Source organism: Lygodium microphyllum, chromosome 8, assembly GCF_053477565.2.
Source record: "Lygodium microphyllum isolate KBCC chromosome 8, Lygodium_microphyllum_v1.1.10, whole genome shotgun sequence".
Classification (NCBI taxonomy): Eukaryota; Viridiplantae; Streptophyta; class Polypodiopsida; order Schizaeales; family Lygodiaceae; genus Lygodium; species Lygodium microphyllum.
Window position 1 is genome coordinate 17491826 of NC_141142.1, and position 72089 is coordinate 17563914.

The 72089-nt window shown below is 41.0% G+C and overlaps 1 protein-coding gene across 3 annotated transcripts; it reads right to left on the bottom strand.

Moving 5' to 3' along the window:
• Positions 1 to 7507: 7507 nt before the first annotated feature.
• Positions 7508 to 38801, bottom strand: LOC148032023 (Zim17-type zinc finger protein). 3 transcript variants are annotated; one of them, XM_087684019.1, is made up of 8 exons: positions 38662 to 38801; positions 38495 to 38577; positions 38323 to 38404; positions 9296 to 9444; positions 9023 to 9125; positions 8410 to 8513; positions 8199 to 8321; positions 7508 to 8080 (listed from the first exon to the last, which is right to left on the bottom strand). In XM_087684019.1, the coding sequence occupies exons 1-8, from the start codon at positions 38714 to 38716 to the stop codon at positions 8039 to 8041; spliced, it is 741 nt and encodes a 246-aa protein (XP_087540145.1). In that variant the 5' UTR covers positions 38717 to 38801; the 3' UTR covers positions 7508 to 8038. The 3 variants fall into 3 exon arrangements, with proteins under 3 accessions (XP_087540145.1, XP_087540144.1, XP_087540146.1); XM_087684018.1 differs by having other exon boundaries at positions 7516 to 8087; XM_087684020.1 differs by lacking the exons at positions 9023 to 9125; positions 9296 to 9444 and having other exon boundaries at positions 7526 to 8087.
• Positions 38802 to 72089: the final 33288 nt, after the last annotated feature.

The following is a 72089-nucleotide window of genomic DNA, read 5'->3' on the forward strand; positions in this document are numbered from 1 at the left end:
CTGTCATTGATTTTCAGATCTGAGTATTCTGAGCAAGAGATCTCAGCTCCAAGACATTTGATCCAATGTATACATGCTTTTACACATTCTTGTGCTCCAAAGATGCCTTCTGAGTGTAGTACAAGGCTCCTGTGTGTCAGTAATGACTGAATGCATGCTGTTCATTCATGTTTACAGCAGTTCAGAAATGATTACAGGTCTGTGTCTATCACTCCAGCTCATAACAGAGCTCCCACACAAGCATTTACTCCTTGCACACTTCAAATACCTTCAATAGTGAGTATACATGCTCTATGAACCTTGTCCAGGTGCCCCATTGAAGATTGACAGGTTGTTGTCCACTCAGATCAGCAGGCGCAGATTTTCAGATACAGGTTGCTGTCCATTCAGATCAGCAGGCGCAGATTTTCAGATACAAGTTGCTGATTTTCAGGAGGCAGTCCACGCTGATTCCTTTCTTTGACTATGGCTTCATTTGCAAGTGTCCAGCTTCTTCCTCATTCCTTACTTCCATCTCCTTTGCACCGCAAGTTGTCATGCCCATTCTCCCACAGCCTCATGGATGAAGCTCTGATACCATGTTCAAAGAGTAGAGAGAGAGAAAGGGAAAGACTCCATATCCATGAGCCTTCAGGCTCTCAAGCTCATTCCTTCATTTCCACACACTTAACTGAAAAGCACACACCCACTACAAGATAAAGTGACCTAGTGTAAATGTAGACTAGACTGACTAACTCCAGTCAGGTCACTAACTGACTACTAACCCGACTTATTGTAGACAGCTGTACACACTAGCTGTCATAGATGTCGGTCATAGATGAAGACACATTGACGGTGAGCTTGATTTCTAACAACTTGGTCTATGACCAAAGTGTAAAAAGCCTAATAGGCAACCTCCTAATGCTTTAGCCTAACCGTGCTCTCTTGGTTGGGAAAGGTGCAATCCTTGAAAAAAAATTACGAGACTGACAAGAAGCATCTTGCAAATTCTTTATCAAAGATTTCGATTTAGCATGTTAATAAGATCTTAACTAAAAATTTTGAATAAGATCAACCAATCTCGTAGCCAATGGAAGTAGGATTGCATAATTTAGGGATTTGAGCAGCAATGAGCAAACAAAAGCCAATAGTTTCTCTACTACCTCTATTAATGCTATTTGCAAAGGGAGATGTGGTGAACGCCCTATTTTCAAGCAACCCTTTGCACATTGCCAATCTATTACTCAAATGAGTGACTGCTCCAAGATGAGAAATCCTCCAAGAATTGGTCAATCAATCGCCCCATATAACCATTTAAAATAGGGTGTTTCAAGTAAGCTGAATTGAAGTGCAAGGGAAGTTTGCGCAAAAGCAGCGAAAAACCATGCAATCATCTTAAAATGTAGTGGAAAATGATCCAACAAGGTGTACTATTGCAAAACCCACATATCTAAGATCTCTACCAGAAAAGCATCATCGTGCATGTCATCCAATGGGCATAGCCAAGACCAAAGGACTTGCTTAAGAGCATCCAAGGCAAAGTCATGTTAGGCATGGCTCTTAGGAGCATCCATCAAGAAGTACTTAGAACTAGACTGCAATGAATCAACACACATATTAAAATATTACATCAACAAACCCAATCTTCCAAGTTTAAAACATGGTGTCACTTTGCCCCACACATCTCATCTAGACAATGGATCAATTTGAAGCATAGAGCGTGCCAGCAAGAAACCATGCACATCATTCTTTACAAGGACCGCGGCTAAAATCTCTCATGAATCACCATGAGTACACCACAATAATGTCATGCAAAACCCCCAACATAAAATAAGGGAAATCCATGGCAGTCCACAATCTTCCCTACTCCACCATGACTCTAATACTCTATAGCAATTAAGACATCTCATTTATTGTCATGCAATATACACCACATGTCATGTTGCTTACTACAATAAAAAATTCCATACACATTCTAAGTGGCGAGATTCATATAGATCCAGAGAAAGAAAATCAGTGTTGAGGCTGGTTTTGCCTTGATTTCACTTTTTCTACTAACATCTCAAGGGTATCATCATCTAGGAATTGGCTAGCACAGCAAATGAGTTCAAACTTGACTTTCTGTTTTGGAGGTCAAGGGATCATCTCCCCTCTTTGGAATGGACAGTGGATGATCACGATCCCATGGAGTAATCACCTTACCTCATGCATCAAAGGCAAGTCTAGTTGGTGGACATTTAGAGCGGTCCACAAAGGGTTTCATAGCAAAAGGGTTTTGAAGGGTATGAGAAACCATGTCATTAGTTGGATGCACCATAGACTGCTTATCTTTCCACCACATATAAGTATGTACAGAGTCATGCAAAGGGCTGGGCACATAGAAGCCGATATGTCAACATTAACCTTTTTACTTTTCTTAGAATGAACATCCATCGAACCAATTTCTGGTTGGTTTGATGATTGCCTAAGCTTTTTTCCCTAAAATACATTTATCAATAAAGGAGTTTCCTCATCCTAAAAGTTATCAACCATGAGATCCTCATTAGCAACAACTGAGACAATTCCAACCTTTGAAGTTACATGTTGTTCTAGGTAGTTAGCCATAAAATTCCCCAACTTTCTACATGAGAATCAATGACCAACAGAAGTGCCCCATTTCAAATGAAAATGCAAATATGGCATTTTAAGACAATTTAGTTGCAACGAATTAGGCCTCTTGTGAGAGGTATCCCACAACATACACGTGGTTGCAATTTATGGTCTTGAAACTAGGGAGCGCCAACACCGTACCAATAGTTGCCATACCTTCCTTCAACAAAGGCTATTATATAGCAAGGTAGGCTTCCACCTCCACCCACATTAGGCATTCCTATTAAAGAAATCTTTGAAAATTGATCATCGGTCTTTAGGGCACAACATGAACCAATTGTAAATCAAAGAACAACGGCACCTTTGCAAAAAGATTATCGGAAAGTGCTACCAATTTTAATATTACTTCATAAAATCCCCATGGTCCCACAAAAACCTCCTCCATACTGTCACCAAACAGCAACAAATGCAACCATTGGCAAATCCAAGAAAGCACCATTATCCTACCCGTTAAAAATAGAATAACCCCTCTTTTTATAGAAGGCTAAAAACAAGCACAATACTATCTTTGTATCCACATTAGCGTCCAAAACCTCATCGATCATAAAATTTATCCTAGTTATGCTAGGCATAGTCTCCCATTGGCAAACTCTAACAAGTGCTCCCAGTTTAAATTGTGAGATTCGTATGGAAAAAATGACCTACACATAGGAATACACCTAATCATCATCTGATAATTATGCTACAAGGGTTCTACAAAATCCTCCATCATGGCATCATAGACATGTTCATTGCATTTAACCAATGGTCACACAATAGAACCAAGCTTCGAATCTTCATACACGAAATGGTCACACAATAAAATCTGAATTAGGTCCCAAGGCTTTCACCACTTGGTCGATGAAGGCAGTGTTCAACTCTAGCCTGTTGCAAGACTGCATTCAAAATGGTTTGGTCTTGATAGCACAAGTGCTAGACAAGAAGGCTACATAGAGCTACGTATGTGCAATGAAGGAATGTAGGGTGGAAAGGGTCTAAGTACGAAGCCACCTATTGTATCTCCCCGTATGTTATTGTCCCCTCTTTATCTACAAAGAAGTCGCAACCAATGTAGAATAGGCAAAACACAGGACACGCCAAGGTGTGCACTGCGCAAGCAAGGCCTAGGGTAGGCAAGGTGTAAGGGTGCAAGCCCCACAAATAGTGCTCAATTGGGAGAAGCTAAAATTTGTATTACATGCTAATTAGACTCTTAAACATCTCCAAAGCATGCTTAATTGATGTAAAAATCCTAAAATAGGGAGCGCTTTGAGCAAGTTAAGACAAGGAGAGGTTTTAAACAAAAAAGGACCCAAATTTTCTATGAATAGGCATGCTTCCCTCCATTCATCCTCAATCTCATTTTTGTAGATTGCATGTGATAGAGCTTTGTTGTCTACACCCCCATTCACAAAGGATAACTTAGCTAGAGCTGCCCATCATTACTCTCCATCTTCATGCACCTATTGTCCAGCCATTTCTTGTTGTTCATGAATGTTTTCTTTCTACTATGTCAGCCAGACAACCTATTGCTAATCACTCTAAGATGTCCTACAACCTACCATATTAGTAAGTTGCTATATTTTCAGGCTCCAACTATCGCCTAGCCTACTGCACTTCATCTCTAGTTATCACCAACACTTCATCAAATTGCATTTGTTGCATGCTCTCTCTTTTGCATGTCTTGCATCATATTTGACTTCCCCAATTGTTTCTATTGGTGTCTAACACCTTTGAAGACTATTTTCTACATTTTCAAATCCACTCAAGTGTATGACACTCTCCAGCTTCGAATCTTTGTCTCAATCCTTGAGAGATGAGTTCAAGTTCAATATTCATTCTCTGCATAGTTTGTTTGTTGCATGAGCATTATATATTCACTAATCATTCACTTCTTTCATTCTCTATATTCATTTTCTTTGAGTTACCCTAACTCTAACTATGTTTTGTTAGGTTTGTGCTTTGTCATATAATTGTCTTGTGTCTTCTATGTATGAGAAATCGAAAGCTACCCTAACCCTACCTAGCCCATCGAGATTCGAGCCAGACTAGGTCACACATCCTACTTCGTAAAGGTTCGACATAGTTTGTGTCTCATCACACCACCATGGAGTCCCTTGATCTTATGAGATTACACAAGCGAAGTATGATTTTATGTTGATGCATTGGGCTCAACAATAAATTGAATGTAAATTTGAGTTTTTCCCTTTAGATTTCGTACACAAGTCTAATGATTTTGTAGGAAGGAGAAAAGCTCTACAAAGTACAAACCCTTCAACTCTCTACCATCTTCATCTCCATCTCTACCCCTTTCATCTCTTCCATATACATCTCCACCTTCATTTACTCCTATGTCACGTGCACAAAACAACACTTCTCAGTCTTTTGAATTTACTTCCTCTTTTTAGCAATATATAGATAATGCTCATGATGAAGAAACTCTTCAAACAAAGTATTGGTTTATAAGGCCTAAAGAAGATAGATTTCTCCATTTAACTTAAGAAAAGGTAAACCAAAAAATGCAAAATTCATTGCTTAACTTCTTTGCTTGATTCATACTAGGCCAGATTTAGCTTAATCAATCAATCTACTCAATCAATATTTCATTGCACCTCACACACATTCTAATTAGGCAAGAGATCTTGACACCCAACATTCCCATGGAGGTCACCTCTTTACCTTGGACACATCTCCCGTTTAGTAATTAAGCCCTTAACAAAAAATGGTGGTAGCTTCTACAATCGAAGTTAAGTATCAAGGTTGTTTGAAGATACCATATTGAGACCACCTACATGAGGAGTCTATTAGTGGCACTTCGTTTCATATGTGACTTTCCTATAGTTGTCTATTGCAATAACCAAAGTGTCATTGCCGTTACATGCAATCAAATCATCACCATGGACGTGGTTAGTGGAAGTCCACTTTTACTTCGCTAGAGAGCAAATTGAGCTAGATAGTATATACCTAAAGTTTGCATCATCCAACAACTATGTTAACATATCAACCAAAGAGATCAATTGGCTAGTGTCACAATATATTCTACCCAAGATTGACTTGGATACATCCTCCCCTACTTTAGCTTGACGAGAGGAGAATGCAACATTCCAACTTTCCCTTCTAATTTAAAATAAGATAGTTTTTTTCTCTTGGTGGTGTTAGGATGATTTTACAGACTTTCATTTAAACATTTGATATTTTATACTCTTGTATTCTCATTCATACTATCAAAATGATGTGATTATATAAGAACATTGGACAAGTGAATAATTCTTCTATAAGAGCATCGTCCAATGGCACCATTTACATTGCACTTGCTCGAGCATTGCCATCATTGCATTTTCCTTGCATTATAATGTATGACATTCTATTCTTGCAAACATACATATATATACATTTATCCCTTTTCAATATTTTGAATGGTCGACTTTAAATCCACAATATTCGTAGATATCCTAAGGCCATTCTCCAAGGTAGTCTCCCTTTGCTCACTTAGCTTGTCTAGCCACCTTTCACCCATCTTTTTCGCCTCTCCACATAATACCCAAATATGCTTTATCCACCTATAGCTCACTCATTTGTCATCAATATTCAATGACGATAGGTTAGCTTGCTTATTTTGTGAAGGTCTCTAACTATCTTTTGTTATTAATCTCCAATCATTTACTTAATCGATCGCAATCCATATTTTCTTAACAATAAAAATTTGTTTAAAATAAAATCAAAGTTCATTATGGTTCCATCCACCTTTATAAAAAACTTAAAAGGCCACAAAACACTTGGCATGAACCCTTTGTCCCAACACCCTAGCCTTTCTAAAGTGACCACTTAGACTCCCTTGGTAAAATAATCATCACCTCTATAGTCTTAATAGACCATTGGATAGTCTATCTGCACCCTTTGTTTGATACACTACTTTGGAATGGGTCACCTTGGGATTAAAACAAAAACAACCAAAATTTAAGTTGGTCTTTCTTTCTAGCTCAATTTTAGGCCCAAGAGGAAATGTTAAGCTAACTATGCATTACATATTGCTTAGCCTCTTAAATAGCCCCAAAACATGCTTAATTAATGTAAAAACCCTAAAATAAGGAGTAATTCAAGTGAGTTAAAATGGGGAGAGGTTCTAGACTATTGACCCAAACTTTCTATAAATATGAATTATACCCTCCATTCATCCTCTGCCATTTTTGCAAATTGCAAGTAATACGACTTTGTTGTCTACACCTTGTTCATGGAGGATATCTCCGCTAAAGCACTCTCCATCATCAAGCACTTACCATCCAACCATTGCTCATTGTTCCTTTTTGCTAGTCAACCAAGCCACCTATCGTTGATTACTCTCAACCATCATATAACCTACCACATCATCAAATTACTTTGTTTTTAAGCTTTGACTCCAACCTATTGCAATTCATCCCCAATTGTCGCAACACTCCAACAATTTGTGTTTAATGTATTCTCTCTCCCAACAACTGTGTTTGCTACATAGTCTCTCTTCTGCATGTCTCACATCAAATCTAACTTTCTCAATTGTGTTTCATCAAATATAACTTCCCCAATTGCATTTGCTGGTGTCTGACACCTTCAAAGGCTATTGTATACATTTCCAAATCCGTTCACGAGTATAACACTCTCCAACTTAGTATCTCTACCTCAGTCCTCGAGACACAAGAGTTCAAGGTTCAATATTCATTCCCTACATGGTTTGCCTACTCCATGAGCGGTGTATTCAATATTCATTCAATTATTTCATTTTATGTATTCATTGTCTTTGAATTACCCTTACACTAACTGTGTTCTGCATTGAGTTTGTGCTTTGTTTTGCAATTGTCTTGTGTTTTCTGTGTTCAAAGCATTTCTTCACAAAATGTCACGTTTGAGAGGCAAAGCACTAAAATAATGGCTTCATTAGACTGCATGCAGGCCAGCAAAGACTAAGTGATCGTTTACCTGCCTAGTTTCCACCACTGGGTGCTGCTGGTACGTCTTAGCAGTAATGATGTAATGAATGAGTCTACATACTTGAGTACTTACACACACAGCTCATTTGCCAGATGAGCTGCTTTTCATGAGACAAAAGGAGTGATGATGGAGCCAAAATGCCACATCAATTCTCTATCAGAAGACATCTGAGTACAGATAACTTCAATCATACAATTACCTTCGGTGATCCATATAGAGATATTATCATGTAGAGGTCGTGACTCATATATTGTCCCTAGTAATGTAAACAACAAAAATTATAAAGTCCTTGACGTTAAATAATACAAACTACAATGTTGTTGGCTACAACCCCAACAAATAATTCCTTATTCTGATAAACCCGAATTTGCTCTAATCAACTTGCACCCAGCAAAGTTGCAGGTCATTGAACCCATTTATGTTTAGGCCTCTTCATCCTCCTTGCCTTCCCTAAAGTCATATTCTTCAATCAACCCCAAGTTGTCCACCAGTTTGTGATAGACCTCACAGCCTGCACACTGTAAAAACAGTCACCTCATGAAACAGAAGGCATTTTTATATGAAATCCTACTTCACATTATTACCGTTCCCACCCCTCACACCTGTAATAAAACCAATGTTATTTCTACCTGTATAAAAACCGTCCCACGAGCATAAGCATCAGGATTTATAAGGCGCTGGCTTCTTACTCCACAAGCATCACACGTGAATGAGATTTGTAGTCTTCTCCTTGGAAAATTCAACTTCAGATCCTGTACAAAGTCTTTCATAAGAACTAATACCGTGAACATGTACTAGCAAATTTTCAACATTTGTTTGATTTTTCAACATTAAACTCACACTTGTCTCAGAAGGGACAGAAGACGGTTTGTCATCAGATGATGCTGAGAATATGGTAGATGCAAAGAAGCACCCTTTAGTATGACTGAGAGTTCTTAAATGACCTGCAGTTGCAATATGGTTGTTAACGTACAGAACATCATCTTATGTTATGCTTCCCTCTCCTCCACCTTTTGCATGGGGATAGACGGAGCAGTCCTACAAGCCCTATTGTTTTGGTTCCAACACAGGAGAGTCAGTGTAGCCTTTTTAACTAAAAGAAGGAATTTTTCTAGCAAAACAAAAGAAGGCCCATCTTCTGTCATGTTTAGGCTTAACAGTGGTAGCCAACCATAAGGGGGACTAAACACAGCACTGCAGAAAACTTGGTTGTTTATGCATTTAATATATCTTCACCTGATAGTATCAAGAGAGCCTCAACAGAAAGCAGAGAAATTGTAACTATGCAACAGCATAAAGATAGGTTGTAAATACATCTACAAGGTCACAGTGACACCAGCCGCTTCAACTCATTGTCTATGTGGTTTATACAATTATCCAAATGACAAACATTAACTCATGAAAATGGAAACGATGCTTTGCCGAGTATGAAATATTTGAAGGCTCAGCTCACTCTGATGAACCAAGCACTGAAGTGGATTTGACTGTTTCTTGTGCTTGTTGTCAAAGCTTTTGGCTGTCTTTGAGAAGAGACCCTCAAACTGTGCCAAGAGTGCCTGAAATCCACATGTGAGATGTGTGAATTGAAGAGGATCATTAAAATAGATCGTACTATGCACCACTTGCACCTTTTTGCAAAGACTGTGTCCTTTAAAGATGGGACATAATAAGTAGACATGAGGTGAGATAGTCCCACTGCCTTCCATGACAGACAGGTGAGGCATACCCTTGATAACCTTAACCACGTTGTTTTCCCAATCAGCATGATGATTGAACCACTTTGTTGGAAAGTATCACTTCCAACCAAGGGCATTACAATGAAGTGCATAGTAACACACCCCGTTTGAATGTAGGCTGCCCCTTGTAAGGTTCTATCTGAAATACAAGGCCTTTTAAAAAAGTCAGTTTCCAAGAAAATGGAAACAATGTATGCACAATGCCAAAACTATATTGCAAACCATAAAAAACTATTTTCCTGTTTGGGCTTGTTATGCCACCTAGTTCATGATTAAAAAGAAGCCCATGACTACAAGGTTGAAGAGGTAAGTAAGATGGCCATTTTGAGTTGCATATATGCTACTTCCCACAAGATCCAGGATGGCACACTAAATGGGCTAGAAACTTCCAGAAAGGGGCCAACATCATCATAGGAACATGAGAAAATTAATTTGTTGCTTGACCGTCATGCAATCTTGCAGCTGCATGCCATTTTGGTAACTTTTTGCCTCAGTCATGCCTAGCTGGATCAGGTGCCAACACGTGTGTTGGCTGCCTACATCTCCTATCCATCTATCACCCTTCTTGTACCTCCTGTCCGGCCTATCCTGCAATGTCATCAACAGCAGACTGCTGCTTCATCAGTTCATCGTCTAATTCAAAGCCACTTTTTTTTTCTTGAAAAATCCCAATCCTTGACATCACTTCTCATCCAGCTCAAAAGTCACACAGACCAATCTTAATTGGAGCACCCAACTCTCAATTCAGTCCTCCCTATCTGGTTTGGATCTGCCCACCTGGCTGCCCATCCAAAAGCTCATCTAACCCAAAATTCCGGGTACCCACCAAAAGTCTTTCGCGAGCTCTTAGTGGTGTTATTTGATGTTATAATCTCATTTTCAAAGCCTGCCTGCGCATTCAATGACGACTTCTTCCAGTTTTGCTGGTGTGCACTAAGCAACAAGCATTCATCTCCAATGACACCATCTTCGTCCTTGTCCTTGACCATTTCCTCTTAGTTTGTCCCTTTCAATTCTTGCATTCTTGTACACTCGTTGCCAAGTAGCACTCCATTTTTTGCCATTGCTCCAATGATTATCTATGCAAGAATTCACATTGCGATTTGTTTGGGATGGATGTCAATATAACTATCAAGTGGCTAAAGGAATGGACGTGGGGATCATAATCCTGAAGGCTCCTCCAAAATTGCTCAATACATGTTCCTTAAGTCCATTGTGAAACCTATGTGGCACGCTCAACACTATTGGGGTTGAAGAGAGTCTAGTAAACAAGGTGCAACACAAATGGTGAAGTTTAAGGTAGGTGTTGTTAGCGCCTGGGAAGTTCTATTGAAGCCCCAATGGAATCCCATCAAATAGTCAATTGCACTCCTACCATCTCATGTTGAAAAAAAGTGAATCCATTAAAATTTCAGCATTCCATCAGGCCATTAAAGATAAGTGAGCAGCTGAAATTTATAGCAAATGTATAACAAGTCAAAAACTTCATTTATCCTTCAATGTCTTGCTTTGACTTTACACTTCAAAAGAAGAGAAGATAGGGGGAGTCCAATAATAGAACACCAGACGAAGCAAAAAAGATAGGGCTCCTTCAAGGAAAATTACTCTTTTCTATAGAATCCCATAGGAGCGGCAAGGCTAGCAACATGGTATCACAAACAATAAAAAACAATCTATATTCCCCTACTCTATGGTATCACAAACAATAAAAAACAATCTATATTCCCCTACTCTATAAAGTGGCTACCACTATCTACCAAACTGCAATTAGAAAGTGGTCCACACATGTAGCAAATAGAGAACCCACCTATTTGCATTCTACTCTCAAGGTGGCAAACCAGAGGACCCCAATGAAGATTCCAAATCATGACCTGTTGAAGCATATCATCCACCCTACCCCAAATCAGCCAACAAGATGCAAGAAAACACCAAATCTAAGTGACTATGTCATCAAAATATGAAGTATCAAGGAACATGTAACATTTTAATTAAGCTTCACACAACATCGCTAAACTAGAATACTTCATTTCTAGTACCTCTAGCTTTGGGCACAGTGACCACTGCAAGAGCAGTGAAAAACATGAGCATTGGACATGTAGTGGGCAAAGTCTGGGCCTTAGGGCCCAAAGATAAGACCAAGGAATCAAGTTGAAAACCTAAGGAACAATGAGTTTCTAAGGTTCAATTGGAAACTTTCACACAAAGTAGTTTTAAACCTTCATTTGAAAGGTCTAGCACTTTGGGCAGCCATTTAAGATTTGTAGAGGAACAGATCTTGCATCAGGCTGAAATGCATTTAGGAGTTTTATGCCATTGTGAATCTCAGAAGACTACAGCAGATGGCTTCATAGAGAGACCTGGATACCTAGATGTATACATGCCACACAAGAAGCGAGTAGCCATTGGCCACATCAAGATATCCTCTCATCAGCTTAAGATTGAGACAGCGAGGGCAGCCCACATTCCCCAAGCTAAGCAGACTTGCAAGCTATATTCCCTCTTTATTTTCAAATTTTTATTTCAGGGGACTCTAAACCACATCCAATCCAGGAGGAGGTGGAGAGCCAGGAGCACTACATCTATAGATGCAGAGCCTATAGCGCAGTCCAAGCTAAGTACCCCCTGCTATTTGGAGGAGACACCCTCCTTAGACTAGTCATGGAGTTCTCACTCCAATGGCACATAAGCCAGTTCCTAGTAGAGATTCAAAGGCTTCACACATCACTACTACAGGCTAGCACTATACAAAGAGAGGGATGTCAATCACAACACACTGATTTCTTCCAAACAGTGACCATACAGAACCCACATAGAGAGGGGTGACAATCTAGAGAGCCGAGGAGATCAAATCAGCATGCCACCCATGGGTACAAGGGTACCAAACACAGACGTTACATCAAAGAGAGATGAGGGAGATCCGCCAATGACATCAGTAGCAACTAACAGAGTCAAGGGTACCAAACACAAACACTACATCAAAGAGAGATGAGGGAGATCCACCAGCAACATGAGCAGCAACTAATAGAGTCAAGGGCCCAATCTAGATGCTACCCTCATACTATTTCATCCGGGATGTATGACATACTATATCCACCAATCCTAACTAGGTGGAACTAGATATAAGGATATCATTCAGCCACACAGCTAGACATTTACTACCTCATCCTCCCATTGTATCCCTATATGAGCACTATTTTGTTTTATACATCACTCTAGCTTCTTTCACAGTATATCATTGACCATCTTTTAGCATGTCACCCTTTGATATCTAGTGACAACTAGCATTGTACATGGTTTTGTCTCTCAGGCCGATTTTGGCCTCAAAAGACATTAATCTCTCTCTCTCTCTCTCTCTCTCTCACACACACACATAAAGGGTAGTTATATTAACTACTCAAAGAGTACAAGAGTCACATATGAGCTAAATGGACAGTAAAGTAATGGACGAAAGTGTCACATGCCATGAGACCAAATCCTCCCTGCAGAAAACCCATGCATGCTGCAAAATATCAAGCTACAAGTGAAGAAAGCCTTTCAATCAAGCGATGTGACTTTGAACACATGAATAGAAGTAAAAAATAAAGGCATTTGGAGTCACCCATTTGTGCCAACAATCCTAGGAACGCCAAAATTGGAACAGTATCTTCATATGCAGCTAGACAAGATCTAAGAATTTTTGCTTGCCAAATACCTAATCATAGGGATGCAATACAAATCCCACCACTCATCACCGAATCTCTCTTTGTGTCTTTTTCTTTTCATATAAGGTAATTGTATTAATCACGAAAAAGTACAAGATTACAAGATGCAGGATGGCTCCATCGTGCATAGACCCAGCTCTCTCTCTCTCTCTCTCTCCACACACACACACACGTCGCGGCAGAAATTGCCATATCAAGGAACCAAGTCTTCCCTGGACAGAAGATCAGTATGTTGGATGAGATCCAACTGCCAGTGCAGGAGACCTTTCAGCTCTCTCTCCGGTCCACGAACACGGTATCAGGGCCAGCAGCCATATTAGCTGGCACGCAGGACTGCAGTCAGTCTGGAGTCTCTGCCCAGCAGCATGCAGGTCAGCAGTTAGGTTACAGTCAAATCACAAAGCTACATATAGGTTGTCACTGTCTGCAGCTTTTGTGGCCTTCTTCCTAGTTGCCCTCGTCGGTCAACAGTCTGAATATCATGCAGTCGTGCAGGTCTGCAGGTCACATAGGGAGGTTCCAGATCACACAGACCCTAGCCATGCAGGTCTGCAGGTCATGGAGGGAGATTCCAGGTCACGCAGACCCTAGTCGTCCAGGTCTGTGCGAACCCCAGCAGCAGGTCACAGGTTCACAGGCGGGCAGGTCAGGTAGGGTAGGAAACATCTGACACAAACCTCTCTCTCTCTCTCTCTCTCTCTCTCTCTCTCTCTCTCTCTCTCTCTCTCTCTCTCTCTCTCTCTCTCTCTCTCTGCGGCTGCAAGAGCAGGCCAGCGGCAGCCCACAGGGTATTCCACCAACGGGCTGCAAACCCTAGGCCAGTGCAACCTTCAAGTGGGGGGCACCAAGCAGGAGCGAAGCATCCCTCTCTCTCTCTCTCTCTCTCTCTCTCTCTCTCTCTCTCTCTCTCTCTCTCTCTCTCTCTCCAAAAGTCAGCAAAGAAGTGGCAGAAATTGTCGTATGCCAAGGGACCAAGTCTTCCTTGGGCAGAAGATCAATGTGCTGGATAAGATCCAACTGCCTGTGCAGGAGACGTTTTGACTTAGGAAGGTGTCTCTGCACCCCAGGCATGGCATAAAAAACAAAAGCATTGCGGGTTATCCAATTATGCCAACAGCCCCAGAAATGGAGAAAATGAAACAGGATCTTCATATATTGTTGTGCCGGACTGGGGTATCTAGGTCGAGCTAAGATCCAATCAAAGGGACGCAAATCATGCCAACCACAGCTTTCCAAATGTCAAACAAGAGGATTCAAATTTTCTGTTTTTTCGCGTCAAGGGGCACAAAAGAAAACGGTGCCAAGAAGATTCCACATTGGTGAGAGAAAAAAAATAGTTGCCATTGGAAATCCGGAGTTTTGCAAGTGCCACGGCAAGAGGAAGTCCCCCAACCATGACACTCAAAGGAAGACTTTGCATTTGTATGGAGTCTTGTTGATCCAACCCTTTGTGATAGTCATTTTCCACCAATCCCGAGATTTATGCAAGCCCCAAACAAGATTAGCCTTGGCAGCCAAGTAACGGTGGTCTTTAATCATAAGGTATACTTGATCCCTCTTCCATGTCGAGCCAACCTACAGGGTCCCAATCTTGCCACAAAGGATTAGAATCCAAGGCCAAGAAGGGCTCTCTAGGCCGCAGTGCGGTCAAAAGCTGGTCCCACAAGTCACCATATTCTCAAGGGATCCGAAAAACCTCTTGGCAGTGCAGAAAGACATCAACCACCTTCGATTGTCCAAAGTGGCATCAGAGACAGAAGATAGACCCGATCGTGCCATGCAATTAAATTTGGGACGATCTTCTTGCTTCCCATCCCACACAATCAGCTTGGACACATCCAATAATTCCATCTAAAAGGAGTTAGTGACCATGCAATCCTCCGTAGGATGCCATTGGACCTTTTAAAGAACCAACTTCCATGAGCAAACCAACCGAATCGCCAAGGAGGAAGACAAGGAAAAGGGGGCATTAGCATTAAAAACATGCCACCAAGAACCCTAAATGATCGTATTGCCTTGAACTATACCCTACTCTTCCAAAAAGAAATGGGCAGACTCAGGGGTGTCAATCCTTGCACATTGCATAAAAGAGGAACCATTGAAGAGCAACCATGTGAGTGTGCACATCCGAAATAGCCCCACCACCTATACTTTTAGGAGTGCAAGCATGGCTCTATGAAATCCAAGAGATGCCAACATGTAAAGTATCCTTTTTCCATAGCATAATGTGAATGTGTCCAATAAGCACCCTCAAGGTCGTGGCAATCCAAGGCAAGAGTGGCAAAAAATAAGTGAGAGTAGGGAGCATGATGGACTGTGATACTTAAAGGCAGACATGGAACGGCCAAGCTTGCGATTTCTAGTAAATAAATTTGGCCTCCAATCTCTAGATATCCATCGCAGCAATTGCTTGGGCTGAATCAACACCCAAGGGGTAGCCCCAAATGCCTTGCAAAACTGCCACAAGGAATCACCATTCCTTGCCATTGTAGCGACTGTAAATCCAGTTCAATACAACTAATTACTTAATTATTAATCATCATCATCATTCATAATTAAAATCAATTATAGATTATTAATAATAATAAGCAACCATTAACTAAACTATTAATTAACATTAGCATTAACATTAACATCAACATCAACATCAACATTAACATTAATGTTAACTTAAAACATTAATGTCGAGGAGAGCTGGTTGCGTTAATATGAAGACCAATGTCACCCCAAAAAGATTCCATGAGTCCAATGCCTTGTGGAGGTTATCTCGGTCTACTTTGAGAAACATGGAGGTGTCATTTGCTAATTATTCTTCCACAAAGTGTTCGCCAAAGGGCGAAGAAGGACCATCAAGTTGTCTTGTGTCCACCAAATGAGATAGCATGGAGAGGACCGGATGGGTCACCGAGGCAATTAATAAGGGGCACAAAGGGTAGCCTTGTCTGACCGAATGAGCAAGGGTGAAGGGCTAAGTAACCCTACCATTCAATATGACCCACGAAGAGGCATCCGTATTGACCCTGTGTATCAAACGAGATATGCACAGGCCGAAACCCATCACATGCATAAGCTCTACTACAAAAGACTAATCCAAATAATCAAAGGCCTTTTCGAGATTCAATTGGACCAACACCACTTCCTGCTTAGAGTGCTTTGCATAGTCAATGGCCATTTGAGCATTCAGCACATTGTGCAAGATATTCCTACCCTTAATAAAGTTGTCCTAATTAGGATGCACAAGGTCGTGGAGGTGCTTACGGAGGCAATTAGCCACAACTTTAGAGAAGATTTTATATACAAAGTGAAATCAACCTTCTTTCCCTGGATGGATGGTAACTCCCTGATTACAACTTAGTTACAACAGTAACATTTATTACAAAAACTGAGAAACGCAAATTAGCTTACAATCTTGGACAATGGACACCCTATTGGCCCCAAAACTAGCACCCCTTTCGATATTTCTTTAACTTAATTGAAGAAGTTGATATACAATGGAATTCTCCCAATGCCTTTCGATATTCCAACTCCCCCTTGCTATCCAAAATGACCGTCAAGTCTTCAATCTGATTTGCCTCTTGATTCGCGCAATCAATTGGCCTTCACTTGCTTTGATGGAGATGGAAAATGCCCCAAATTCATTGATTTGCTGGTCTCTCCACTTGAATTTGACTAAAAACAGCTTCAACCCTGTTGAATCCAAGTCTTGGAGCTTCCAATTTTTGGCACACTTCCCGAGGCTGCTACTAAACCCTAATTTCTGCTACTACAAATTAGGGTTTACAGCAAAGGAATCTGAAATTTCTTGGCCTTTGTTGATCTTAATACTATAATCTTCGAAGCAGGGCTGTAGAAAAGCTAGAAGATGAAGAGAATGTTGAGAAAGAAAATTCAGGCTTTCTTTGTGAAGAACTAAAGAAAATCAGTCATTTACTACTGCTGCCCTATCTCAACAACTTGTAGATGCTATCTCCTGCTTTTGATTGGTCTTTTGCTGCCAATGGCTTCCTCAGAAGGTCCTCCAATGGCTGCAGATCAGACCAACAGCATCTCCTCTCTCTCTCTCTCTCTCTCTCTCTCTCTCTCTCTCTCTCTCTCTCAAGTTGAATGCACTAAAATACCTCTCTCTAGCCTCTAAAGAAGTTTTTCAGTCTTGCATGGGCATTTTCGACGAGTGGCAACCTTTTCGAATGGTTTTTCCGACATTATCCATAATTAAATATTAATCTTTAATCTTTAAATACTGAGAATTAATCTAATAGTTATTTCGGTGCCCAAAAAAATAATCTAACTGGTCAATAATTAAATGGGCTAGGCAACTTCCATTCATGAGTATCTCTACACCATCTTTGACTATTAAATTGGCGTTAGGTACCATTAACCACCACTTCTCTAGTATCACCAACTGACACATATGGCCAAATGAATAACCTAGGTCAACAACTGGCACCAAATACCACCAAGTGCCTATGCGACATAAATCATAGCAACTTTTGTCTTTGACATCTCATGATTTCCTCAGGTTCCAAGCTCATAAATTTACTCTAACCCCAGTTACACCTCATATGTGCAACATTTACTTTAACCATGTGATTAAAAATTAATCCATATGTTAAGTGAGGTTTCAAAAATACATGTCCTCATGACACAAAGCCCATCAAAGAAATGGGTTGCCAATGTTTCAGCATTGAGGACGATGACACTTTCAGAATGAGCGATAACCCCTATCTTCCATGAGGCATGCATAATCCTAGTCTCCCAAATCTACTAGCACATAGTCGTCAAGGGTTTCACCAAGCTAGCAACGTAAGCTTTAAAAAATTCATTGGTCAAGCCATCACATCTTGGACTTCTATCCTTAGGCAGATGCAACAAAACATCCATGATTTTCTCCTCACATATATCCCTATCCAAATCATCATACATATCTCGCAACACGTGGTCCCAAACCAAGGTATAGAAAGCCAAGTGAGCTTGGTTGGTCTATTGAGTAGACGGGGGTGAAAAGCCAAGGTCTCGGAAGTACTCCCTACAAATATGCACAATGGATTGTGGATCCATAATCATCTAGCCCTGTGCATGTTTTTAGTCAAACCATATTCCTCTCTCTCTCTCTCTCTCTCTCTCTCTCTCTCTCTATGGATAATGAGTAATGTCTATTATATCAAATGACTACAAGAGTATAGATATTTAGGACTCAAATGACTGAAAAAGTACAAAAGTCACAACAAAGAGATAGTAAAAATTGTCGTATGCCAAGGAACCAAGTCTTCCCTAGATAGAAGTTAGTATGCTAAATGAGATCCAACTACCAGTACAGGAGACCTTTCGGCTTAACAAGGTGTCTCTTCACCCTAGACACAAAGAAAAAATAGAAGTATTCTGAGTTATCCAATTATACCAACCACCCTTGAAACGAAGTAAATGAAACAAAATCTTCATATACAGTTGTGCCAGACTAAGGTATTCATGGTAAGTCTAGCCCAACATGAGGAGATAAGTGAGGTGAATAAGGTATTGGAAAAAGGGTTGTGATTCAGGTCAGCTCATCTCCCTTTTGTTCTACAATGCTTTTGGTGTAAAAAAAGGATAGCATATGTGCATTGACTATCTTTGAATAAAATCATGATAAAAAATTAGTTTCCAATATCTCAGTCAATGATGTTATGGACACATCGCAGGGGGCAGCCATATTCAGCCAAATAGATTTGAAAAGTGGGTATCATCAAATTCGCATTAGATTGGAGGATGTGCCAAAGGCAACTTTTAGGGCATCTTTTGGGTTGTATGAATTTATTGTCATGTCTTTTGGACTTACAAATGCTCTTTGCCACTTTTGATCAGATAATGGATTGCATCTTTAGGCCTCACAAGGGATTTATGGACACCTTTGCTGACATGATTGTCTATTTAAAGAATAATCAAAAGGCCGCAGTGACATGCCAACCACAACCTTCTGAATATCAAACAAGAGGATCTAGATTTTCCGTGCCAAGGAGCACTAAAAGAAAATGGTAGCCAAAAGATTTCACATCGGTGAAACAAAAAAAGCACCTATTGCCATTGGAAACTCAATGTTTTGTGAGTACCACGACAAGAAGAAGCCCACATACCATGGCATGCCAAAGGAAGACTTTACATTTATACGAAGTGTTGTTGACCCATTTTTCCATGATAGTTATTTTTAACCAATCCTGAGATTTACAGAAGCCTCAAACAATATTAGCCTTGGCTACTAGCCAATGGTGGTCTTTAATCATAAGGTGATATATTTGATTATCCAAAGCCTTTTCTAGGTGTAGTTGACCTACAAGGTCCTAATCTTGCCATGTAGAAATCAAAATCCGGGCAAGGAAGGGCTCTCTAGGTTGCAGTGCTCGAAAGTTGGTCCCAACAATCCCTATATACTAGAGGGATCCAAAAAATTAGTGCGGAAAGACATCTACCCTCTTTGAACGACACAATCCTCTACAAGATGCCATTGGATCTTTTGAAGAGCCAACATCCACAAGCAAACTAGCTAAGTCACCAAGAAGGAGAAAGATGAGGAAAAGGAAGCATCAACATTAAGAACATGCCATCAAGAACCCCGAATGGTTATATTACCCTGAACTACGCCCCACTCACCTCAAAGATCTTAATCTCCGTCAGCCCCGAGGGTAGTCTCCACAATCTACAGCTTGAAAACTAGGAGCACAAATGAAGAAGATTGCAAAAACCGAGGCCAATAAATAGGCCAACCAAAAAGACCCAGAAATAGTAGGTCGGTTGAATTAAATGCCTTTAATGCAGCCGACTAGTCAACAAACTGGCCAACCAACTGTCCGACTTGCAATCTACAATTTGCCTGACATGTGGCAACAGCCACGTGGCACTCCTGCACCAATCGCTGCCTGGGAGACCTGCTGTACCTACTACCTATCCCCCAACTCTAACACCCCCTCTCAAATCCTCGACACAGCAAAAGGCTAAGGGATCTGAAGTGCTGTCCAAGTAAAGCCTGAGAGAGCACCTTGGTAAACAAGTATGCAAGATTGTCCTCTGTCTTGCAATAGACCAGGGAAGTGGTCTCACCCAAAATCTTCTCCCGAATGAATTGGTTCCGAATCTCAATATGCTTCATCTGAGCATGAAATACAAGATTCCTGGCCAAGGCAATGCAACTCTCATTGTCAGACTAGAGAACAATAGAACCTCTCTACGAACAGCCAAGCTTCTCCAAGAGCCTGCAAAGCCACACTGTCTCACATGTAGTAGAAGACGCCACCCGATACTCCGATTCACTTGAAGATACAGCAACTATGGGTTGCTTCTTTCTACTCCATGAAACAGCACCAATACCCAAGGTAAAGCAATAACATGTCATTGCCAACCCAATCTGAAATCACTCTATCCGGTAAGTATCAAGCATGTAGCACCGGTACCAGCTGGATAATAGATCCCAAGATCAAGTGTCCCCCATAAGTAGGAACCGCAAAATCCTCTAAGCAGCCTGCCAATGCAACATCTTGGGTTCACTCATGAACTCAGCCAACACACCTACAGCATAACCTAGGTCAACACGAGTATTAAGAAGCCAAATCAAGGAGCCAACCAACTGCCTAGAACAGGTAGCATCCGCCAAAGGAGAATCGGAAAGAGCTATAGCCTTCCAATTTGGGTCCATAGGAGTCGTAAGAGACTTGCATCCCTCCATCTCACACATAGTCAAGAGCTCTTGTACATAGCGCTACAGGGAGATAAAGATCCCCCTCGAAGTTTGATAGATCTCATGACCTAAAAAGAAGTGAAGAAGTCCCATATCCATCTTCTCAAACTTCTCATGAAGTGCTGCCTTCGTCTGCTCGACCATCTGAGTATGGTCACCTATCACAATCAAGTCGTCCACATAAAGGACAAACAACACATGACCTCCACCTAAACGTGAACATAAAGCTGGGGGTCGACTGTGGAATGCCGATACCCCAATTTCTCTTGGAGAAACGAGTCAATCTTCTCATTCCAAGCACGAGGAGCCTACTTAAGGCCATACAGAGTACAGAGCCTTCCGCAACCTGTACACCTTACCATCAAAAGAACTAAAGCCTGAAGGCTACTCAACATAGATCTCCTCCTTCAACTTCCCATTTAAGAAGGCAAACTTCACATCCATCTGATAGACCAGCCATCTCCTATGGCTAGCCAAGGCAATAACAGAGCGAATAGTAGCCATCTGAGCTGTAGGGGCAAAAGTATCATGGAAATCAATGCCTAGGCACTGTGCAAAACCTTTAGCAATAAGGCAGGCCTTGTGCTTGTCCAACATGCCATCACTGCGGTACTTAGTCTTGAAGACCCATTCGACTCCAATGATCTTCTTATGCAAAGGCTTTGGCACAAGATACCAAGTGTCATTCCTCTTCAATCAACTCCAACTCCTACTCCATCACTTTCTGGCAATGATCATGCTATAGAGCCTCCTTCACGGAAATGGGCTCCCGATCCTGCATGACACGAGTCATCGAACAATAATTAGTCTAAACAAGCTCGATGTGGTATGCTTGGGTCCTCCAAGAACGCCACAGGCCATCTTGCAGTTGCTACTCCTCAGGGACCCCCTCAATCCCTGCATCACAAAGAGTGTCGCGAGCTCAATGAGGAGGCCACATCTCGCCTCGCCACTCTCCATCAACTGAAGTTTCTAGAAGGTCCACTAATGGCGGGGGAGCAATCGGTGAATCCGAGGGCTGAAAACTGAGCTCCTCGTCCGAAGAAGAGTCCTCAAGAGGCACAGCCTACAAAGAAACGATCATTCCTAGCTATCACCAATTTCCAAGAACAGGTAAACCCTGAAATAAGAAACATCTGGCTTAGCCCCAAACTACGCTTTATACGGAGTCATACCAACAACAGCAATGTGAACTACAATAGCCACAGCCTCAACCCATAGACACTGAGGTGTCTGAGGTGTCTGATGATGTTCCATCATGGTATGGGCCATCTCAATCACACTACAATTCTTTCGCTCCAATATGCCATTCTCCTAAGAGGTGTGTGTGTTGGCAAACTCCTAGTGAATACCACAATCTGCACAAAAACGAGCAAGCTCATTAGAAACAATTTCTCCGCCCTTATCCAATCGTAAGGTCTTTAGCTTCCGGGCTGAGCGGTTCTCCTCAAAAAGCAACCAATCCTTAAAGTTGGAGAAAGCCTTGGACTTCAACTTCAACAAATAAGCCTATGTCATCTTGTTGTAATCATCCACAATTAGCATGAAATACAAGCTCCCTCTAAGAGACTTCGTCCTCATTGGCCCACAAAGATCAATAGAAACAAGCTCCAAGGACGCGAAAGATCACCTCGAAGCCTTGTTGGGAACAACATCATGAGTCTGCTTCCCACGGATGAAAGATACACAAGGCTGCTAGCTCACAACAATATCCGGCAAACCTCGAACAAGCTGTCCCTTAGATGCCTTCCAAAGATAATCGTAGTTGAGGCGGCCAAACCGAGCATGCCAAAGCTTGGACTAAGTTTGTGAGGTAAGAAGAAAAGAAGTCAAGGCAAAAGAAGACCGCAACTTATAGACCCCATTCTCCTCATATACGGAAGAAAGAACATGTCTCGATCCATGATCAAGAACCCGAAAGAAATCCACATCAAATTCAACCAAGAGACCGAGGACACAAATCTTGTGAACCGAAAGTAGATGGTACTCCAAGGCTAGCACATAAAGCACCCCATATGTATAGGCACCACCGCGCCCATCTAGAATAAAATATATATCTCTCCGTCCCTATATAGAAATAGACAAACTAACACCAATGAGAACCTAGCCATGTGAAGGCCGCAAATGGGCAACACCTACTGAAGAAGGAGTCGTGCCGTGAGACACCACTGTCAACAATCCACTCCCGAGTGTAGGGGGCCGTCAACGCAGCATCAAAAGTTGTCAAGGTCAAATCCTCAACCACCTCCAAGTGGAGGAAAACAACTAATAAGGGAGCACCTACCGCTCTTGAATCCTTTGAAGATGTCTTCTCCTTCTCTTTGTCCTTCTTTTCCTTATTAGGGCAATCCTTCTTCCAATGACCAATCTTGCCACAAATGTGACACGTGAACTCCTTTTCTTTGTTCTTCTTGGATTCATCCTCCTGCTTTTGGTCCTTCCCCTTCTTCTGAGAAGATTGACCAACCAAAGCCTCAAATTTAGAAGCATTGGTCCCTTTCAATCGCTCCTCTTGGTCTAAGACCATAGAAACCAACTCTTCCCACCGAAGAGTCTCAGACCACCCTAAAGCAATCAAGGTGGAATAAAAACCACTAAAACGGGATAGCAATTGGGAAAGAAGAGTTACCGCCATGTCTTCAGAAGTGATCACCTTCCTTGCCTTTTGTACTTGCATTTGAAGCTACCCCAGCTTGTTGATATGCTCTCGCATAGAAGATGACTTGTTGACACTCATGATCCGCATCTGCACCTCCAAAGAAACTTGCTTCATGATAATCATGCGATTGAACATCTAATCAAGCTCCAACCATATCTATCGGGCCACCATCAAATGCTCAATATAAGAGATAATAATTGTAGTACATGAGAGAAATAAAAACAAACAGCATATGCTAGCATTGAGTGTGAGGTGCCTCCTCCAACAGACCCAGAGGAGTCCTCTTAGTAGTCGACTGAAATTCATATCCATGCACATCACCATCCCGTCTCCCCATGGGAAACCTTGGACTTAGTTGAACATGGGAATCTCAATTCTACTTCACAGGGGAAGTATGGACAAGTTACCCCTAACAGCAATCTAATGCCCACCTAAAAAAACCACTTTGTAATCAATCAAAGGTAAAAGTGAGGTTAATACCGTACTTGGTTCAAAGAGAGTAAGAGCCAGGGGAGAGTGTAACTTGATCCCCCTACCCATAAGGTAAAATCTCAGCTCCGGCCCCCTAAAACGGTGTTAAACCTGGTAACTAATCCTATTGATATTGGGAGGGTCACGATTTAATCAACTCTATCTAATGTTGGAAAGTTACCCAACTTATCAGGTCCACCCAACCATAGGCGTCCAATCGTCAGGATCAAAGCCTTCCACTTTTCTCCATGGGGTTTGCTTAGTTTTCTAATTAGCAAAGCATACTACCACACTGTTTGGACGTATAAAATCAGCTTCCTTTTATTACTCCGTTAAACTGGGTTCGTTAAACTCAATCTTTAGCACATAACAAACAATTCAGAAATCAGATACTTTATTTCACCATCACTCTGCAGAGTGGTACAAAACCGTCTTTCTGCAGAAAGATACAATCCAGCCTAGGATAGAACCTTCCAATCCCTCGGGATTGGTATGTGATCGCACTCCATCTGCGGTCAACAAGGAATTTACTGGCTCAGAGCTCCTCTAAGCTTCCCTAAGCCTCCGGAGCCGTCCTACATAACAGGGGCACTTACCACTCCACCCTTTGCCCTCTCAAGTACTCAAGTGATCAAAAACCAAAAACACCTATCTCCCTCATGAGCATAGGACCCCCACCCGCAGGTGAGTTTTTCCACACTCCATAGAGTGTTAGGGAGCATTGGGTTGGGGACCCCAATGTCTTGAACCACCACAATCCACAACTCGTCCGGCTGTGCAAGCCCAAAATTCCGTGTTTCTTCAAAAAGCATGCTATTACAAGTTTAAGTAAGTTCTAACTAATGGTGATCATTTTCTTATGTACTAACCTGATTATCTCCTGCCATCCATCGTAATTACGGTTTATGGCTGCAACCTCAATTTGTTGTGGAGTAACCCGTCCTTCGGGTTGAATGAATTCGGGGTTAACTTTCGCTTGCATTTCAACAACTACTACTACTTCACATTGGGGAGTTCTCTGAGCATGATCTCGCTTAGTATCTTGACGTCTCTTGCAAGCCATGGAAGAAGCTTATGAATTCGAGCAGCACTTCCACGTAGGGGTGGAGAGAGAGAGAGAGAGAGAGAGAGACTGAGACTGAGACTGAGAGACTGAGAGAAGCTGATTGACATCAAAGCTTCATCGCATCACAGAGAGACTTATGCACGGATCGTTGTGTGTGTATGTGCGTCGTGTGTCTTCCTAATGTAACGCTCTACCTCTATTTATATAGTAACTGAGGGGAGGGTAAAAGGAGGACGTTTGTTTTTTATCATTTTTTATGACGTCATCGATGATAAAGAGGAAACGCTTTCTTTTAGCGTTTTTTATGACGTCATTGATTTCGTCAGAGAGGCTCCATTTTCGTAGTGCGAGGATACCAATTTAACAAATATATGGGCGAGCACCGCACGTCTCATCGTCGGGGGGCATCACTCCAAGGCTCACGACTAAGGCGGCGACCAAGATATAGACCTTGGCATCTTGGCCTTGGCATACTTGGTAACCGGCTAACGAAGGCTTTGTTGGCACCGTTGGCTGTGCGTAAGAAGCTCCCACTAGCTTGTAGGAAAATCTTCTTGTGAGGTCACCCATCCCGACAATGTCGTCACCCAAGTGCACTTAGCTGCCAAGTGACTATCCACTAAGCTAGTTCTTTTTATTGTTCTATACTACAAACATTGTCTTAATAAGCTAGTCTTGGGAGGATCTCCCAAGTCTTCCTTCCATGAACTAGCATATAATACCTCATTAATAATAACAATGATCTTCAGAATGAGAGTCAGTTTCATAATTAGAGTTAGTTTTTAAAAATATACAACATAAATCAATTTTCTTTGAAATGTATACGCACATTAAAATAAACTAAGTAATGGGGACATAACATTGAGTTTATCCCAATGTGCCTGACCCTTTGCCAACTCCACCTTATCACTAGAGAAGAGTCTGGACTCATCTTGCGAAAAAGGACAATGAATAGCCTCCATAACAAGCTCAACCAAATCATAGGACTCCCAAATGACAAGCATCATGACCTGCCAGATGTGGTAATTCTCGCCATCGAACTTTTAATCTGATGGAAGAGCTAGTAAGACGGGCACCTTCCAGTCCATGATCACCTGAAATTTTGTCTCGGCCTCAAAAGACATCTTCACCTGCAATGCCTGCACAAAATACAAAATGCAGACCCCTCTAACTATGAGAATATGAGAATATAACCTACTAGGACTCTTGACTGCTCGTCCCACTTATTCTTCACCTGCCGAAGCGATGAAAAGATAAAATCTGCACTTGAAGGCCCAAAACGCAGCCTTCTTCCTTCTCTAACAACAAAAACCAGCAGAGCAGCTTCAGCAAATCTTCTCCTTTCTCACATGCCCACACTCACCTCAGCCTTGTTTTGATGCGCAGCCCTCCTGTTTGAACACTGAAAACACAGCCTTGTGTCACACTGAAATCTCCTCTTCAAATGGATCCATTCCTCCAATGCTCTAATAACATGTTAAAGTGAAGCAATGCAGAAGCGAATGACCAAGATAAAGAGTGAACAGATAGAGGAGAGAGAGAGAGAGAGAAAGAGACAGTGAAACGCAAAAAATCTATTGTGAAGAATGTTGTATAAGAATGCAAAAATATGCACGTGTAGAGAGAATGTCTACGTATGTCTCCACCTCCAAGACCTCAATCTCCGTCAACCCCCAGGGCAGACTCCACAGTCTACAGCTTAAAAAATGGAAGCACAACTAAAGAAAATTGCAAAAACCAAGGCCAATAAATAGACCAACTAAAAAGACCCAGAAATAGTAGGTCAACTGCATTAAATGCAACCGACTGGTCAGCAAACTTGCCGACCAGCTATTTAACTTGCAATTTGCAATCTGCCTAACACGTGGCAACTGCCACATGGCACTCTTGCACCAATCACTGCCTAGGAGACCTATTGTGCATGTTGCTTGTCCGGGGAATGTCCAGCTCTAACATGTAAAATGTAGTACACTAATGTATAATGCCCCTTTTAGCCAAAAAAGAGTTAAACTCTCATGATAAGTATTCCCTCCCTCAATCGGTACGAAGTGTAATCAACTTGTGTCCACTACCATTTTTAGCCAAGGCCAAGAAGATTTTAAAGCATGCAAACACTTCTAATTTGTGTCTCAAAGCATATGCCCAACAATGACGAGTCATGTCATCAATGAAGGTAACAAAGTATACGTATCCTTCGATGGATTTGGCATGCATGGGTCCACATACATCACTATGCACAAGCTGTAATTTTTTATCAACATGCGTAGATCCAACTTTGGGAAACGAAGCACGATGCATTTTACCAAGTACACAACTTTCACATACATTGCAAGTAGGTACTTTTAACAGAGGGAGATCAAGCACAATATTTTTACTTTTTAGGTGAAGTAAATTGCCATAATCAAGATGATCAAACCGAGCATGCCATAACTCAATGTTGTCATCCACAACGATAGCATCAACTTGTAATGCATCCTCTGATGCTCTCCTCTCATATCAATCGAGCTGATAGGGGCCATTATACAATGTACCGATGCCAATGAGGGCATCCCTATGACTACAATCATAGGCATTGCATCGATCCATGTGGAATTTAACCACAAAACCAGCACATGCAATAGCTAAAACAAAAAGCGAATTTTTCTTTATGCTAGGTACATACAAAACCTTTTCAAGCATAATAATTTTCCCATCTATTGCAATAATGGGAATCTACCCAATGACTTAAATTACATACCGAGCATTATTTGCACATCCAATGGATCCCCCCTTTTGTACATTTGCATATGATACAAACAAGTCACAAAAGGATGTTATGTGTTTGGAAGCTCTGTTATCAAAATACGATGTGCTACAATTTTCAGCCACTAAAAGACCGTGTTCATGTGAAGAAGGATCATACGAACAACACACAACAAAAGCATAAGATTGACCAATGTCCAAGCTTGCTAAATGTGCGGTTGCATCCTTCATATTTGCTGAATTTTTAGTGATACTCATGCCCAATTGTTTCCTCTTTCCACTTGCCATCCTTTTTCTACATTTTCCCACTTGAGTCTTTGAGAGTCGTGTACACGCACACACCTCATGATAAGATAAAAGAACTCACTTCCCGAGTGATGATCTTATTTTTGTAGATCACTTCTCCGAAACAAAGGCTATCATTTGTTCGATCCTCGGACAAACAAGATGATCATTAGGAGATATAGTTTTAATGAGAGGGATATTGTGCAATCTTTTGCACCAGACTCTAAGCCCATGCCTCATCATATTTCATCAGAGATGGTGCCTTTTGAGCCAAGACTACTACCGACTTCTCACACTCCCGCAAATTCTTCATCTCCCAAGCTCCCTACATGACACCTATTACCTCGATGGTACTTCCCTTCGGACTCCACTCTTGAGGACCCTAGAGGATTTGCCAAACTTGAAACTCAAGCTTCATTTTTGTCGTTGTTTTCAGCTGATTAAACAACACATTTTAAAACCAATAGTTAGCAGGAGGCTCTTCAACACCCTCAATGGCGAGAGGCCATGGAGAAGGAGCTTGAGAGTATTGACCATTTGGACCTTGGTGGATCGTTCGAGTCAAAAAAAAGTCATGTGTATGAAGTGGATATTTAGAACCAAAGCTAAAGGCTTATGGAACTTTAGACAAGTACAAGGCTCGCCTTGTTTTGCAAAGCTTTTGACAAAAGCAAGGCATTGATTATAAAGAGACCTTTGCTTCTACTTCATGGTTGACATCATTTCGTCTATTGGTTGCACTAGACACTCATCACGGTTGGCCGATCTATTAGATGAACATCAAAAGTGTCTTTAATATGGTTATCTGGAGAAGAAATTCTATGTGGAGTAGCCACCCAAATTTTCCTCTGCTAAACCGGAAAGATACGTTCTTTCACTTGCAGAAAGCTCTTCATGGGCTGAATCAAGCCCCATGGTCTTGGTTCTAGAGGATGGATGAGTTCCTTAAAACTCATGGATACCACTCTACCCGTTATGACCCAAACTTATACATCCATATTATTTTAGAGGGGATCAACTATAGCCTGCTATACGTCAACGATTTACCAATCACTCACTCAAATTCCACTACCAAAGTGAAAATTAAGGCCAATTGCTATGCCTCATTTGAGATGGAAAACCTCGATTTGTTATCTTACTTTTAGGAGATAGAGATGGTTCCATCTAGGGGATGTATTTTTGTGTCATCTTAAAAGCACATTGTTTAGTTGGTGGATCAATATTGCCAGGATCAAACACGGCCTATGGTCACACCTTTAGATCCAACTATCCACTTATCTAGTTATACCCTAGCTCAGCCCTTTGACAAGCAAACCTATAGATCTATGGTAGGGAAACTCCTTTGGTTAATACATACTAGGCCTAATTTAGCATGCCCAATTAGTTTTCTCACTTAGTATTTCAAAGCATCTAGAATGTCACATTGGGCTGCATGTCTTCGTGTTTTGAGATATTTGCGGTGTACCTATTCTTATGGGCCAACTTATAGTTTAGGTTTATGTTTGCAAGGATACACTAATTCTTATTGAACAAGAGATTGTGACACATGATGTTCCCATGGTGGCTACCTTTACCTTGGATATGGCTTCCATTTCTTGGGCCAGCCATAAGCAACAAACAGTGACAACTTTTATAGCCGAGATTGAATCTAGGGTCTGGCACCACCCAAGCCATCTAAGCTAAGGAGCTTACTGGTGGTGCTTCAATTTCCATGTGCTCCACTGACTATCATCTAGTACAATAATCAAAGTGCCATTGCACTAGCTGGTAACCCGATCATCTCACCCTGGACATAGCATATTGAAGTCCATTTTCATTTCACCGAAGAGCAAGTTGAACTAGACACAATTGGCCCAAAGTTTATGCCTTCATCACATAACTTTCCAAACATATTAACCAAGGCAATCAATCAACTAGTGCTTCAATACATACTACCTAGGATTGGCTTGGGTATATCCCCCCCTACTTCCGATTGACAGGAGAGGGTGCTTCCCTCCAACTTTTTGTTGAGCTAAAAATACATTAGCTTTACTTAAACAGCCCCAAAACATACTTAATTAATGAAACAAACTTGTTCTTTAAACAGAAATGCCTTCCTAGAGAGTGTCTGCGTCCCATAAGCGCAACCCCACTTGGGAGGACCCAAACTTTCTATAAATAGGTATGCTGCCCTCCATTTAGTCCATCTCATTTTTGCATATTACAGCCATCACACATAGCAGCCCCTCCAACCTTGCAGTGCCCTGGCGCCGCCTTCCAGCTATCACCCACTGTCTGGCATCTCCTTCCATGCTGCGTTTGGCATCCAACTACCATTGCCAGCCTCTCCACCATCATCTAGTGCTTGTGTTTAATCTTCATCAGCCAGGCGTCAATCTCCACACCCTACAACTGCCTACGTTAGGGCCTCCATCAGCCTGGCAACAATGTAGCTGCTCCTCCTCCATCTGGCGACATCTTCTTGCTTGCGTTTGCACTCATCAAGAGCTGCCTGACATCACCACACCCTTCTACAGCTATCGCCTCTGTCTCCAACAACCTCAGGTGTCAACGTTTTGCAGATTCCTCTCTCTTCACAGTTTAACTAGTGGTTACAGAATTTGGATCCATCTTAGGTGGACATCACTCTCCAACACACTACTCTGCCCTTGAGTATTTGTACACTCTTACATTCATTTGCAGTATTCATTCACTTCAAAGTTGTGTTCTTCTCTCCCTTCTTCTATTTGTGATTGAGTTTCTATATTTGAGTTTTGAGTTTTGCTTTCTGTGTCTGTGTCTATGTCTATCTCTTTGTGTTTCTGTTGTGGTCGTACACTCTGTGTTTTCTCAATGCAAACCCTAGTAGTTTTCTTCACATGGTATCAAAGCCGGTGCTCTTGTAAAGGGTATCGTGCGGACATTATGGAAAGCTAGTCTTTGTGCGAGGCACACAATATGACTCATAACCGAATCACAATGTCCCAAACACCTTCTCCAGTTCCTATGATGTCCTATTAGGCTTCTCCATCACTAGAGGCCCCGAGACGGCATTATGGACTCAGTGAGAAGGACAACACTCCACTTTCACATTCACCTTCTTTTTTCTACTCCTATTCCAGATTTCACTAACATGACAGAGGAGGACTTTGAGGAGCACTATCACAACAAGTACAGTAATGTTTACACCCCTCCTACAAGCTTTGCTACCACATTCGAACCAGTTGGTGAGGCTGGCCACCTCTCCGATCATGGAGGACATACGGCATTTGGAGCATCTGGCAATCCATCGTCATCATTTCAGCCCGGTCCAGTGTCAGGTTCATACAACCCTTTTGAGTTGAATGAATCAAAACCCTCACATGTTTCTTCTTTTGAGGTGCAGGATCCGGATGGCTTTGCATACGTGAACTTTAATAGAGGAGGCTCACGAAGCAGATGGAATTCGGGTATATCTACAACTTCTGTTTCATTTGAGCATGTAACACACGCTTCTCACTTCCCTTCCATCCCACCCTCTTCTACCTCCACCCTTGATCATGTCTCTTCATCCTTTCAAAATCTCGGATTACACTCCACATCCACTTCACACACACTAGGGGTTGGATCTTCCATCTCCACTCCTAGCACCTTCTCCTTCTCTACCCCATTCTCTACCTCTTTGCACATGGTACTTTGTTAGGGGGAATGCTACCCTTTAACACAATGCCTCTCACCTTTCTGCAAATGAGCACACCCATAGCACCTGGGACAGCTGTGATGGGCATCCCCCTCACTACCCCCAAATTTACCTCTCACATGAGCACTCAGACGCAGGGGATTCCATCCTCACCTTATGGTGTGTCATCCCACTTACTTTGTGTTACACTTACACAAGGATTTCCATCTTCTGCTCCACGTGTTCCCATCCCACTTCCACCATGGGTTACTCATCTTACCCCTCCATCTTACCCCCATTACACTTTTTCACACTACCCATCTCCAAGCACTACCACTCCTATTGCAACAGGCAAGAATGCCTTCACGAATAAAACTCGTTTTAATGGGTCGAATTTCACCACTTGGTTGAATTTCATGCAACAAATGCTTGAGTCTCAAGGTCTTTGAGACCTCGTCATTGGTCTAAAGCATATGCCTAGCTCACCTTGACTACATCCGTCAATGGAGAACCCGCAATGCCACAGCCAATGTTGAGCTGATGCAAGGATTGCTTCCTGAGTTTCACTCTCAATTACAGCACTTCCCGCTCGCGTCAGAGCGTTGGAGTCACCTTCTCGACTGCTATGTGGCCCGAGATCATACTTGGCGCCTAAATCTCAACTTTAACCTTCAAGAGTTCTCTGTTAAGGAAGGGGATGATCTGAAAGTCAAGCTGGCTGAATGTAGGCAGTTACTTGCCGAGTTCACCACTACTAGCTCTCCAAAGTCAGACGACGATCAAGTTATGTTCTTCTTGAATAAGTTACCTGAAAAATACTTCAATTTCATTCGACACATCATTTCACAGCCTCAATTGCCAACCTTCTACGAGTTTGAGTGCCAGTTCTTGTGTTACGTAAGACTGCATGATCAAGTTCACAAGAAATCCTCATCATAGCCTTATTCAGAGCAGAGGGGGTTGGTTGCCTCTTCAGAAGAAGAAAAAACCAATAGTGGCAAGAACTCACAAGATGCGAAGGCAAGCCAATCAAAGTGTGACTCCTCTTTCTCAAATGGAACCAAAGAATCTAGACCTGTCTGGCAACAACTCCCTAAGAAAAACCGGTTTTGCACACACTGCCAGAGAGCAAGCCATGTGGATGAGGAGTGTCGCTCCAAGGTCCAAGGTCTTCCACCTAAAAAGCCTCAGCAGACCGTTGCGACTACATAGCCCAGTGAGGCTACGCCTTCTGCTCCTACTTCATCTACTCCTTCAACACCCATTGTTGCTGTTGGACATGTGGCCCGAGCACAGCCTCAACAAACACTCTCTTTCACTACCCCTTAGCGACTGGATGATTGGTCTGCAGGTCCCGATCCCGTTGCACTTCATGCATCCATCTCACCTTCCTCTCCACCTTGTCAAGCGTTCCCTTGGCAAAGCCTTGCTACTAGACATATGCGATGGTGGATACCTTCTTAGACTAGCATGTCTCTAGGTCCGCTAGGATACCCTAGGTTAGTCTAGCATCCATTTTTCACACTCTTAGAGTCGGGCCCATAGGATTCATTGTCCTTAGATTTTCCATTCTTAAGTCTTCTGCTACATTTACTCACACACATACACATTCCTTGCATTGTCTTTTCAATTAGATTTTCTCTCTGTTATGTTTTGCTTTGGAGCATCTCATCACTGACCTCTATGTTTGTAGATTCTCATCTCTTTTGCACGGTTTTGTCTTTCAGTGTAGGGCTAACTTGCAAATTGCTTTGGTCCTACCTAGGCTAGAGACGTAGAGATGCACATCGTTCCTTTCATGGTTTCATCATCCTAGGAGTGCTTGCTCTTCTTCCAGCATGGAGGTTTCCCCTCCCGAGACGGATCGTGCAACATCTCTCTCGATGCTATCATGGCAGTGACTTCTACCTTGCTCTTCCAACAGGGTACTTCATCCACTTCATCTTCATAATCTTCTTCCTTCTTCGGCATCTACATCCAGGTTGAGAGGGGTTTCCTACCCTTCTTGGTATTCTACAGGCTTCAATACTTTGTCTTCGACATCGGCTTCTCCCCCGTGTTGTACCTTTCCCTTTGCATTGCATGATTACATGATCTTTGTACTAGGGCAATTGAGCAAGCGAACAATTTTTCCATGAGGGGCACTATCCACGTGGCACCTACTACATGAGCATTCTTCAACATATAGCATACTTTGCATCTCATTGTGCATAGCACCACTTGAGTGGATCCTAAGCTATTTCCATCGGCGGCTATTGACACCACACTACCATACTCTCTCATCATATTTTTCTTCATCGTCGACACCCAATGATGGTAGGGATAGTATGCTTGTTTTGTGAAGGTCTTGGGTCTCACCATCCTTTTTTTACTCTCCCGTCAAGGACACAAATACTCAATTGAATGAAAACTTATGTGAAACCCTCACTTAAATATTAACTTCCTCACACCTTAAAAAACCCTCCCAAAAAAAAAGGTCCATAGTTGTTTCCATCTGCCTTTGTAGGGCTTGGTAAGCCACTGGGCAACCGACGTACACCCTTTGTCCAATGCCCTGTTCTCTCCGGGGTGATCACTTGGGCTCCCTTGGTAAAATAACCATCGACTCTATAGTCTTAGTAGGCCACTGGGCAACCAACATGCACCCTTTGTCCAATGCTCTAGCTGCTTTGGGGTGGAACACCTTGGGGTAAAACATAAAGAAAAAGAGCTTGGTTGGCCTTCATTCTTGCGGCACTGTTGTTGGGCCTGAGAGGGGGTGTTGAGCTAAAAATAAATTAACTTTAGTTAAACAGCCCTAAAATGTACTTAATTAATGAATCAAACTTGTTCTTTAAACAGAATGCATTCCTAGAGAGTGTCTATGTCCCATAAGCACAACCCCACTTGGAAGGATCCAAACTTCCTATAAATAGGTATGTTGCCCTCCATTTAGGCCACCATCTCGTGTTTGCGTATTGCAACCATCACACGTGGCAACCCCTCCAACCTTGCAGTGCCTTGGCGCCTTCTTCCAGCTGTCGCCCACTGTCTGGCATCTCCTTCCAGGTTGCGTTTGGCCTTTCTTCTAGCTGTCACCCACTGTCTGGCATCTCCTTCCAAGTTGCGTTTGGCCTCCAATTGCCATTGCGAGCCTCTCCACCATCATCTGGTGCTTGCATTTGATCTTCATTAGCCAGGCATCAATCTCCACACCCTCCAGCTGCCTGCATTTGGGCCTCCATTAGCCTGGCGATAGTGTAGTTGCTCCTCCTCCATCTGGCGACATCTTCTTGCTTGCATTTGCACTCATCAAGAGCCGCCTGACATCACCACACCCTTCTACAAAGCTATCACCTTTGTCTCCAACAACCTCTAGTGTTAGCGTTTTGCAGATTCCTCTCTTCACAGTTCGACTGGTGGTCACAGACTTTGGATCCATCTCCGGTGGATGTCACTCTCCAACAAACTGCTTTGCCCTTGAGTATTTGTACACTCTTACATGCATTTACAGTATTCATTCACTTCAAAGATGTGTTCTTCTCTCCCTTCTTCTATTTGTGTTTGAGTTTTAAGTTTTGTGTTTAGGGTTTGAGTTTTTCTTTATGTGTCTATGTCTATGTCTATCTCTTTGTGTTTGTATCTATGTCTATCTCTTTCTGTGTCTATGTCTATGTCTATGTCTTTCTGTGTCTGTGTCTATGTCTATCTCTTTGTGTTTCTGTCGTGGTCGTACACTCTGTGTTTCCTTAGTGCAAACCCTAGCAGTTTTCTTCACACTTTTCCCTCCAGTTTGAGAGGGAGCAACTTTCTTCTGTTAGTGGTAACAAGGTGCTGTTTACAGGTTTTGATTCAGACATTATGTATATTGTACTTTGTATCTTTTTTCACATCATCAAGATAACCATGATAGTAAAAGGGTGCATCGGCAAGTGAACCATTCCTCTGTGAGGACACTGTCCAAGTGGCTATCAAAAGTGGATGCAACAATGGAAGCATGAAAGAATCTGAAATATACTATTAAACACAAGACAAAAGAGAAAGAAAAAAGAGAAACACAAAAATACTACAAGAAGAGAACTCAAAGATGTACTTGGAAAATGGTCCATATACTAAACATGAGACATTCGCTTACAACGAGTCACTAGTTGTGTGGGCATTGGCACTAGCTCTCTCTCCATAGGGCATGCACTGGATCTATAAGTGATGAGTGACAGTGTGGAAGAGCCTAAATAAATAGGCTAAAAGAAAGCCATAAATGGCATCAAGACAACCACCATTTAATGCAGGTCGACCAACATAAAATGCCAAAATAATCACTAATGTGACCACCAAAAAATTGCCCAGTAGTCCACTCAAACACATGCACAGACTCACACATGAGCTGACTACATTGCCAACACCCTCTCTTAGATCATGGCTGATCTAATACAATATAGTGATTCGCTTCTACACAAACCATGCTTTCATAACAACACTCTATGTTAGATAATCAGGGCCGTGAAGTTTGTCATCAATAGAACAGCAAGCAAAAGCCATTTGGAGAGGATAGGAAGAGAAAATAAAGGAAAGAAGAGGAGAAGAGAGAGAGCACAGCACAAACTGCATTGATAGGAGTTCACGCGTAGTGTAGGACAAGCTGATCACAAACTAATTGCTGCAAAAGGACAAAATCTTATCAAACACAGTCAAAAGGTGAAAATTACACCAATAAAACTTGAAAATAAAGTCGCACAGCCTGTTGGAGCCAAAACACAAACAAAATGGGCATTAAGTGGAGCACTACCACAATAAAATAATGCAAAAATTAAAAATGCAAACTACTAGAGACAAAACACAGGCATTAAGAGCAATTAATGCAGTAAACGCAGATTGCAGATGCTGGAAACGGGGGTTTGCAGCAAACAAGTGTCGCCAAGCTAGAAGGAGGTGGCAGCAAGCAGGGGAAATCAGTGATCAGCAGTAGAAGACCTATAATCAGCATAAAACAACACCAAGAGCATAGATCCTGAAATTTGATACCATGTCAAAAGTGGATGCAGCAATGGAAGTATGAAAGAATGCTGAAATAGACTGCTGAACACAAGACAAAACAAAAAGGAAAAAGAGAAAACACAAGAACGCTGCAAGAAGAGAACTCAGAGATGTGCTCATGAGGTGGTCTCATCAATGATTTGAACCCTAGTGTTAGTGAAAAAGACTGCTCATTACAGCTAGTAGAGCTGGTAGACTCAAAGTAAATTCACACTCAAGGTAACCATAAAACGTGTTTCACTAGCCCTAAAACATGAAACACCTAAAATAATTCACTGAAATGTGAAATGCCCTGGATGAAATGGCTGGATGAAATGTTTCATTGAAACAACTGGGTGAAATGTTTCATCAAAACAGCTCATTGAAACGTGAAACTAGGAGTTATAGCTCATGTAGATTATACCATATATATCCTTCCATGTCAACAAATGATGTCTTTTTTTGGGTGCATGCATACATTTTGTACATATGCATACTGAAATAGAGTAGAGACCAAGTGCATGCATTAAAGCATTTGTATATAAGGCTCTTGAAGTTGAAAGCTATGAGGTTTTAAGGATTTTACGCTCTTCTTTGGCAATGTATCTACTAAGGTAAGGTTGGGCTTTTATGCTTCAAATAATCTTAAAGGTTCCAATTCAAGCTGATAGAATTTCATCATTCTTGAGGTTTCAATACAAGGCAAAAGTATACCCTCATAAATTACATAAGTTGATGAAGCATAGTATCCTATACACTGTGTGCAAATAGCCTTTTAAAAAATTTAAATTTATTGCAAAATCAAGCTTCAGCTAACTGTTACCCTCATTGGAAAATTGTCTCATATGTATTATTCAATCATTTCACCTAGCATTTTGCTTGGAACCTGCCTAGAGGCTAAGAGTTTCAAGGTGAAATGCAACGTTTCAAGGTGAAATGTTTCGTGGGTGAAACATTTCCCTGTTCAACTTGAAAGAGAGAGTGCATTGGAAAAAAAACCGCTGCAAACAATTACAGGGACAAACAAAAACCCAAGGCTTGGAAGAAAAGGAGAGCTTTCTTGGCAACACATTATAATGCCTTGTACGAGCTTTCCTTGAGTAGAGATAGCAAATTATGAGAGGACCTTGTAGAACACGTCATACATGCCATATCCATGATTGCATCCATGTTCAATGCAACATAGCAGCACAGCAAAGAGAAATGTTAAATCATTGTCAACAACATGAGTGAATTCTCTTCTCTTTTCCTGATTGAATTCGCCAAGAGAAGCCCAAATCTGGCTTGATGCCTAGGTGGTGAATCCTCATGGGAGCCTCAGCATGGGGAAAGCTATGTGATGACTTACTGGGGAGTTGAAGAAGGCACATAAGGTCCCCATTTTATTTGAAAATGTACCAAGAGATCATCCACCAGCTTACCAAACGCTATTGAGTCAATTTAATGGCAGAGAATACAGAGTAGAAAGACCAATTCAGGAAGTGGAGAGACATTCACAAGCACAGATTCAAGATCAATCATAGCATTCAAAGACAAAAGTGGTCGTTCCAAAACAATGTACAGCTGCTTTAAAATATTCCATGATATGTAGGCCACAGAGCAGGGCAGTGAAGCATGATGACGAACTCCCACAACGACGCAGTCCGATGCCAAAAGATCTAATTCAAGAACTATCCATATTCGAGGCTGATAGCAGGCCAATCGATGAAGTAGTTGTTTTTAAAAGACTGGAAACGCCATTGATAGAAGTATGGCTTACCTTCTAATGTCTTTGGCTTGGAGAAAAGGCCTAGATTATGGTCGGACGCATAAAGCTTCGCAGGAAAGGTCGGCCTGCTATCCTGCACACAAAAGATTGTCCTGAATGTGTTCTTCTTCCAAGAGGGAGAACTGCAGAAAATAGTCGGTGCAAGGGAAGAGGTAGCCATTACCAGTCGAGACTTCGCCATGCCATTGTCACGGGAAAGGCATAAAGCCGCTGAAGAGATTGACGTCCTCGCAGGATGAGCAGCCACTGTTATTGCAAAAGAATCCAGGTGCGCTTGGTGAAAGGCTGGATAACATTCCAGAAACGCATGCAGCAAGGAGAGACCTTTACCTGTGCTTGTCCGCATGGTGAAGCAGGGCAGGGGTGGCGTAGATGCCATCATCATGGTGATCGTAGAAATTTAAAATTTTGAAGGCTGGACTACCTTTCAAAGGGGTATTGGGTAGGAATTGGGAACTGCTTCTGTCCAAACTTACAATAAATCGAGGGCCTCCTAAACCCTCGGTTGCATGTGGTCCCATCTATATTATTATATTATTTTGGATTTTTTTATAAGGCTTCCTAACTTAGCCCCCTTCCCAAACTTTCTTTTTTTTAATTAAAACCCTTTCTCTCTCACACTTGCAATCTCTCTCTCTCTCTCTCTCTCTCTCTCTCTCTCTCTCTCTCTCTCAATTAAATGAAACTTTTCACAAACGTCTCTTTCTTCTTTTTAAATCAAAACTCTGTGTGTGTGTGTGTGTACTAGATTAAACTCCCTTTTTTCTTTTCTTTTAACTTTTTTCTTTTTAATTAAATATTTTTAAAAGTTTTTAATTTAAATTATTTAACATAGTTTTTCACATACTTTGAGAGAAAATGAGGGGGAAGAGAGAGAGAGAGAGAGAGGAAAGATAAAATTTAAAATAGAGAGAGAAGAAAAAATAGGAGAGAGAGAGAGAGAAGGAAAAGAGAGGAGCTAGAACCATTTGTGCTTGAGCAAGATGTGCATCACAGTGAGAGATTCTTACGGAGCCCATGCACATGGCCGTGCTTATGTGACTTTATCTACATGTACAAGACAAGTCAAGCAGAAGAAAGGGAAGATGAAGAAGGTGGAGTCATCTTTTGACTTTGATATAAATTTTGGGATGAAGTATAGAGAATGTCCCGTGTGCTCTCATTGTGGAAAGACCTCGCACCCCAAGGAGAGGTACTCGAGGATATACCCTCGCCTTCGTTTGAGAGTGAAGGGTGGATCTTCATCGAAGCCTTCATCTACCTCTACTTCATCACCCGCTATTTCCATTGAGTTAGTGTTTCTACACATTTATTATGTGGAGAAGCCTTCTTTGATTGTCTCTTTCTCTAAGTAGTGTTGGATCATTGCTAGTGGTGCCTCAAGTCATATGACTACTCGAGGTGATGTGCTACTAGTTCTCCATCCGTCAGAGGGTATCATTACTATTGGTGACATTTCTTTGATGCCTATTAGTGGTGTTGGCACCTTACCTCTATTGTCTAGCAATCCATCGAGCTTCATTTTTGAGGCCCTACATGTTCCTAACTTGGACTTCCCTCTCCTCTCAATTCATGGTCTTCCTAGTCTCATGACTTGTGTTGTCTACACCAAGCCAGCCGCCTTTGTTGAGGATTCTTCTATAAGAGCCCCTTTTTGTCACATGTTGGTAGGAGAGGGACAATCTATGCTCCATTCCCCTTCCTTTGTGCAAGGCTGGTGGCTCCCTCGTACCTCCCATCCCTTTTAGAGAGGGACGATATTGATGATGCAGATGTGGATTTCCTAGACCTTTGTGTTTCATAGGATGCTTCCCAGGATCATGAGGAGTTGCTTCAAGGTTTTCAGCCTACTTTGGGCCCTTCTTTTACATATCTACCCCTTTTCTTCATCATCAAGCCATTGTTCCCTACCACTTGGCCCTTACTTCCTAGTGTTTCTATGCTCCTTCTGGTGCCTTCAATAGTTCCTCACTATTGTCTCATGGTTGGGTTAGAGGCTTGGCTCGCCCATCCTTAACTCGAATTTTCTAGAGTGATTCATTCAAGGCCTCTCCATTTCCATTGCCCTTTGGTGGCCTTCTGTTTGATAGGATTTTTCTATGGAAGGGGGGACTTGCTCCTTTGTTGGCTTTCTTCGTCAACGGAGTACATTGGCATTAGCACTCTTCTTACCACATCCAGGATCTGATAGGGGGTATTGGCAGTCATGTGTGTCTTGTGTAGTCATCTCATGCTCGTGATTCTCAGTCGGAGTCAGATGAGGACATTAGGAGCTCTAACATTGTATTTGTTTGTCATTTTATGTGTTTAGACACTTTAGATTGATAGCACATTAGTGCATTTCTTCTTGTGCACTTTTGGCTATTTTTTAGGGGCTTCACTACATTTAGGGTTTTTTCTCTTTTTTGCCTATAAATAGGCAACCTACCCTCCCACTTTCAGTATCCAGTATCCATCATTGATCCTTTGTGATAAGTTGGCCCTCCTCATTCTCTCATCCCCTTGCTACCATATGGTATTTGTCTGTCATTTTATGTGTTTTACACTTTAGATTGATATCGCATTAGTGTATTTCTTTTTTTACACTTTTAGCTATTTTTTAGGGGCTTGACCACATTTAGGGTATTTTATCTTTTTTACCTATAAATAGGTAGCCTACCCTCCCACTTTTATTATCCAATATCAATCATTGATCCTTTATGATAAGCTAGCCCTCCTCATTCTCTCATCCCCCTCCTACCATATGGTACCCACACTGATGCATAGAGTTGTGTATTGGGGCTAACTGTTGCAGCCTTGGACCTTCTGCCACATTGCAATCACATTATTCATTCTCTCTCATGTGTTCTCTTTGTCTTCTCTCTATGTTCACTTTTCGCTTTTCGTTTGTGTAATCTCACATACAACACATGATCATTGGCATCTCTTCTTTTTCACCATCTCTTTTTCATTATCGTCATAATCACCATGAATTAATTTCAACTGTTGCCATGGTGATAAATTAGGAGAGATGGAGCCCCAAGAGAAATACCAAGAAAAACGAGGAATCTACTACAATAAAATCTACATTATCACACCAACAAGTATGCTATTCATATTTTGACCACCAACCACAAGAGAAAAACCAACATCAGTCTTCATAAATTTTCATGTAGTATTATATAGTAATTCTCCCACGAATTTATCACAACAAATATTCAACATAGTCTTCATATTCTTCATAGAAACCATCAAAGAATCATAATGACATAAAAGAAATATCAACTTTGAATAGAATTAATCACATAGTACTCATCTTTCATGATCTCTATAGTCTTCATAATCTCTCTCATGTGGATACGATGTTTCTCATAGAAAACTGGCTATCTCTCTCACACAGGCTCTCTTTCAATGGTACATTTGAATTACAATGAATAATTCTCTCTTGGTCATGGATACCCCTCCCGACGAGAGGTATGCTTCATATGAAGAGTTACTAGAGCCACTAAAGTGTCTCTTGAGAGCTCACTACTATCACTATAGTCTTCACTTCAAGTCTTCTTTAGCTACTTCTTTTGCTTCTTTGAGCTATTTCAAGCTTGTATTATTCCCCTTCCAAGTTTGCAATACATTTCACAAGCTAAACATTCATCCATCAAAATAGATATAGAAGCAAATAGAGGCTTATAGAACAAAGATAGAGACTCTACAGAGAACACTTCAAAAGGTCAACAGAAGACATAAAAAGCCATACAACTCAAATCAAAACTACTTCAAACCATCCAAAACCATCCAACATATTCTCAAACATTCCTCAAAAGACTTATTTATAATCCCAACCTCACAAATAAAAAGAAATCAGATCAAAAGAGGCCAAAAAAACCCCATATCACAACCAAATGGACATATTATAAAACTTATCAAAACATCATATCTCAACCAAGAACCATCATAAGCTTCTCAAACATACTCAATCCATCCCAACGCATTCCAAAAAAGTTCCAACTCAATAAAAAACAATCAATAAATTCTCAAAATCAACCACTTAGCTCATAAAAATGATAGAAATCAATCCAAAAAAAAAGTCAATTCAGCCCTCAACATATCCTCACACTTAATCAGGGAGCATCCTTGTGACCTTGAAACAAGGAAGAATACTAAGCCCAAAAACGGGCTCAAAACTGCTTTCTCGAACATCGATCGATTAGCATCCACAAATAAACCTCAACCCCATTAATCTTCAAAATAACTTGGATCTATCAAACAGATTGACGAAAGGAAAACACCTTGAAGTATAAACCAATTCTTAGTTTTCAAACTAGAACCAAACAAATCAGTAAAGGATATAAGTAGTCCATCCAATCCTTCACAAGTCTTCAAAACTCTAGCCAAATTCCATAAATCAGCAGCTTCAATTATTTATGTCTTCTCGAGCCTTAGCTCTAGATAAACACAAATCGAACACAGCCACACACACACACACACATACATAGACAAACCTAAATGACGTCCCAAAAACAAGGGTGCATGAAAAAGAGAGGTTTCATTAAATCTCAATCCACTAAGTACATCCATGAAAGAAATCATCAATGAAGATGTTCCCTGTTAAAGGCCTAATGATTTTGAAACCTATCGATAGAAAGAGATTCATCTACAAAGATCTTGGGAGGATTTTGAAAGAATTGCAAACAACACATCCTTTCCATAAGGACAATATATCTCCTTGGAAGACAAAGGGCATGAAAGTACAAGATATCTTATTGAGGGGGACCAATATCCACATTGACATTCAAGCACAACTTTGAAACCTACTTTTGATCATTATAAGAGTGTCAATGCATATACACTAGGTACCAAGCAAAGTGAGCAGTCAATCTAACTAAAGAATCAGTAGATTGATGATGAACCTAGGAAAATTGCTAATAATTCTGATAAGCTTGGATAGGAGTCTGTTAATCCCCTAGAATTATTGGCTAGTTAATTTAAGGTCCTACCAATGAATCAGTCTGGCTCCACCATCTTCGTCTTTGGATTTGTAGATCAAAACCAGAGTGGCTACTAACCATATGAGGGGGGGTAGGAATAAAAGAGGTAGAAGGAGGAACTGGAACAAGTACCAAGGGATGAAGCGATGGATAAGCAAAATCATAAAAAGGAGAAAGGGTAACGATAGAGATTTGGGTAATTGTACTAAATTAGATAAGAAGGGAGTTAGAATATAGGCTAGAAAAGGGGAAAGGAGTGTAATAGACAGTTTAGGACAAGGAGGAGTAGGAGAGAAAACACGATTATCAATAAAGGGGCAATGAGTAAAGATAGGAATTTGAGGAGCATCTTGTGGTTGGAAAAGAAGAGGGGAAATAACATGAGGAGATGTTTTAAGTATAGACAGATAAGAATCCAATCTGTGGGCCATATGTTGATAATAAGTAAGGGAAGGAACTAATGGATCTAGAATGGAGTGACAATTATAAGCTTCAAAGAAAGAGGCATCAAAAGGGAATTGATTAGAAACATGAGCTAAAAGATCCTCCCTTAGTTGGTTAGCAGTTTGTAATCATGCAAGAGCTTTCAATTATCTTTGATTCAGTACCACAGACTCAATCGTGGAATGCCAAGACACCTCAGGACATGCATCCACTTTAGAAGGATAGGCTTGAAAAATATCATCCATATGAAACTCCAAGTGTTTAATATAGAGAACAACTTGCAAGATGACATCCCCCACATACCAAGACATATCCTCAATAAGGAATCAGAAGATCACCTCAAAGGTAGTACATATAAGATACCAACATATTGTTTGGCATAATTGAATCATAAAAAAACGTTCTTGCAACTTTTGCTAAAATATTTGAAGACCAAGCACCACCCAATCCATCCTCTGGAGGATTCAAATCCATAGTGGATAGCTTCATGTAAAAAGCCAGCTTCTAGTGTTGATAATGTACAAAGAAGGAATGATCTAGTGGGATATATTCCAAAAAATACTCAAAATAAGACCATAAAAGATCCATTCTGGATTGAAGTCTTTCCACTTTAGCTTGGAGCAAAGGACATAAAGTAGCTTGACATTGAAGAGCAACCAAGTCCATTGATGAAGATGGTATTAATGGTACACTAAGACTTGAAGGAATGAAGTGTAGCTAATGAGCCAATTGTTCTTTTAACTCCTCTATCCTGGTATTTTGATTCTCAACTGTACATTTGGTTTTGTAACTCTATTGTTTGGGTAGCAATTAAAGCTTTAAGTTATGGGGTCTCTTGAAAAAGGTGGTTCTTAGCCTCATTGGCAGTAATCAGTTGAGCTTTTGCTTCAGTCAACTGAGCTTGCAAAGAGAAAATTTCCACTTTTCGGGTTTCTATCAACTTAGTCTAGGACTCCATTTGCTGAAAAAGATTAGAAAGAGTTTCCTTAGATGAAGCAAGCTCAATGGTAACCTTATGTAACTCCTCTTTGGAGTGTTGCATCTCCTCATGAAAAGCAGAATACCACTATTGGACACAAGTTGTAACTGAGATCTTGATAGAACTTTGAATATCCTTACAGAGGAAGGGAATATCGTCTCCTAAAACTAGGCGATGCAAAGAAGGAATGGGTATGTCCAAACTACCATCTTTATGTGCCTTGAATAAATTTGGAGCTATGAGGTAGGAGGAAGGATACTACTTGATGTAGCAATGATTGGCACTGGAGGAACGGAAGCAGTAACAGTTTCTGCTACTCGCTTTATAAGCACTTCCTTTGGACAACCACAATAGGAGAGGAATCATGATCTTTAGGAATAGGCTCAAAGTCCTCAATAGAAGGAGGGGGAACCATTGGAGGGTTATTAGGAGGTGGTGGAATTTCTTTGGAAGGGCAAAGTATGTCAAGAAAACATACAAATAAGAGCCATATGTGACATTAGTCACATTACCCCTAGTCATCCTGATGAAATGTTGATCCATCTTAGCCAAGAGATAGGAATTCCAATCAATGGTTATGCCCTAGAGCACCATTCTAAAAGTAGTGAATAGTTCCTTGGACATTAATTAGATGGTGTCTTGGTAGGCATAAACATGTCTTGAAGGAACTGACATAATTGTTTCCAAAAAGGATCAAATATCATGGAGACACAAACCCAAGAGGTGGTGATGACCTTTTTGGCATCTAGTAATCCTTTAGTTTGCTTCAAAATATCAACATTGAAAAAGAGCTAGCAAGCTTCTAGAAAGGACTCCCTACGATAGGGGAGAGATAAAGCCTTCCCTAATCCTCCAGGTGTCATCAAAACAATATTGCCTAGAGCAAAGACAGATTGGTTGTTGTATGAGATTAAAAATTCATCACATAGGGTGGGATCATTAGGAATTAGTGGCAATGAGAGAGCCACAAATAGGGAGAGTCTGGTTTTGGTAATAAGGTCCGATGTCAATAGCAGCAGCAGCGTTGAGAATAATCTCGACTAATCAACAAAACGTACTGGAATGGAGGAGGAGTTTGGGGTGCCATTCAAATAGGAAAAACAAAACACACACCATAAATAGACATAGAAGAGGCTTGCAAAATAGGAAAACAAAGAACCAATAAGATCGTGACAGAGGATCAAATTGTCCACAACATAGAACACCACCCCAAGCAAATAACATCCTAGAAATATTTCGACATTGTCTACCCACATGTACGACTGATAACTTCGTGAAATGCAACAATCAAGCACCATGAACCCACTATCAAGCAAGAAAATAAAAAGAAATAAACATACCAAATCCCAAACCACATCATTGTGACTAGCAAAACAAAAAGAATATCACAAATGACACCACTCTAAACACAACGGAACTAGAAGTAGACCAAAACCTATCAACTTGGACTGACAAATCAATTGCATCTCCCTCATCCCATGTATTGCATCCATTAATTAGATGAGAGATGTGTAGTGAAGATGGATTTAGATTTAATGGAAGGTGAATTTTATCAAGTATTAGCAATGGGTAAATTTTTTATTAGGTGATTAACCTTAAAAAGAAAATCGCAATTTATTTTATATTTTAAGACAAATTATTATGTTTAATGATACTTTAAATGAACATGGACTTTGATCCGGACTCCATGGATCTCTAAATGCATATTCATTTTAGTCCAATTTATTGTATGTGTAGTGCCTCTTTGTTAGCGTGTGCAAGAGTGACGAACAATTGGTTCATTTTATTACCTATTAAAAACGGTGCATGTTTAGCACATGAAGCACATGCAATGTGAATGGCATGTTGATTTTATTTATTTATATTGGTGTGTGTGGAAAGTGGATTTATATTTATACTGATCAGTTGGTTGATTTTAGAAATCACATGTGGTTCGTCATGCAATAAAAAGAAATGAAAAAATGATACATGTAAGGTGTGTGAATGCACCTAATGCACAAATCAATAGGAAGGAAAGAAAAGAAAACCATGAAGCAATCCAAAATATAATCCACCTAGTTGAAAAAATTATAATGTAAGGGAAAATACCAAAAACACCACATTTGTACTATTTATTTTGGATTTTAAGGATTTTTTCTTATTTTCATTTGATTTTATTGATTTATGGTATTATCTTTGGTTCAAATAGCAAGACAAAGGTGAAAATTGGTCGTGGGAATTTTTTGAATTTTTAGAAATTTTAATGGAATTTGTAGGTTTTAATTAGGTTTTTTATTATTCTCTATTTTTTATTGGCAAAATTTAATTGAAGTATATAAGTAAAAATATAATTGATTTTAAATAAAATTTGAGGATTTTTCAAGATTTTTTTATTTTATGTTTTTTAAAAGTTTTTTAATTTATTGGTATTTTTAACAATTTAAAATTGCAAAAAATGTATGCACCAAGATTCACGACATTGCGTGTGGACAATAGCAACACCTTGGCACAGATGAGACCCCACGCGCATCCTCACACATGAACAACAGTGGGAAGAGGACTCCTGTAAACCACGAAAAATCCCACTCACAAAAACGACAAACAAAAACTCATGAACAAAGGCCACAAAATCACATACCAAATGGGGGGTGGGGCAGGTACGAAGAGGGATTAAAAAAAATGTAGGGGGTGTGACGGGTGCATAAGAAAATAGGTGTTTGGTGTGTTTTTTTTGTTGTGTTTTGGCTCCTGGTGGGAACGCAGCATAGAAGAAAGGGCAAGGAAGGAGAAATGGGGTGAAGCAGGGGCTTAGTAAGGGGAAAGGAGGGGTGGGCCAGGGTCCACTTGGAAAGGGGAGGGGACACAAAAGTGGTGGGGGGATGTGGAAAAGGGGAAGGGGTTGGGCGGGGGACAAGGGCACTGCCAAAGGAGCGTGTAAGGAGAGAGCTAAAAGGGGGGGGGGGAGGGAAGATGGGCGGGGGGTGGGGGGGAGGGGTTTTCAAAAGGGGTGGGCGGGGAGGGTAGGGAATGGGGTGGGGGGTGAAAGGATGCTTGCAAGGAGCACAAAAGTGGGGGTTATGGCCATGGTTGATGGGGGGATTGGATGGTGATCGATGATGGCGTGCGAGATGAAGGTGCATTAGAGGGAGGCGCATAGTGGAGGAATTGGAGGAGGAGGTGACACATGGCCGGCATTGATGCTGGTAGAGGTAGGGCAATTGTGTGACGAGAGGTGGTGGCCACTGTGGCAGATAGTGTACAGACGCGAGCCTGGGGGGATAGGGCCATGCAAGGCGATAATGGCATGTGGGTAGTGAGGCGAAGAAGGCAGAAGGAGAGGAAGGGGAGGAGAGGAGAGGGAACAGAAGGGAAGAAGAAAGAAGGGAGAGAGTGGAATAAGAAAGAGGGAGGGAGGGAGATGAGGGAAGGCAGGGAGAGAGAGGGAGGGGGAAAGGAGAGAGAAGAAAGATGAACAAAAAAATAAGAGAGAGAGAGAGGGGGGATGGGGGGTAATGGTTGGGGAGGGAAAAAGGGTGTGTTGTTTTTTATTTGAAAAATATAATAATAATAATAATAATAGAATAATAATAAAAAATGGGTTGCACCTTGTCTCATGCACCATCGCGGAGCGAGGGTAAAAATTTTTACTGTGACGAAAACAGTTGGCACGGTAGGAGGACATGCGAGTTGTTAACGATGCGGCGGCTAGACTAGACAATACGCGATGCGAGATGAAAAAGAAGGTGCACATGGATGCACAAACGTAATAATAAAAAAATTCATGGAAATTTTATTTTGCATAGATTCAGGCCTCGAATTAAGATGCAACAAAAAGAAAAAATAGGTAGGGCGATAGGGGAAATAGCTTGGATGGTAGGAATGTCATGTCTGGCAGGAGAAACATGTGTTCACATGGAAAAAATAGAAAAAATACACCAAAAAATAAATTCAAAATTTAATAACAGAAAATCTAGCGACCAAAATTGAATGCAACTAAAAAGAAAAATGGCTGAGTTGAGAAGACGGACAAGGCTAGCAAGTCAAAACATGGATCCGATGAAAAATAGGGACGTTCGTATGGAAAAAAGAATAATAATACACACAAAAATTGGGATAAAATTTAATTTGAGACAGTCTGTTAGTCAAAACAAGGGGAAATAAAAAGGAAAAATATTGGGGGAATAGTGGTCAACAGGGTTGTTGGGTCAAAACGTGATTTTGGTGTAAAGAGGGCATGTTCATATGAAAAAAAGTAAAAATTTACAAAGAAAAACACAATTAAAACTTAATAACAAAAAAGAAGTGGACCGGAATAAGGGGGAGGGAAAGGGAAAAATGCCTAGTGGGACCATCAACTCAAGGCTATCCAAGCAAGATGCCATTTTGACGAAGAAAAGTACGTGTTTACATGGAAAAATAACAAAATTTGCATAGGAAAAGACTCGTAAATATGCAATAATAAATAACAGCCAATATGTGCATTAGAAAGATGGGCTATAAAAAGAAAAAGTATGTGACAAGAGCTACTACTAAAGGAAGGCTTATTTTGATTAATCCATTTCTTATGGAGGTTCTATATACAATGTGATTCAATTACTAGTCCAAACGGTACTAGTGTCGTTCTGTCCAATAGCATAGGAGCTTCGGCTTCAACCACTTCTAGGAGTTCCTCCTCATTAGTATTCTCTTGAAGCTAAATAGTTTCTTCCATGTCACTTTCATGAAAGGTGAGAAGGATTGAAGCTTGTACTCGAGAGCTATGGTGGGAGAGCAAGAGCAAGAAAGAGAGAGACAAGAAATGGGAACTTCAACAGGCACAATGTGTGATTGGGCCTTCCTTTATTCAAATTGTCACTAAAGGAATAAAGAATAAAATGACAGTGATGGGCGCCCACCACCTACGATGTGCAGTGGCAGTGATTGTTAGTGTAGTAATACATGGGCGGCTAGGTGGAGGCGCCTTTACCCCCAACAATCTCCCACTTAAAGGCGAATCTGCCCTAGTGAGGAGTGAAAAGAAAAAAGAAAAAGACAGTACAACATGTACACATGTACAATAGGATGAGGAAAGACGTCATCTCATCCCATGCCTATCAACCTCCTAAGAAAGGCAAAGCGCTTTGTGGAGAGGCTTTTCGTGAGCAGATCTGTAGGATTCTAGTGAGTCGAGATCTTGACAAGGTCAATAGACTTGTCCTCAACGACCCCACGTATGAAGTGATACCTCACCTCAATGTGTTTCGTCTTCGCATGGAAGACCGGCGAATTCTTGGCTAACTGAATAGCACTCATAGAATCCGAATGCAGTGTAGGGATAACATCAATACCAAGGTCAGCAACCAAACGACCCAACCAAATGGCCTCCTTGCAAGCCTTAATGGCTGCAACATACTCGGCCTCTGTAGTAGAAAGGGCCGTGCATTTCTGCACCCTGGACATCCAAGAAATAGCACCTCCAACATAGGTGAATACATAGCCGGAAGTGGACTTCCTACTATCTGCATGTCCTGCATAATCTGAGTCAGTGTACCCCATGACTCCTGTATCCTAGCTACCATAGCATATGCACATATCTGTAGTGCCCTTCAGGTACCTCATGATATCCTTCACGGCATCCCAATACTTCTTGCCAGGTGTAGCCATATAGCGTGCCACAACACCAACTGAAAAGGCAATATTTGGATGAGTGGCGATCATGGCATACATAAGACTGCCCACTGCGGATGCATAGGGAATCTTGGCCATCTCGGCTCTCTGCTCATCTGTCTGCAAACAATCAGCCTGTGATACCTTCACATAAGAAGGTAATTGACAGCCAATAGGCTTTACGTCCTGCATGCAGAAGCCCTCAAGGACTTTATGAATGTACTCCCTCTGTGACAAGTAGAGAAGTCCCTGATGTCTGTTGCGTCTAATGCGCATACCAAGTATGTGAGCGGCCTCTCCCAGATCTTGTCAAGATTGTGGGAGAGAAGGAAGGAGTCTCACTTGTACTTTCTCACTTACACAATGGGGGAATACACACAAAGGTGGAGGCTGAAAACAGTTTTCCTCTTCTTAGTTGTGTAAGCCAAAAGAACTCTAGTACATAGAAATAGAAGAACCCTAGATATGGGTCTCAAACCAAACTCAACTAACTAAGGTGGCATACTAACTAAGCCACGAACTAGAGTAGATAAGGATAGCTATCATCCGGCTATTATTCATGGGCGGTATACCAACCGCATCTGCAACTAACAAGTCGGTGACATAAATGCACAACGGTCACCCTGGCATATCACGAGTGGAGCTCGATATCTCAACACTCCCCCTCGAGCTCAATCCCAATTCATGCACACCAAGTAGATCTCTGAACTTGCGTAGCTTCTCTATGCCCAATGCCTTCGTGAATATGTCAGCTACTTGATCCTCTGTGCTGACATAAACTAGATCAATAAGACCTAGTAAAACCCTCTCCCGCACATAGTGATAATGCACCTCAATGTGCTTTGTTCTAGCATGATAGACTGGGTTATTTGCCAAGTGTATACTGCTCATGTTGTCACAATAAATGACAACTGGCCCATTTGTAGGCTGATGCATATCATAAAGCAGCTTATGCAACCAAGCTACCTCACATGCAGCCATTGCTGCACCCCTATACTCAGCCTCTGTGCTCGACAAGGCAACTGTAGGCTGTTTCTTGTTGCTCCAAGTGACTACAGCACTCCCAAAAGAGAACACATATCCATTGGTAGATCGTCTATCAGAAATACTACCAGCCCAATCAACATCAGTGTATCCATGCAACTGTATCTGAATCCCAGTCTCATAAAATAGTCCATACTGCAATGTGAACTTCACATACCTGAGTATGCGTTTAGCCGCATCCAAATGCGGTTTCCTTGGAGCCTGCATAAACTGACTTACCAATCCAACAACATAGCTCAAATCTGGCCTAGTAATAGTCATATAAATCAAACTTCCTACTATGCGTCTGTACATAGTAGGGTCTTCGAGAAGCTCATATGCATCTGTGCTCAGCTTCACATTCCTCTACAAGAGCCGTATCCCACTTGGTGATCTAATCACCTCAATGCCCAAGAAATAATGCAACTTCCCCAAATCTTTCATCTCAAACTTTTGCTTCAATAGCATTTTCACATGAAGGATATCTTCATCACTATCACCTCTCATAATCATCATCAACATAAATGACAAGTAGCATAATACATTTCTCTGTTTTTCTCACATAAAGTGAGAAATCTGCCTTGGAAATCTGAAAGCCAATAGTGACAAGATACTGTCCTATCTTGTCAGACCATGCTCTAGGTGCTTGCTTCAAGCCATACAAGGCTTTCTTCAACTTGCAAACAAACTCAGGATGAACAGCATGCACATAACCTGGTGGCTGCTCCATATAGACCTCTTCTTGCAAATCACCATGCAAGAAGGCATTCTTTACATCCATTTGATGTAAAGACCATCCCTTTGATGCAGCCATAGCAATGACTGCTCTTACGGTTGCCATCCTTGCAACCGGATTGAATGTTTCTTCATAATCAATGCCATATGTTTGTGCATACCCCTTGACTACTAATCTTGCCTTGTATCTATTCACAGAACCATCAGCATTGTGCTTCACCTTATAAACCCACTTACAACCAATTGCATTCTTATCTTTAGGAAAGGTGCCAATTCCCATGTAGCATTTGCTTCCAAGGCATCCATTTCTTCATCCATGGCTTTCTCCCATTTTTCTTTTCCCATGGCTTGCTCAAAAGAAGTGGGTTCTGGTTCCTGTATCACTTTGACCATATAGGCATAGTGAATGACTGTAAATCCATCATATTTCAGCCTATCCACAGGATACCTAGCTCTGATAGACCTGTGCAAAGTAGGTTCACTCCCAGGTGCTCTCAAAACATCCCTGGTCTTCCTTACTCCACATGTAACAATAGAAGGAATACCCAACTCATCATCAATGCTCTGTTCTGAGCCACTGGATTCACCATCCACATAAGAGTGACCTGCATTCACATCTAACATGGGCTGATCTACCTTCTCTTTTCCTTTTCGTGAAACCTGCATACCACTATCTGCATTGTTTTGAGAAGATTCTTCTAATCTCAATCTGCCTGTCCATGGCGAAGAATGTGAACCACTGTTAGAGGACACTCCAGGTCCACTAATATTTTGTGATTGCTGCTGTGAATTCTGTGCAGCATTACCATTTTGTGCATCTACATCATCAATCACATTTACTGGTTTATACCAGCTACTCATCTCATAAAAAATAACTTATGTACTCACTGTAAACTTACGAGTAGAAGGGTTATAGCATCTATACCCTTTCTGCTGCTGCAGAGAGTAACCAATAAAGATGCACTTCTTAGCTTTTGGATCTAACTTGGATCTCAACTCATCTGGCACATGAACATAGGCAATACAACCAAAAATCTTCAAATGAGAAATATCTGGTTTCCTACCAATATACCTCTCCTTTGGAGTCATCCCATGTATTGCTGCAGTGGAAGTCCTGTTCATTATGTAGACTGTTGTAGCAACTGCTTCAACCCAGTAAAAATCTGGCAAGTCTTTTTTGTTGAGCGTGGCACGAAATACCTCTCCAATATGCTTGTTTTTCCTTTCTGCAATTCCATTTTGTTGTGGGGTATGACTGCATGAATATTGATGCTTTATGCCATGCTCATGCAGGAACCTTGCAAACTCATTTGAGAGGTACTCTCCCCCTCCATCTGACCTTAGGCATTTTATTTGCATGCCTGTTTCTTTTTCAACCATAGCTTTAAGAGTTTTGAAATGTCCAAACACTTCACTTTTCTTTTTCATAAAATAAACCAAAACTTTTCTGCTATAGTCATCAATAAAAGTGACAAAATAATGACAACCTCCAATAGATGCAGCTTTAGTAGTCCACACATTAGAGTGGATTAATTCCAATGGCTTCTTACTCTCTTGAACATGTCTAGAAAATAGTTTCCTTGCCTGTTTTCCAAATTGACAGGCTTCACATACCTTATGCATTTCTGCAACCTTGAATTTAGGCAATCCTGCAACAATATTTTGGGCTTGCATTGATTTAAGTCGCTGTACATTAACATGACCAATGCGTTTATGACAGATATCAATATCTGCAACTACACCGGTCCCATGTGCAAACATTGCTGCACTCAATTCAGGCATGTCTGCATCCAACGTAAACATTCTGTCCTTCTTTTTTCCTTTTGCTATCAAGCGACCTTTATTTTTCATATCCTCAACAAAGCATCCATGAGAATTAAATCTGACCTGCAAGCCGTGCTCAACCATTTGACCAACAGAAACCAGGTTCTTGGTGATATTCGGGATATGAAATACATCTGACAGGTATTTCTTTTTCCCATCCTGTATAGACAAAGGAAAATTTCCAATCTGCACAATAGGATGTGCAGTATCATCACCAGTCTCCACAAATCCTGGTTTTTCCATTTTCCTTGCATCCTGCATCCATTCTGCATGACCTGTCATGTGGTTTGATACGCCTGAGTCAACATACCACACATCGTTGCTTTCTTCTACACTTGTCACAGAATTGGTCATGTGCTGCACCATAAACAAATGCTCATTTCTGTCATCACCCTGTCTACTAGAAGATGCATAATTCCCTTGTTGCAATTTTTCATTCATGATGTCATTCTGCTTTTTATAGCAGTCTTTAGCCATATGACCCATTTTACCACAGTAGTAGCATTCAACATTGCTGTTTGCATTTTGGCCTCTTTGCCATCCACCACGACCTCTTTGGCTCCCCCTACCTCTAGAGTTACCACGTCCTCCTCCATAGGACTGGTTTTCTTGAGTTTGCTGCATATTTTGATTTCTACCACGGCCTCCTCTACCTCTGTCTCTACCTCTTCTAGCATTTGAGTAGAAGACAACTTCTTTTGAAGTTCCTCCTGAAGAAGATGCACCACCATTTCTCTGCTCCTCAGAAATTAGAAGAGCAATCAACTTCTCAAAATCAGGAAATCTTTCACGGACGGAAACGGATGTTCGGAACTGTGCATAATCCTTTCCTAGACCATTCAAGGTCACAAAAACTAAATCATCATCTTTCACTAGCGACCCAATGGAAGCAAGTGCATCTGCAATCTTCTTCACCTTCATGTGGTAGTCATTGATGCTCATACTTTCTCTTTGCACATTGTGCAACTCTTGCTTGAGCTGCATTTTCTTGGCTTGTGTATTTGTGCTATACATTTTTGACAAAGTATCCCATGCCTCCTTTGGCGTACTTGCATCCTAAATATGCACAATCATAGAGTCTGAAATACTGATAGACAGCGAGTATATATTTTTTCTGGCTCTCTCATGCCATCCTTTAAATGCATGCATTTGTTGTTGATTGGGAACATCAGGAAGAATTGGTTCTTCTTCATTTCCTGCAACGAATTCCCAATAATATCCTTTTCCCATAAGGAAATTCGTCATTCTAAACTTCCATGCTTGGAAGTTGTTCTTGTCAAGCTTTTCAGTGACAATTTGTGAAAGAGAATCAGACGCCATTACAGAACACTACAAAAAATTCTGTCACTGTAGAACAGTGGTTGCACAGTAAAAAGCAGGGCCTTTTCTTGAGTGCGTGCGGAAAACTTTCGCCTCCAAAATAGGCCCCGAAATGGCCTCGAATAAAAAAAACAGGTCAACCAAAGGCAAAAGCCCTCCCCTGAAGCATATATTACCCTCTTGCTACACCGCGAAGGGTGTCTCAATCTAAGACAATGCACTCTTGCACTTTCTGGCTGTGCTACCTGCAAAGACTTGCTCCCAAACTCGAAAAATGAAAGCAACACTGGTCCTCTTACCAGAACGCCACGAACTTGGTTTGCTTTCTTGAGCTCCTTACCACGAACTAGGCTTTGATACCATGTCAAGATTGTGGGAGAGAAAGAAGGAGTCTCACTTGTAGCTTTCTCACTTACACAATGGGGGAATACACACAAAGGTGGAGGCTGAAAACAATTTTCCTCTTCTTAGTTGTGTAAGCCAAAAGAACTCTAGTACAGAGAAATAGAAGAACCCTATATATGGGTCTCAAACCAAACTCAACTAACTAAGGTGGCATACTAACTGAGCCATGAACTAGAGTAGATAAGGATAGCTATCATCTAGCTATTATTCATGGGCGGTGTACTAACCACATCTGTAGCTAACAAGTCGATGACATAAATGCACAACGGTCACCCTGGCATATCACGAGTGGAGCTCGATATCTCAACAGATCTTTCATCTCAAAGCTCTTCTTGAGCTGAGCCTTAAGAGCATCTATCTCATCATGAGCTTTCCCTGCTATCAGCATATCATCCACATAGAGTACCAAAATCAATAAAGAACCATCACGGGCTTTCTTTGTGTAAAGACACGGATCCATAGTACTCCTGTTGTAGCCATGTGATTGCATAAAGGCATCAAACTTATGATACCACTCCCTAGGTGCCTGCTTCAAGCCATAAAGACTTTTCTTCAATTTGCACATTAGGTGCTCCCTGCCAGGTTCTGCAAAGCGCTTAGGCTGCTCCATATAAATCTCATCATGCAAGTCCCCATGTAAGAAAGCCGTCTTGATATCCATCTGGTATAAATCCAAGTTAAGTTGAGCAACCAAAGCCAAGACTAAGTGCAGGGTGGTCATCTTAACCACAGGAGAAAAGACCTCATCAAAGTCCACACCATGCTCCTGCTTAAAACCCTTTGCTACCAGTCTAGCCTTGTATGCTGGCTTGGGGTATCCAAGGGTACTTTTCAGCTTGTACACCCACTTGCATGGCAAAGCCTTCTTGCCCTCAGGCAAGGAAACCAAATCCCAAGTCTCATTCTTATGCAAGGAGTCTATCTCTCAGACTGCATAGCCCTCTCCTAGGAGTGATTGTCACCCCTGCACATAGCCTCATCATAGGTGAAAGGCTCTCCTGCAACTGTAACTAAGATATAATGCATTGAGGATTGAAATCTATCAGGTGGATGTCTGTCTCTAGTAGACCGTTTGCTCTGCTGCCTACCCAGCTGCCTGTCCAACACCCTGACCATGAGCATCTGCTACAGCTGTGCGGGAGCTCTCGGCTCCTCCTGAAATATGACCCTGTGGATCTCAACAACTCTCTCAGGCTGTCTATGCATCTTGTCTTCATGGAAGACTACATCATGACTGCAGATGACTTTCCACCCTATGGATCCCAGAGATGGTAACCCATCTCGCATGCATCCCCATAACTAAGGAAAATGCATTTGACACTCTTAGGATCCAGCTTACTTCTCTTGTCCCTGGACACATGGCAAAATGCCTCATATCCAAAGACACAGAGATGTGCATAAGAGGGAGGTTTTCCAGTCCATACCTCCTCTACAACCTGGAAATCCAAACCACTAGAAGGTGATTTGTTTATGACATGCACAACTGTACTAATGGCCTTAGCCCAAAAGCTCTGTGGCAGGCCTGCATGGCTAAGCATACTGCGTACACGCTCCTGGATGGTTCTATTCATCTGCAAAAGCACGTGAGACATACCCACCCCCATTATCTGTTCTTAGGCATTTTAGCCTATACCCAGACTGGTTCTCAACCAATGCAAGCCATCTCTGAAACACAGCCAAGACATCGGATTTCAACTTAATGGGGTAAGCCCAAACTTTTCGTGAAAAATCATCTATAAACGTAACAAAATACTTTGCAGCACCCATAGACTGACAAGGCATGGGCCCACAGACATCCGAATGTACCAATGCCAAGGGCTCACTCATGCGTGGCCTACCAGACTTCTTATGCATAGACCTAGTCTGCCTGCCATAAAGACAATGCTCACATGAATCAAAACATGCATAATCAAGGGGTGGTAAGTACTGCAAACCAGAAAGCATTTTCATTCCCTTCAAAGACATATGGCCCAAACGGGCATGCCAAAGAGATACATGGGGGATAGAACCCACATACAAAACATGATCAAGGGAAGAAGCGGATACAATCAAGGGATAGAGGCTGCCAGCCTTGGCACCTCTCGCAATCACAAGTCTGCCATGAGTGATCTTCCATGCAGAGTCTCCAAAAGATACATGATAACCTGCATTATCAAGCTGTCCAGCTGATAGGAGACTGCGTGTCAAAGTAGGTACATGACGTACATCCTGTATAACAAAACTGCTACCAGAAGGAAACTGCAGCCTAACATTACCAATGCCCACAATACCCAAGAGCACATAACCCGAAACAATACGGTATGAATGAAACCACTCTCGGCAAGGTGTCACATGAAAGGATGCACCTGAGTCCAAGAGCCAACACTGTGCATACATAGAGTGTATCTCTGTCATATGTGAAGCACTAGAAGAAGCTACAAGGATATAATCATCATCATCAACATCCTCAGGTTGCATAACATTGATCTCTTCAATTTTAAGATTGGACTTTGCAGGCACTATGCTGTGATCAGAACACTTATCCTGCACTTTGTCTTTCCCCTTATCTTTGCACCTTCCATTGCGCAGTTCATGGCATTGTGGCCTAATATGGCCCTTTTTCCCACAATGGTGACAAGTAACATTTGCATTCCTGCCACGGGATTTGCTACGTGACTTCCCACGAGACTTGGATCGAGATTTTTGAGAATTCCATCCACGGCCATTGCCACTGCCATGCTTTCCATATCCATCATTCCTGCCTCTAACTGTCATAGCATGCGACACAAGAGAGGCATCCAAATTCTTACGGTTAACCTCTTCCTACAGAAGAGCACTCTCAACATCAGATAATTTCAAGCTAGCAGTAGAGGCATATAATGCAATGCGGAATACATCCCATGACTCATTAAGAGTACCAAGCAAGAAAAGAGGAGTGATATCCTCTGCAAAAGTGATGTCCTGCAAAGTCAAGTTCTTGAGTATAGCATGGAACTGGCTCAAGTGAGTAGACATGGTCACATGCTCCTTCAAGCATAGATCCATAAGCTGCTTCAGCCAATACATCTGACTCACTAGACTTTTCTTGTCATAGAGATTCTTGATTTTATCCCACAACTACCATGCACTCTGTTCTTCCTCAAATACATTGTAATGAACCTGTTCTGTGAGAGATAATACAATAGTGGACTTGCATAACTCATTAAGCTCAAGCCATTCCTCATTTGGCATAGTTGCAGGAAGATGCCCGCTCAACCTCAATGGTTTGATCTGTGATTTCTGCACCAATACTTGCCAAATCTGGCTCTTCCAATAAGAGTAATTCGTACCATCAAGCTTAGTGATGTTGAAAATAGCATGATTAGTGGATGAACTCGCCATAATGCAGGCTGAAAGACTGTAAATAGTTCAAAACTGTTTACTGTTTACTGCAGAAAATGACAAAAAAATCACCAAAATTGAGAGAAAATGGCGAGAAAAGTGTAACCAAAGCTGCTGTCCACCAAGTACTAGTGAAAGTACAACATTTCAAAATATTTCAGCATGAAAAATCCATGTCAGTCCAGAGTTATATGCTTACTGTAATAAATGGCAGTAGGGTACTATGAGAGTCAAATTTTGACCAAATCACTGCACCAAGTCAATAAATGACAACCAAGACATGGCCAGCCATAAACAGGCATAAATTAGCACCAAACAATCATCAAGACCTTGAGCAAACACCCAAACATGTCACCAAAGCATCTGTCAGTGAGTAGGCATACCCCCTGGACAGTAGGGCAAAGTATACATAACACTGGCAAGACTTGACACTAGTAGGTGTATGCTCACTAGAGTGCAAAGCCCAAGCTCAGGTCAAAAGCAATTCCAAGATATTAGTGCATGAACCATGCAACATGTAAGTGTAAGAGATCCCAACGTCTCAAGTATCTGCAAAAATGCTCAAATAGCATAAACCTCCTACTCAATGTCAGTCAAGCATACAAGATGCTCCCACTGGCACAAAAGGCGAATAAACAAGCTCAACCAATAGCTCAATCAAACCAAGTCAAAGTACCAAAGACAGGTAACCAAGACAATGCCTCAATAGCATCCCAAGAGCATGACGGCTACAGAGCGACTGTAGGTAGCATTCATGAGCAAGACATACATCCCAATAAAGATCTGTGGCAACCAAAGTGACATCCAATACAAAATTTCGGAATAGCAAATGAGAATCCAAGCCAAGTCTTCAGAGAGTACTAAAGCTCAACAGGTACATGGTACATTGTGCCAAGACAAATGCATCAAGCAGTAGGCATCGGGTAAGCATGTACCCAAAGAGCATATAACTGTCAAAGCACTGACCAATGCCAAGCATAGATCAATGTCAATAAGTGCGGGCTGAAATAAGCTCAAGCTTCCAAAAGCATCCGGATCCAATGACAAGCTCAAAGTTGTCCCTCGATGATCAATACATCATAGCATAACTTAAGACATACATCCAGAACCAATAGGCATATGTCAAAGCATGAAAGATAGCTTCAATCCAAGAGTATTCAGCATGCATTTACTGTTATAAATTGAGTATTTCCAGCCCTACAATCAGGCCAAAATCATAGCATTACATGTAGCTTCAATCCCCCAATCAATTGACATCAATAGAAGCATCACATTAGCCATATGCACACAAATACATGTTGTCTCAGTCCTGAAAACTATTGCAGAATATTCTGTCATCGGAATTTGGCAAATCTAACATCACCATCGCGTTTGGAGAGTGCCAAAACCCCAACTTAGACTTTTACCTTGCCTGAATCGGGTTCTGAATGCCCGAGATATGACAAAAAGAGTGATTTTTGGGCTAGATTTTGAAACATACACAAAAAAACGTGAGCTGACTGGGGGGTTATGCTGTTCCACGTGTCAACAATGGGGCCCAAAGGGGGCACAAATGGGGGCCGAAAAAGGCCTACACCAAGCCTCAGCAAGCCTTGATAGGTTGGAAGCAAGATCCAAGTGAAGAAAGCTCCAAGAGGTGTGAGCTATGGCTGCCCACAATTTGTGAAAAACCTTGTTTACCTAGACTTATGGACCGAGATAAATCTCTGAAATAATGAAGCAATACCTCAATGTCAATGCCCTAATGGTGTCTCAATAGGCTGGGAAGGAGCTTGGGAAGTCGAGGAGTGACAGGAGCTCAAGAGAATGAGCTATGGCTGTCGGGAAGGAGACCCAGTGCGAGTGGGGAGTCAATGGGAAGCTGAGAATGCCACTAGCCAAGCTCAAGAGTCGGGAAGCCGTGCTCTCATACCACTTGAAAGGTGAGAAGGATCGAAGCTTGCACTCGAGAGCTATGGCGGGAGAGCAAGAGCAAGAAAGAGAGAGACAAGAAATGGGAACTCCAACAGTCACAATGTGTGTCCAGGCCTTCCTTTATTCAAACTATCACTAAAAGAATAAAGAATAAAGTGACGGTGATGGGCGTCCGCCACTTGCAGTGTGCAGTGGCGGTGACTGTTAGTGTAGTAATACACGGGCGACTAGGCAGAGGCGCCTTTAACCCCAACATTTCATTGTATTCATCTTGACTTTCATTATTGTCCTCTTCAAATGCTGGCTCTGCCTTCGTAAGGGCTTTGTAGAAAAAGAAAAAACTCTCTATTATTTTTTCGACTTTTGCTTCTATCTTCGGCTGTGTTTCTGTCTTTGCTTCTGTCTCTGGCTCTACTATGGCCATGTAATAGGAGGAATAATATATCCATACCTCTAATTGTTAGAAGTAATTTTAGAAGTCATTTCTAGTTTAGGCAACATGTATTCACCCATTGTTAGAGACTTTGCTTGTTTTGGGAGTTGGCTTATAGTGCCCCAGTGTGTCAGGTGGGCTATGCCTTTATTTTCTTGGGAAAGATCTATTTGACAGCTTCTTCCTATGCCGATGTACCATTTGTAACTTCATTGGAGAACTCTATTAAGACTTCAAAGGAGGTGGATCCACTACCTTTTTGGGAACCATACAACTTTACTACCACCTTGTTGGGTCCTCTGCCTAGGGTCAAGGTTCCCTTGAACCAATATGCTCATGCTCTTGCTTTAAAAAGCAATGATCTTCCCCATAGTAGCAGAGGATATGAGGTCTCATAGAAATTTGATTTTACCACCAGATAGGTCAGCCAATCGTCTCGTCCTACGACAGTTGTCTTCACATATGGGAGAATACCCAAAGGCTTAATTCTACTTTGGTCTACTAGTCTAATAAGCCATTGTATAGGTCGCATATCTTGTAGACCTAGATTCTTCATTGTCCCATGTGCCATTATGTTCATTGATGAACTGCCATTGATCAATGCATCTGTAATAAAATATCTTTCAATCCAAATGCCAATCTATGGGATATTAAGATCCAGGAAGGCTTCAGCTACATCCACTTCTTTCACAGGCCCTAGGGCTTTATTAGACTTGGTAGCAAATGTGGGGCAATCCTTAGGCCATGTCTTCTTATTAATATGATTTTAAATTTCTTTCGACAATAGTTGGGGAATAGCATTAACAACTATTGGAATGTTAAGTTTGGTTTGAAGGTGTCTAGGTCTTTGACCAAAATCATACTCTTTGATGGGATCCATAGTGTCGTGCCACTATGCGCACATTGTGTAAAAAAAATCTAGAGTGTGGCTTTCTTATTGAGTTAGAGAGCCAATGCCATTTTAGACATTAGTGTTAGTGTCCATGGTTCGAAAATATTAGATTTTAGCAAATTTTTGATATTTTAGATATTATCTCTTGTAAAAATCCATAAAACTATAGACAACTTCTAGATTAGGATGACATGTAAAAGAAAGCATGTAGTGAATATCACTCCAAAGGGAGAGATGAAGGAGTGATCTGGCAGAATTCTAGCCAAGTGTGCTAATAACTTACCCCCCTTTCGGAGCCAATGAAAGCATCAGATTGGAGATTTGAGCAGCATAGAGAAATGTATTATTTTATACACTTTTTTGTCTATTAGAGTTATATCTTCTCATAATGTTGAAAGAAACTGACAAGCTTCATCTCTATTAGTATTCTTCTTCATTTTCTATTTCTTTTTGGGAGTATTCTTCTACGTCTTTGATTTCTTCAAACCCCTTCTCTTCCATCTACTCCTCTCCCTGAATCTACCTTCACCCTACTGTCTCCTACCCCCGTGGTGGACTCTTGACACCAAACATACCGACACCGTGTTAAGGGAAGTTTATGCTATCATCAAAGGTGAATTTCGAAAGATATTTGGGCTGGTTTGGGACTAATATCTTCAACCATATTCAGAGAATTAGCTACAACATTGTTCTGTTAATTCATTTCCTACTCTATAGAAAACATCTTGTCAAAATATGCAAGTATTATGTGCCCCTATGGCAAGGCAATGTTTGTAGATCATTCATAGATGCTTTGAGTTGAATAAAAAGGATATTTTTCTCTTATTTCTTGGTTGTGGTAACTTATCCTTATCGAGAACTCAATTTGAAGCTCTCTTGAAGCAAGTTTCTTTGCCATACAAGCCTTGTAATTGACTTATAAGCTTTTGTCACTAAAATTCTACATTGAATGTAATCATGCAAAGTTGATTCACGCTATGGCATTATGTATGAATGATGGGATGCAGAGTTGTTTATGATACATGACAGCATATTGTACTTGATTTTATAATTGGTGATTGCTCTTACAGTCAAGAAAACAAGCTTGATTTGAGTTAGAACTTATGAGATAATACTCTTGTGATCTTTGCTAAGAACATGCAGTTGGAAGCTCTATCAACATCTTCAAGAACTTGGCTTGAAACCTTCAACCCTTCTCTTATCTCTACCATCTCCGGAGTCTAAGCTCTTGAACCCCCATACATTCTTCTCTCTCAAACCCCTATGATTGACCGTGAAGTACCTCTTGAACCTTTAAACATTCAGTATAATCTACTTATCACATCTCTATCTATCTTGTCCAGTTTTCGTGCCAAACCCCTGTGGTGACCTTCAACCCTATGCACAATGACATTGTTGAACCCGACGTGAAGGTTAGTGTAAGAGAACTCTAAGATGGGAGATTCTTCATGAGATACTCAACAATTGGTGCGCATACTGCAACAGACTCAGCAATAACAAATCCAAATGTTACAACAATAACAACAAAGGCAATACAAAGAGAAGATTGATTCCACAACTATCAAGGCCCTAGAGGAAGTTGGGTGGGAATTAAAACAATTTAATGGTTAAAATGTCTCTGTTTTTATTCACTTGTATGTTGAGAAAACGCTTTTCTTTGGTGTACCGCAACATGCATGGAGTCGCTATTTTGCCAGACTAGCCAAGCATGGACTTCAAGAAAGAATCCGTGATCTTTTTCAGCAAGATGTGGATTGGGCTGCATTCAAAAAAGCCCTACGTGAAGAAATCTTCTTAGAAGACTCTGGCCTAATGACGAAGAAAAGTTTCATTGATTGGGTTGAGAAATCCAACAAAGATTTAGCTGCAACAGCTTTATACCATGAGTTTGAAAGTAAATTTGGACAACTTGATGCTGAAGACCAACAAAGTATGAAAGGTCAGAAGATTGAATTATTCCTTAAGGCTATAGACCCCATTCTGCAAGAGAAGCTTGTTGATCGCCTAGAAGATGCTACCTCCGAATCAGGAGTCAAGACTACATGGACATATGTTACTGATGTAGTTAACATGATTGCTCGAAGAGAGCGGATGCGACTAAGATTGACAACTTCAACAACTCCATTGATGGACCTTGTTCCACCTTCAAAATCTCCTATTCCTTTGACTAATCAACCAACTCTTTCTTCTTCTATTCCTTCTAAAAATGATGTCATGGATGAACTCATTAAAAGCATGTGTGACCTTCATCTGAATCTTACAGAAATTAGTTCCAAGGTGGAGAAGCTGGATGTCAAAGTTGAGGAATGAGGACGATTATCAACTCAAAGACCCATGAGAGAAGGCTTTAAGAAGTGCTGTATTTGGTGCAACAGCCAACAACATGACAAGAGGGAGTGTTTTGCCTTCCGTGAGGTTGAAGCACATAAGCTTGTCTTTTGGAAAGACGGAAAATTTCATGCAACTGAAACTGGTCTTCCACTGGAGCCAAATTTTGGCAATGGTGGAATGAAGAAAAGATTAGAAGATTTAGTTGTAAAGAATGCCTACGCAGCAATTGGCGCAACTACCTGTGGGTCGCAAATTGAACCAACTAAATCAAATTTGAAAGCATGTAAAGCTAATGTGCAATCTAAAGTATGGATGCAGGCACTAGATCAAATGGAATGTGGTAAAGCAGCCAAAGAAGATTTGGCTAACGCCAGTCAGTGCATTCGAGGAATAACTGGTTGGAAAGAACCGATAGATTCTTTTTCTACGTTTGCACATTTGGCTGATGTCAATCATAAATAAGACTTGATTGAAGAAAAGAGAAGAAGAGAAGATGAACCATGGCCTTCCTCTTCTGGCCCTCCGAAATGGGTAACTAGAAGAATGCATGAACAACCAAAGCTTGCTGAAAATATAACCTTAGATCAAGAGACGGAAGATGCGCCACAAACAAAGAAGACCGAAGGAAAGAAGAAAGGCAAGCAACCAGGCTACAAATTGCAGTCGGACATAGAATCTGCAACAACCGATCTCAAACGAGTCCTAGAAGAACGAATTTTGGGAAGCAAAATTGAATTCACCTTAGGCAAAATTCTTGGAATTGCCAAACGTGAATTCCATAATGTAATTATTAATGTAATCAAAAGGAAAAGAAAATATGTTGGTGATGAAGCTGAAGAAACAGTGCATGCTTTTTTGCAAGTTTTTCGAGTTTTTGTACAGGATGAAGAGAAGCTGACTTCACAAGGAATTCATATTGAAGCAGTTAAAGAATTAATTGCAGCAATTGAAGTTGAAGATAAAGAAAGCATGAATGCAAAAATTAAAGAAGTGAAAGCTGAAAATGTAATGGTTAGTTTGTCCAAACCAGTTGGGCAGCCCACCTCTCAAAAAGAAGGCCATCTACAGCACATGCATGAGGAGGAAGAGGCTCGGTTCATTCCAAGCAGTCACTACTCCCGTACGCATTGGGCAAGAGCAACAACAAAGACACTTGTCAAAATTGGAGAAAAAGAAACACCATGTATTACACTCTTAGACCATGGTTTGGAGATAAACGTCATGGCAAGGAGTCTCTATGAAGGTGGCAGATGGCCCATAGATGTTGATCCAGGTTGGCAAATGAGAGCTGCAAACAACTCTTCTGGAGAGTTATATATTGTATGTCCTAATGTGCATGTAACTATTGGAGACATAAAATATAATTTTCACCTTTTTGTTCAAGACTCTTGTAGTTACCCTATCATTCTTGGGCAACCTTACATTTCCAAAGCCCGCTTGGAAACAAAAGCTCTTGATGATGGTTCTTCCTATGCTCGAATCCAAAGCAAGGATAATGAATGAGATGTCCAATTTCTTACTGTGTGTGTTAACCATCATCGAAATTGAGATTGACTGCGTGATTTCCCTGTGCCTCCTAATGCCCGAGAATTCAAGGGTTTTCGGGCTGCACTGCTATAAAGGGAGGCTATGGCAGTGCGTCATGTAAAAAGATTGAATCTCCTTATGCTACATAAATTGTGTCTCTAGCAAATCTGTATGTATGTATAGCCAATAGTATGGGTTGTTATAAGTTTCTTCTAGCCATGACTAAAGCTGAAAGAAAATATTTATGTCATGTAAAAAGGGAGCTGAAAACTTATGACATGATGGTTGAAAATGAAGATCTTTTGGGCATTTTTTTGGACTGATTACTACTGACACATTGGCTAAAATATATGCAGCTGCTCATATAGAAAATCAGACTGAAAATCAGTCCATAGAAGTATGTACATTGGTTTTTTATCAAACAATTCAAGAATTTGTTAAGCAGGAAGACATTGGTTTACTCAACAAGACTGAAGCGCAAGTGGAGACAAAATACAAGACGGTGGATAAGAAAGTTAAGCTTGTGGCAGTCCCCCACTGCCTCTTGAAAGTGAAGGGATGGCTGATAGGGCAGCAAATTAGTCAAGTCTTTTCGATCCTTCCAACATTGGTCACAAGTTCATATCTAAAAGTATAAGAGAACTCAAAATAGGTGAAAATTCTTTCCTTTTGCCAGCTGAAAAACACTCTTTTATGCAAATGCTAATGAAATATGAAAAAGCTTTTGCATTTTAGCCAAATGAAATAGACTATGTGGATCCAAATATTGTGGCTCCTATGGTCATTTTTACAATCCCACATGTGCCTTGGAACCTTAAGCCCATTTCCATTCCAAGGGCATATTTGCCCAAATTATTGGAATTTCTAAACGAGAAGATTAGAATGAAGATTTTAGAACCTTCTTTAGCACCTTACTCAAACCGATGGTTTATCGTGCCCAAGAAAAATGGATCTTTATGATTCATTCAAGATCTATAGCCTGTTAATCATGTCACAATTTGAAATGTTGGTTCGGGTCCAATTGTTGACGAGTTTGTTGAAGCTTTTGCATGTAGAGCAATTTATTCTATGGGCGACCTATATTCAAGATATGACCAATTTCAGCTTTCATTAGAAAGCTGAGACATTACCACAATGAAGACACCTCTTGGATTGGTACGCATGTGCACTCTACCACAAGGTGCAACAAACTCCGTAGCCCATATGATGAATGCCATGCACAAAGTCTTAAGGGACTTTATTCCACAACGTACTTTTTCGTTTCTTAATGATGCACATATCAAGGGATGTGAAGTCAATGAAAAGAATGAGGAGCTTGATGAAGATGGTTGCAGGACATTTGTAGTTAACCATATTCATGATTGTGATAGGATTTTGACAAGGCTAGAAGAGGTACATCTTACCCTTTCTGGAGCTAAGTCGATTTTTGGAGTAGAAGAAGTCTTAGTGGTCGGACATCTATGTGGCCCCTACTGATGTAAACCTTCACCAATCAAGATAGATGCCATCAGCAGAATGCAAGAAAAATGCACAAATATTTCAGAGGTGAGAAGATTTCTTGGCGCATATGTATTCTATCTCATATGGATACCACATTTTGCTCATATCGACGAAATTTTTTATCAATTATTAAGAAAAGGCCAAAGATTCTATTGGGGGGAAGAGCATACTCTCACTGTACCCAAACTAAAGAAGTTGTTAATTTTAGCCCCCACTCTCAAAAGGGCTGATTATTCAAATGGTCAACCCATCATCCTTACTGTGGATACAAGTCCCATTGGCATAGGATGGGCTGTTGGCCAAGAAGACCTTGAATGTAACATGTATGCAATTCGTTTTGGAGCAAAGGCCCTCAATGAACGTCAAAGAAGGTATGCATAAGTAAAAAGAGAATTGTGGGGAGTTGTAACAGCATTAAAGTGTGATCGTGAATACTTTATGGGTGCTTCTGTAGTGGTAGAAACTGATTGTCTTCCACTCTTGGGCATGATTGCCAAGTGCTCTACACCCGACATTGCTATGCTAAGATGGATTGCATATATTAAATTTCTCAACCTCGAATTAAAGCATATCGTAGGAAAGGAAAATCTAGTTGCTGACATGCTATCACGTTCAAGATATGACAATGAACAAGAGTTTATGGAAGAAGATGAAGCTGAATAATCTATACTTGCTGAATTTCATTCCATGGCTGCTGAAAGTACCTTTTCACTTGCTGCACATACAAACCCTAAGCTAAATCTTGCAGGTGAAGCTAATCTTTTTAATGGTATAGCATTAAGTACAGTAAGAACATGAAAAGGTAATGTTGTAAATCAGCATCATACAACAACAAAGATCAAAGATTTATCTATGGAAGAAGGGTGGTCAACTAGAAGCTAGCATGCTCATTGCATTACTCAAGTTCTAGTTCATTTCCTTAAACAAGATTATGAAGAAGATTGGCTGAAGATTGGCAAATATTTGAGCACAATGAAGAAGGAGGAGTCTTGGACTGATGAAGAGTTCAAGCATATTAAGAGGAAAGCTTATGGCTTTTTTCTTAAAGAAGGGTATAGCACGCAAAGAAGAAGAAAGGAGTGCCTATCTAAGTTTTAGGTAACAAAAGATTGCAACAACAGGTAATGAAGGAATTTCATGAAAGCTTGTGGGCTGGCCATAGAGGCATATGGGGAACCTTTAGTAAAGTCAAAGAAAAATATCAGTGGCAAAACATGTATCGTGACATAGCACATTTTGGTGAAACGTGTTATGTGTGTCAAATGTATTCTATGGTCAAGCATTGAGATGGGTTACAACTGCCTTATCCCGTGTTTATACATTATAGATGGGTTATTGATCTTGTAACCATGCCTACATAGATATGGAATATGTGGTATTTAGTGCTTGCAAGAGAGGATCTAACCAATCAAGTTGAAGGCAAAGCCTTAACAACCAAGACCACTCAAGATGTTTGTCGTTTTTTGCTTGAAGAAGTGTTTTGTAGATATGGTTGTGCGGGTAAAGTAACTGCAGATAGAGGATAATTGGATGCCGATGAGGCACGCAACTTCTTTGCTCAATTAGGTATCAAGTTGGCTTTAACATTAGGCTATAACCCTGAAGGCAATGGGAAAAGTGAGAGAGGGCACCAGCCTATTCTCAAAGCTCTAGCAAAGTCTTGTAGAGGAAAGATCAAAGAATGGCCTAAAATGCTACCTTTTGCATTATGGACTGACCGGACTACTCATAGTACAGTGACTAGCTATATGCCAGATGAACTTATGCATGGACAACAACCAATTATGCCAATTGAAGAATCTATTCTCACATGGAGTCTTCTACCTTGGGAGGAAGGCATCAGTAGAGAAGAGTTGCTGACTTTGCGCATATGGTAGCTAGAAAGAAGGCCTAAAGATGTTCAAGTAGCTATTGAGAAGCTAAAGACAGCAATACTAAAGAACAAAAGAAGATTTGATAAGCGACATCGACTTCGGCCAATAGCAATTCAAGAAAATGACTAGGTGCTTGTCTATGAGAGCAGCCTAGACAATCAATACAATGCTTCTAGGAAGATGGTAAAGCGTTGGTTTGGCCTGTATGTGGTAAAGGTCATTCATGACAATGCCACATATTCAGTGGTGAATTGGATGGAACAAGCATGAAGATACCCATAGCTAGAAAAAGAATCAAGATCTTCAAACGAAGAGAAAGTTCAACATATGAGTCAGAGAACTTTAATATAATTCAAGAGCATGAAGACATAGAGGAAGAAGAAGAGGTAGAAGATGAAGACATTGACATGGCAGAAGATACTTCTTCTAACACTACAGATCTGTAAGACTTTGCCAAAAGATGTGCAAGTTAGGAGGGGATGGATGTCGTGCCGCTACGTGCACATCGTGTAAAAAAATCTAGAGTGTGGCTTTCTTATTGATTTAGAGAGCCAATGCCATTTTAGACATTAGTGTTAGTGTCCATGGTTCAAAAATATTAGATTTTAGCCAATTTTTGGCATTTTAGATATTATCTCTTGTAAAAATCCATAAAATTGTAGATAACTTCTAGATTAGGATGACATATAAAAGAAAGCATGTAGCTTTTAGCCAATTTGAGCAGATTTTATGTAAAAAGAGAGATTGACAAAATCGTGTGACGCGTGATCGCTATTTTCAAGCAGTGAACATCACTCCGAAGGGGAAGATGAAGAAGGAGTAATCTGGCAGAATTTTGGCCAGGTGTGCTAGTATTTTACCCCCCTTTCAGAGCCAATGAAAGCTTCAAATTCACGATCTGAGCAGCATAGAGAAATGTATTATTTTATACATGTTTTTGTCTATTAGAGTTATATCTTCTCATAATGCTGAAAGAAACTGACAAGCTTCATCTCTGTTAGTATTCTTCATCATTTTCTATTTCTTTTTGGGAGTATTCTTCTACGTCTTCAAATTTTTCGCCCCTTCTCTTCTGTCTACTCCTCTTCCTAAATCTACCTTTACCCTGCTGTCTCCTATCCCCGTGGTGGACTCTTGACACCAAGCACACCGACACTGTGTTAAGGGAAGTTTATGCTATCATTAGATGTGAATTCCGGAAGATATTTGAGTTGATTTGGGACTGATATATTTAGCCATATTTAGAGAATTAGCTACATCATTGTTCTTTTAATTCATTTCTTACTCTACAGAAGACATCTTGTCAAAATATGCAAGTATTATGTGCCCCTATGGTAGGGCAATATTTGTAGATCATTCATAGATGCTTTGAATTGAATAAAAAGGATCTTTTTCTCTTATTTCTTGGCTGTGGTAACTTATCCTTATCAGGAACTCAGTTTGAAGCTCTCTTGAAGCAAGTCTCTTTGCCATACAAGCCTTGTAATTGACTCATAAGCTTTTGTCCCTAACAGTCTACATTGAATGTAATCATGCAAAGTTGATTCACGCTATGGCATCATGTATGAATGATGGGATGCAGAGTTGTTTATGATACCTGACAGCATATTGTACTTGATTTTATAATTGGTGATTGCTCTTACAATCAAGAAAACAAGCTTGATTTGAGTTAGAACTTATGAGATAATACTCTTGTGATCTTTGCTAAGAACATGCAGTTGGAAGCTCTATCAACATATTGAAGAACTTGGCTTGAAACCTTCAACCCTTCTCTTATCTCTACCATCTCCGGAGTCTAAGCTCTTGAACCCCTATACATTCTTCTCTCTCAAACCCCTGTGATTGATTGTGAAGTACCTCTTGAACCTTTAAACATTCATTGTAATCTACTTATCTCTTGAAGACACATCTCTATCTATCTTGTCCAGTTTTCTTGCCAAACCCCTGTGGTGACCTTCAACCCTATGTGCAGTGACAATGGGCTTCTCCAGCTAGCTAGGAAATGGGGCCACACCCACTTTCATCTTTCCTCTTTCTTCTAGCAGTGGCAATATCTGCACTTCTTATATCACTAGGGGTACTTCTTTGTCTTCTATCTCTTGGACCTCTGGTCCTGCTTTTGTAACTGTCTTTTTATCCTTCTGTGATATTAAACTGCTCTACATTATATTGTTTTATTATGTACTGTTTTGTTTCTCTTTTGGAAGATTGAAATTCATTGTTTTGGTAGAGGGAATGTTCTCCTTTGGAGTTGTGGATTCTCTTTTCTTGGCCCCCATGATTATGGCAACTTCCAATTCAACCAAGTTAGAGATAGGTTCTTGGGTCTTCTATTGATTATCAATGATATTGGCTTTTATAGGAGTTGGATTGGGATAGTATTTTGTAGTGTGACCCTTCTCCTTTGCATTGACTACATAAGGGCTTGTAATCCATGGAACTTCTAGAGTTTGGATAATTTGGTGAGATGTGTCTCTTTTCTTTGCATTTGTAACACTCTACTTTTGGTCTCTGGCCACCACTAGACCGTTGTCCTCTATAACTTTGAGAGGGAAACTTGCTTGGGCCGAAATTAGGACTGAACTCTCTAGGATTTGGTTTGATAACT

Coding starts and splice junctions, on each gene's coding strand:
- LOC148032023 (XM_087684018.1), bottom strand. CDS start 38,716: ATGATGATGGCATCTACGCCACCCCTGCCCTGCTTCACCATGCGGACA. Junction 38,405..38,494: donor GCATGGCGAAGTCTCGACTG/GTAATGGCTACC, acceptor TTTTGTGTGCAG/GATAGCAGGCCGACCTTTCC. Junction 8,322..8,409: donor CTGTCCCTTCTGAGACAAGT/GTGAGTTTAATG, acceptor GACTTTGTACAG/GATCTGAAGTTGAATTTTCC.